Raw genomic sequence first — 60,948 nt, 5'->3', positions numbered from 1 at the left:
ATGCCTAAAAAAATGCCTAGTCTCTTTTCCACCATCCTATGTGTGGTTGAATTGGCTTCTTGCCATGTGTTCTCATAAGACTTTCAGGATCAAGCGATTCATGGCCAAGAAGTAAAAGTGTCCCCTCCCCCAATGGATTCCAGTGAAAACTGGTAATAAAATCAGGTACAGGAGTTCCTGTCGTGGCTCAGCAGAAATGAATCTGACTAGTATCCATGAGGTTGCAGGTTCAATCCCTGGCCTTGCTCAGTGGGTTAAGGATCCGGCATTGCCGTGAGCTGTGGTGTAGGTTGCAGACGTGGCTCAGATCCAGTGTTGCTGTGGCTGTGGTACAGGCCGGCAGCTGCAGCTCCCATTAGACCCCTAGCCTAGGAACCTTTATATGCTGTGGATGTGGCCTTAAAAAGACAAAAAAAAAAAAAAAAAATCAGGTACAACTTGAAGACATTGGAGACGAACAGAGCTGGGTCTATAAGGAGCGCTGGACACATGAGGTGGCACATGTATTTATGCTGTGTTGGTCACTTGCATCTTACTATATCACACTGAAAATATCACAGTCACATTTGGATATATCAGGAAACGGGTCCTCTGTGTGTTGGTGTTTCTGCATAGTGCTTTGCCTCAGTAATAAGTATGCAAAGGCCTCTCGTCAGAAAATAAATAAATAAATAAGTAAATAAATAAAGCAATGCCTAGTACAATTAAACAGTTAATAAATATCTGTCAGATGAACAATTAAGAAAAATAACGAAAATAACCTAACCTTTATTGAGTGCTTACTCCTTGCCTTTCTCAACGCTTGACATTATTGTACTTGATGAGGCACCACCACCCCCCCTTACAAAGAAAGAAATAAAAACCCATAGAGGGTATATAACTTGCCTAGGGTCACTCAGCAGGCACGTGGTGGAGCCCAGTCTCAGCCTCAGATAAGTCTGCCTCCAAGTCTGAGCTCCTGGCCATCATACACTAATGACCTTGTCCTGCCATGATTTTGGCAAACTCCCTAGGGAGCAATCTATTAATGTGCGCTTAAATTAGAACCCAAAAGTAAGAAAGGATTAATAATTAAATGTTACCATAAAGAAGAACTAGACAGATCTAGAAGATTATGAGCTCTAAATGGAATGAAAAATAGATTTGGGAATGCTGTTGACTTTCAGTCTTCCATATTGGATCTAGAACCAGAAGATAACATTTTTATACTTGTGAGTATATCAGTGATCTGATATAAAGGCTAAGGCCTCAGACTAACTCAGTACCCTTGACTAGTCTTCAATAAGCAAACCTTTCTTTCTTTCTTCCTTTCTTTCTTTCTTTCTCTTTCTTTCTTTTCTTTCTTTCTTTCTCTTTCTTTCTTTCTTTCTTTCTTTCTTTCTTTCTTTCTTTCTTTCTTTCTTTCTTTCTCTTTCTTTCTTTCTTGCTCTTTCTTGCTTTCTTCTTTCTTCTTCTTTCTTTCTTAGCGTCTCTGTTATTTCTTTCTTTCTTTCTTTTTCTTTTTCTCTTCCTTCCTTTCTTTCTTTCCTTCCTTCCTTCCTTCTTCTCCTTCTTTCTTTCCTCCCTCCCTCCCTTTCTTTCTTTCTTTTCTTTTCTTTCGCTCTATTGGGGTATAATTGACACATTAGTCAAGTGTGCTTCTGACCAGACTTTGACCTGAAAAAATTAGGCTGGCAGAAAGGACTGTTGTGTGTTGAAGGCACCTTCTAAAATTGCTTCTGATCTCAGCTCTCTGGTGGTGTCACTGGAAAGTTCAGAGAGTGCTGTGTCACTCTGAGCATATTCAGTTTCCCTGGAACGAGGACATCATTGGCTCTGGCTTCTACAAACAGCAACATTTCTTATTAATAGGGTTCTTTCTCCAAGGGGCCATGGATTATTGATGGATCTCACTGTTAGGCAAGGCCCCTGCTGCCTTAGACAAATATGACACAGCTTTGCAGCCTCACTTTCGCAGGCACAGATGGCCCCTCCAGCAGCCCATGTGCATCTTTGCCCAAGGAATGTTATGGGGACTGTCATTCAAGCTGCATCTCAGAGGAAGAGCACCTTTTCCCTGGCAGAATGAAGAGAGAAAGGGGAGGGAGGGACACTGGCTATTGTTGTCATCACCCTAGACAGACAGCATTACTGGGTGCCTCTCAGTTGACCAGGAAGCTCGCTCTGGACCCAAAGTCTTTTTTTTTTCCAATTTCAATAGGCTTAACCTGCTACTTTAATTTTTTTGTTGATGCACAGATCCATAATCTTTTGTTGTTGTTCTTCTTCTTAAGGCTTAATTTTTTATTTTATTTTATTTTATTTTTTGCTTTCTAGGGAGGGCCACACCTGCAGCATATAGAAGTACCAAGGCTAGAAGTCAAATCAGAGCTGTAGCTGCAGGCCTATGCCACAGCCACAGCAATGCAGGATCCAAGCCGCATCTGTGACCTACACCTCAGCTCACAGCAACACTGGATCCTTAACACACTGAGCAAGGCCAGGGATTGAATCTGCATCCTCATGGATGCTAGTCAGATTCATTTCTGCTGAGCCACGAGGGGTATCTTAACTGTAACCTATCTGCACCAAAATACCTTCTCTGCAAGCACTTTTCCAGGTTTTTCTTCTCTTAAGTAAACACTTTTTTTTTTTTTTTTTTATCCTTTTAGGGCTGTACTCACAGCATAAGGAGGTTCCCAGGCTAGGGGCTGAATCCGAGCTGCAGCCATAGCAAAGCGGGATCCAAGCCATGTCTGCAACTTATACCACAGCTCACGGCAATGCTGGATCCTTAATCCACTGAGCAAGGCCAGGGATCGAGCCTGCAACCTCGTGGTTCCCAGTTGGATACGTTTCCACTGTGCCATGATGTGAACTCCAAGTAAACACATTTTAATACATGTAAAAATGCACTGAAACATGCAAAGTGCTAGAAGATCTATTGTAAAATAACGTAGTTACCAAAGAGATGATTCTAATTATTTTTCCTATATTCTTTTCAATACATGCTTTAAGAGCTGCTCTATTAGGAGCAAGGTAGAACAGACCTGAATTAATATCATAGTGTCACTATAATTGGAAGAAAGCAACTCCTGAAGTTACCCAGCCAAACTCTTTATTGATAAGGAAACAGAAGACAAAGAAGTAAAGGGACTTGCCCAAGCACACAATGTTGATTAGTGGTGGGACAAGGATTGAACTAACAGCTCTTGACCTCCTGGACCAATGTCCTTCTAATTGTATAGTCTGCTGGCTTCCTCTGGACGTAGATTCCTGCCCTTTAATGTCATGATTAACTCTGTGCTCCATAGGTCTGGCTACTTTTCCTCTGGTGCACATCCCAACTCTAGGAATTTGGACTCACATCCTAATTTGTTATTTTGTTATTAAAACTAGTCAGTTTTAATTTCTATTTTGTTATTAAAACTTGTCAGTAATGGAGTTCCCTGGTGGGTCAGTGGGTTAAGGATCTGGTGCGGGTTTGAGCCTCATACGTTGGAAGTAACCAGTAACCTCTCATACAGCTATATCCCAGCATTCTACCACTCATAACTCAGCACACCGATTCCTACATTTCAAAAGGAGCAAATACAGCCACAGAAAGGGGAAGAAAACTTATTTTTTACAAATTAGATTTAGGCTGAAAAACGTATTAAAGGTAAATGAATTTATATTGAAAAAAATCTTTATTAATATGGCAGTTTTAAAGATGGTGCCGAACACTTTTTATTCCTCCCATCAAGGGGTGGGGTCCAAGTCCCCTACCACTGAGTCTAGGTTGTCTGCAGTGACTCACTTGGAATCCTTAGACTGTTGCACAAGCAATGTCACATAACTTCTCAGGATGGGCCAGGAGAGGTCATGGAGCTTCCACCTTGTTCACTGGAGTTCTGAGCTGTTGTGTAGGAAGTCAGACAGTCCTGAGGCCCCCATGCTGGAGCTGCCATCTTGGAAGTGACCCTCCAAGGCCCAGCTGTTTGGGCCAATATGCCCTCCAACCCCCTTGGCCATTCTAATCATGCTTGCTGATTCTAGAGCAGACACGTTCTAGCAGAGAAGGGCTATTCCCTCTATGTCCTGTCTGCATTTCTGACCCACAGAAGAGCCAATACAAACAAATGGCTGTTTTTGATTTTACACATCCAGGTTTTGGGGTGGCCTGTTATACCGCAACAGACACTGAAACAGTACAACAGTTCAAGGCTTCTCTTTGTTCAAATGTGTAATTCTTCACAGTACACATTATTTTTTATTTTCTTCACAGTACACATTATTTTTTATTTTCCCACCCTCAGAGAATATTTTGCGTCATTCTTTGATGCATGTTCCTATGGTCTTTTTACAGCTTTTATGCTTGGATTCATGGCTGTGCTAACTGACATCTCCTCTGCGTCTGAAGAATCTATCAACATGTACTAGGTATATCTAATTTGACATAACCAAAATCATGAAAATGATTAAAATGTTATGGTTACCTTTGCCAATAATTCCTCTGGAATAATGATAAGAAAGATAACTGATCTATAAAACAGTGAAATTTTCACTTTCAAAAAAGCCAGCTCCCACCATTTTAGTTACTCCTACTTTATTCTATCGGAGATTTTTAAAAAGTCATTGATTTGAAGATCTCGTAAAATGAATAACATCAAGGGAATATTAGCTGCCATATATTGGCTCTTACACAGAAGCAAAATCCCAGAAAGATGTAGTATGTTTAGTGTGTCTTCTACATAGGAAATGCCCAACAATGCTCAATAAAGATAAGATTTTATGGGACTTAATAAAACTTAAAAGTTTCTGCACAGCAAAGGAAACCCTAAACAAAATGAAAAGACAACCCACAGAATGGGAGAAAATCTTTGCAAGTGAATCGACTAACAAGGGATTCATCTCCAAAATTTATAAACACCTGCAGCTCAATACCAAAAAAAACAAACAACCCCATCCAAAAATGGGCAGAAGATCTAAACAGACAATTCTCCAAAGAAGACATATGGATGGACAAAAAAACACATGAAAAGATGTTCAACATCACTCATCATTAGAGAAATACAAATCAAAACCACGATGAGGTACCACCTTACACCAGCCAGAACGGCCATCATCCAAAAGTCTACAAACAGTAAGTGGTGGAGAGGGTGTGGAGAAAAAGGAACCCTAGTACACTGCTGGTGAGATCGTAAATTGGTGCAACCACTGTGGAAAACAGTATGGAGATGCCTCAGAAAACTAAAAATAGAACTACCATTTGATCCAGCAATCCCACTCCTGGGCATCTATCCAGAGAAAACCATGGCTCGAAAAGACACATATACTCTGATGTTCATTGCAGCACTATTTGCAATAGCCAAGACAGGGAAACAACCTAAATGCCCATCTTCAGAGGAGTGGATCAAGAAGATGTGGTACATAGACACAATGGAATATTACTCAGCCATTAAAAGGAATGAAATACTGGCATTTTTAGCAACATGGATGGACCTAGAAACTATCATGCTAAGTGAAGTCAGTCAGACAATGAGACACCAACATCAAATGCTATCTTTGACATGTGGAATCTGAAAAAAGAACACAATGAGCTTCTTTGCAGAGCAAATATTGACTAACAGACTTTGAAAAACTTATGGTTTCCAAAGGAAACAGTTCGGTGGGGGGGGGGGATGTGCCAGGGGTGTGGGATGGAAATCCTATAAAACTGGATTGTGATGATCATTGTACAACTATAAATGTAATAAATTCATTGAGTAATAGAAAAATAAAAAAATAAAAAAGATTAGATTTTAGTGTTGCAGAAAAGGAAAATGGAGCATGGTTAAGACAAAAAAGAATAAGAATGGCTTCAGAAATGAAAAACAGTTATAACTTTAGTTTTCAAATTGTCATTTGTAGAATCCACTGACTGTATCACTTGTCTGTCCCAAGGCTATGAAGTACTGAGCTGATAATGTTTGGAATCACAGGATCTCACCTATGACACCAATTCATTGTTTAAATTTATAGAGCTTCTATCCTTCTAACAGAAAGTATTTCTATCAGGATCCAAACTGTAATCTAATTCGCAATAGCTAGAAAGAGTTTGTACTTTGTAACGTGGAGTTGTGTGCATGCTATTGTGTGTGTGTGTGTGTGTGTGTGTATGTGTGTGTTTTCAAATTTTCTTTCTGGCAGATTATAATCAATGTGACTGCCATGCTTCAGGGTAATTCTTTAAGACAATTTTACTTTTTCTATGGAGTTACCAGATTTTCTTCACATGATGGATTCTGAGCGATTAAAAGAAACAATATAATTTTAGTTTAAGGGGATTTTTAAAAAAATTATGTAATAAGAGCTTGAAGATCTCTGAAAAACAGAGGGGAAACTGCTAGGCACAGCGAGAGGCTTCTGGCTTGGCAGTTGTCACTCATTTATTCCCACTCAAGAAATGCTCCAAAAGTACAGATGACCTGGGTAATTCCCTGGTTCTCTTTGGGGTTGGTGCATATTGCTCTCTTCTGTATTAACCTCAGATATGTGATCATTGATCACAAAAGCTTAGGATCAACTCCACGTATGGGTAGTAAGCAAGGGAAACCACATTGGTTTTCCACATGAAGTGAAATTTGTCACCAAATTTCTGTAAACAGTAGTTTTGCCAGTTAATATGTTATCCAACTGAGAGGGTGTTACATAAGCTCAGTGAGGCTGCTGTGGCAGAGAATCTGCATTTCTAAGGGGAAAAATCTCTTGTTTGGGGCAATTAGGTGCCCTGTGGTTCTCTCTGGCATTTCTTTGTGCAAGCCGCTTAGGTGTCCCATCCTTTCAGATATGCGCGGGTTGATTCACGGAGCACAGGTTGTAGGAAGGCTGAGAGGAATTTTTTTCTTGGTAGATTTCAGAGCTCATTTTGCAAACCCATTTTTATAATGGTTCTGTTCCCTCCCTACATCAGCATGCTGAAATGTCTCACTCTGCGTGGACCGAGAAACAACGAATGTGCCAAAAGTGGCAACTGGGGAAGATTAAAAAAAAAAATATATATATATATATATATATATATATATATATATATACAGATAAAGGAAGCAAGGGCTGAAAGGTAAGAAAGACAGCTGGGAGATTTAAGGGATGTGGCTTTTAAGCAGCTGAAAGAGACAGCAGTCCAGAGAGAGAATGTTTGCAAGATAAGAGGCTTTGCGCCCTCTGAATACGCCAAAGATGATAAGAAATGCAGCTGTTATGAAAGTGTGAGTTATCAAGATTCCCCATCTGCCCAGGACATAAAGCCATAAAACATGGGTGCTTTAAGGGACAAGCACAATGACTTCTTTTACTCCTTAGTCCTACCCCTCAAACTCTCTGCTAGTGAGGACCCCGTGCCTATCTCCCAACTCAGCCATTCCCAGGCTGCTGTGGCTCCTGGTTCTGGTAGTGTTTCTTCTTCAAGGTTCCCTTCCCTCCTTCATCTTTTCTTCATTGACATTGAGACCCTCAGGCTATTTATTCGTGGCAGATGACTTGAACCATATACCTTTAACAACTCTAGTCTACGTTTAAATCCCATGGTGGTGTTATTAAAATTGGCACTGTTTCTTCAACGTTTATAATTATTTGACATTCTTTGACATCTACGCTTCTTCAGTTTTATAGTCTTTTGTAATAATAAATTACAGTATGATACTTTTCCCAAAAAAAGCACAAGCAGATGGATGGAGGTCAAGATGACTAAATAGTCATAATCCCTGAGTACGATGACTAAACAAATATTGACCACAGAAATTAAATTAAGAAAATGAGCCTAGAGGCATTTGTCTGAGCTATTTTTATATATTTTAAGGGTTTTAATCATGCAGACAGCTTGCCTCCGGGTCGTTAGATTTGGTTTTGAAGGGTCTATAGAACTGAAGTCATGTTTATTAAACTTGTCGTAGAATTTCTAAGATTATTCCCAGTGACACAGAAAGAGACTGCTAAAATAATCTACTGGCAGTTAGTCTTCGGCATCATCCTAACCTGGATTTTTTTTTTTTTTGTCTTTTTGTCTTTTTTTTTGTTGTTGTTGCTATTTCTTGGGCCGCTCCCGCGGCATATGGAGGTTCCCAGGCTAGGGGTCCAATCGGAGCTGGAGCCACCGGCCTACGCCAGAGCCACAGCAACGCGGGATCCGAGCCGTGTCTGCAACCTACACCACAGCTCACGGCAACGCCGGATCGTTAACCCACTGAGCAAGGGCAGGGACCGAACCCGCAACCTCATGGTTCCTAGTCGGATTCGTTAACCACTGCGCCACGACGGGAACTCCCCTAACCTGGATTTTAATTCACAGTTCTACCATCTTCAGTTATGACTTTAGGCAACTTACATTAACATCTGTGTCCAATGAAGATAATAACACCAAGTCTATGGTGAGGTTGTGAGGATTTAAGATAATGTATGTAGTTATTTACACTTGCTAAGATAGGGAAGCAACCTAAGTGTCCATCAAGAGATGAATGGATAAAGAAAATGTGGTAATATACAAACTCCTTGCCTGGGAACCTCCATATGCTGTGGGCGTGGCCCTAAAAAGACAAAAAGACCAAAAAAAAAAAAAAAGAAGAAGAAAAAAAAAGAAAAAGAAAATGTGGTACACACACAATGGAATGTTAGCCATAAAAAAGAATGAAATGATGCCATTTACAGCAACATGGATGGACTTGGAGGGCATGAGACTAAGTGAAATATGTTAGAGAAAGACAAATACTGTGTGATATCACCTGTATATGGCATCTAAAAATACAGCAAGCTAGTGAATAAAACAAAAAAGCAGACTCAGATATAGAGAACAGACTAGGGGTTCCTAGTGGGGAGAGGGAAGGGGCAATATAGGGGTAGGAGAGTAAGCGATACAAACTGTTAGATATAAAATAAGCTATTAGGATATACTGTAGAACATGGGAAATATAGCTAATATTTCCTAATAGCATAAATGGAGTATAATCTTCAAAAATTATGAATCATGACATTGCACACCCATAACATATAACAGTGTACAGCAACTATACTTCAATTTTTTTTTGTCTTTTGTCTTTTTTGTTGTTGTTGTTGCTATTTCTTGGGCCGCTCCCGCGGCATATGGAGGTTCCCAGGCTAGGGGTCCAATTGGAGCTGTAGCCGCCGGCCTATGCCAGAGCCACAGCAACGCAGGATCTGAGCTACGTCTGCAACCTACACCACAGCTCACGGCAACGCCGGATTGTTAACCCACTGAGCAAGGGCAGGGACCGAACCCGCAACCTCATGGTTCCTAGTCGGATTCGTTAACCACTGCGCCACGACGGGAACTCCTATACTTCAATTTAAGTAAAGAAAATAGGGAGTTCCCACCATGGCTCAGGGGAAACGAATCCAACTAGAAACCATGAGGTTTCTGGTTCAATCCTTGGCCTCGCTCGGTAGGTTAAGGATCCGGCGTTGCCATGAGCCATAGTGTAGTCTGCATATGCGGCTTGGATCTGATGTTGCTGTGGCTGTAGCATAGGCTGGCAGCTAGAGCTCCAATTCAACCCTTAACCTCGGAACCTCCATATGCCACGGGTGTGGACCTGAAAAACAAGCAAGTCAAGAAATACATACATACATACATACATAATGTATGCAGTGTCTGGTCTAAGCAGATGCCCACTAAATGTTAAGCAAAAATCTAGACTTTTTCTTTTTGCCTTTTTGTCTTTTGAGGGCCACACTCACGGCATATGGAGGTTCCCAGGCTAGGGGGCTGAATGGGAGCTGTCACCTACACCACAGCCACAGCAATGCGGGATGCGAGCCATGTCTGCAACCTACACCACAGCTCACAGCAACGTCGGATCCTTAACCCACTGAGCAAGGCCAGGGATTGAACCTGCAACCTCATGGTTACCAGCGAGGGGGTTCGTTAACCACTGAGCCACAACAGGAACTCCAAAAATATAGACGTTTAAAGTCAAGAAGCAAATGACAGTAATAAAGAGAGAGGTGTTCCATTTGATGTTGACCAATTCCAGCGTTCCTCTTGTGATCCAGATCTATGACCCAGAATGCCTCTTTGAAAGTGACAGCAAAGGCTGCAGGGGACACACCAGACAAAAGCTCTGTAAGGTAAGGTTTTGTACTTAAAAATGCCCCTCCGAGTGGTCCTGGGCCTTCAGACACTTACTTCAACTTCCCGTCTGGCCAGTTAATCCTCCCCGTACATTATCTTTCCACTGGGCATTGGTTTGTGCCGGGCACATTGCTGAACGTGGTCAGTGATGAGCATATGGAGCCTTTTCTATTGATGTGCTTATTATTTAAATCGAGGTATAGTTGATTTACAACGTTATATGTTTCAGGTGTTTAACACAGCGATTCATGAATTTTACAGATTATATTCCATTTATAGTTATTATAAAATATTGGCCATATTCCCTGTGCTGTTCAAAATATCCTTATAGCTTATTTATTTTATACAGAGTAGTTTGTACCTCTTAAACCTCTCATCCTGTGTGGCCCCTCCCCTGTTTTCTCTCCCCACTGGTAACCACTTGTTCTCTATATGTTTTAAAAATATTATTGATGAAGTAGGCATGGTGTGGAAAATCGGCATTAGTTTTTTTGTTTGTTTGTTTGGTTTTTGTCTTTTTGCCTTTTCTAGGGCCACTCCCATGGCATATGGAGGTTCCCAGGCTAGGGGTCGAATTGGAGCTGTAGCCACCGGCCTACACCAGAGCCACAGCAACAAGGGATCCGAGCCATGTCTGCAACCTACACCACAGCTCACGGCAACGCCGGATCCTTAACCCGCTGAGCAAGACCAGGGATCGAACCTGCAATCTCATGGTTCCTAGTTAGATTTGCTAACCACTGAGCCACGACAGGAACTCCAGCATTAGATTTTTAAAATATGGTTCCCACAGGCACAGAAAATACAGTTAGTTGTCAGGCTACAGGTCACAAGAGTAGATTCAGCTGTAATTGGGAATGAATCAAATTTGTTCCAGGCAACACTGAAAGCTTCCTCAGTCCCTTCTACCCCCATTCTACTCGGGAATTCACACCTACGTGAATTCTGCCTCCACTTCTTCAGTGGTCCGTTGGCTCATAGGCCACAGGAGACTGAGGACAGGGAACCCCTGGCTCTGCCTAAGAAACCCAGGAAGCACACAGGGTTCACTGGAAAGAATAGGGTCAGGAAACAGCACAGTGAGGTGACAAGGCACACAGGATGTAATCTCAGGCCACCCACCTTGAAATCCTGGTTCTGCACCAGGCTGACTTCGTGGCTTCAGGCAGGCTGCTTACTGCCCAATGGGTATGCCATTACTTACCTTTCATTCATTCATTCATTCATTCATTCATTTATGTATTTATTTATTTATTTATTGCCTTTCTGCTATTTCTTGGGCTGCTCCCGTGGCATATGGAGGTTCCCAGGCTAGGGGTCCAATTGGAGCTGTAGCCACCGGCCTACGCCAGAGCCACAGCAACGCAGGATCCGAGCTTCGTCTGCAACCTACACCACAGCTCACGGCAACACCGGATTGTTAACCCACTGAGCAAGGGCAGGGACCGAACCCGCAACCTCATGGTTCCTAGTCAGATTGGTTAACCACTGTGCCACGAAGGGAACTCCCTACCTTACATTTAATAAGGATTAAATACAATTACCTGGTACACTGGCTGTAGTTAGTAGTGCAGGCTGCTCCCCTTGCATCCTTTTGCAAATTTTCTGTTATTTCTCCAAAGGCCCATCAACAGGAGTGAAGGCAGAAGCAGCAAAGCCTGTGCAAATACCGCTGTTAAGAGCTCACCCTTCTTGGCCACAAATGATCCTTTCATATCTTGAAGGAAAGTATACTGGTTAGCAAGTAAATACATTTTTCTTTAAATCTTCCCTTTCACTCTTCTGACTCACTTGTCTGCTTAAAATAGAAAGTGACAATTGATGAAAGAAGGCTCTGATCCCTGTCCCTGGAGGCCCAAAGGCCAGGTTGAAGCTCTATCTGATCCTACCAGGGGCACCATAAGTGTTGGTTTCTAAAAGTTTTTATTTACAAAGAACATACTCCTTTTGTTTCAATGTCTAAACCTTTGCAAGCATAGTTCAAAATGTCAACTGTTGGAGCTCTCTGGTGGCTCAGCAGATTAAGGATCTGGTGTTGTCACTGCAGTGGCTCAGGCTGCTGCTGTGGTCAGGATTCAACCCCTGGTCCAGGAACTTCTGCATGCCAACGGTGGGGCCAAAAATAAAAATTTCAGCTGTTATTCTAAATGCTTTTTTTCTTTTTCTTCTGTTTTTGGCCATGCCCATGACTTGTGGAAATTCCCAGGCCAGGGATCGAACCTGAGCCCTTCAGCGACTCTGAGCCATGCCCTGAGCCGCCAGGGAACTCTCTGAATGTCTTTTGTTTAGAAAACTAGATGTCTAATTAGTGTCCTTTAAATGCTCCCCCATGTCTCATCCCCAGATGAAGTCTCCTGGCCCCCAGCCAGTCACCTCCCCTTTTCCTCCTTATGTGGCCCCTTAGTGTCAAGCTCACCTCCCGTGATCCAGCCCATGCGGCTCCCACTGCTCCATCTTAGTGCCTTTCACCTATTTTCAGGGGAGGCTTTTGACCTTAGTGCTTTTTTCTTTTCTTCATTCTTTTCTTCTACTTCCTTTCCATGTCCTTCTCCCCTCTAGAATTTCAAAATATCTATAAGTGAATGCAGAATGGAAGTGCCTACTCTACGACTCTCCAAAGGCACCGTCTCTCTCCCTTCCACCTCACCCGAGCCACCTACAGCACAGGGGGCAGATCCAAAGGTGACAATATTCAGAAAGGAAATAAGTTTATTCCTGGTTAGGACAATCGGATGAACCTAGTTTAAACAGGGAGCTAAAACACAACTGTCTACTTGGCACAACTACATTTTTGTATTTCACGCTCATTTTAGAAGTCGGTTTGAAATATTTGTCCTTTTATGAACAACATTATCTGAGCTACTACAAGAAATAACGATTGCTACTCCATCTCTGTTAATGACACAATCAGAATTACCTCTAAGAGTGGAAAAATGGAAAAAAAGGCACACCCAGGAGTTCCCGTCGTGGCGCAGTGGTTAATGAATCCGACTAGGAACCATGAGGGTGCGGGTTCGGTCCCTGCCCTTGCTCAGTGGGTTAACGATCCGGCGTTGCCGTGAGCTGTGGTGTAGGTTGCAGACGCGGCTCGGATCCCACGTTGCTGTGGCTCTGGCGTAGGCCAGTGGCTACAGCTCCGATTGGACCCCTAACCTGGGAACCTCCATATGCCGAGGGAGCGGCCCAAGAAATAGCAACAACAACGACAAGAAAAAAGACAAAAGACAAAAAAAAAAAAAAAAAGGCACACCCTCCAACTCACTTAAAGCACACTCATAGCTCAGTGGTAGCATCTTAGATTTAAAAAAAGCTATGACATTCATCTTCCGAGATGGAAGAGACTAGAAAGAAAGAGACTTTATAGACTTCCTCTCTGAAGACGTTGGTCAAGAAAGACCAAATGCTGTGCAATTTTAAGAACGAATTTATTGTATGAAAGCTATATATCCCTTTTCTTATCTTAAACATGTATTGTCTGATTTCTTTCCCATTTTGATTTATGACTGGGATGTCAAAGTCTGGAATGTAAATGACTGAGCCAAAAATCATTATTGAACTTCTAAAATTCAACTCAGAACAAATACCCGAAATGAAACCTCTTCTGCATGAAGTACTTAAGCAAAACGAAGTTAGAATTTCCATGGAAACAGCCTGGAACTCTTGAAGGAGAAGAGAGGACAAAAGTAAGCATGAACATGCATTTTTTTTTCTTTTTTTTTTTTTTGGCTCCTCTTCACCTCTGCCCCTCCGAACTTTAGGCTGTCATCTTGAACGCTTTCAAGCATCCAAGGGAATTAAGAAGCCTAATATTTGACAGGAGTGAGGAAGGGGCTGAATAAGGTTCCCTTGTGAGAGAAATACATCCCATCATCTTGTCTCCCCTTCTCTCCCCTGGCCAGGCCATCTCTCCATCTTTCAATGTGGCTTCTGTGCCACTCTTGTACAGCAAGTTTAGCTGTGACTTGGTTGGGACAGAATAAAGAGAGCATCATGAGAGGACAGTGTTGTCCTCTTTGGGAAGGTCATGTCATACAAGAAAACAGAGGTCAATTTCCAAATTCATATTGTGTATATTCCCACAGTATAATTTCGATTTGCCTAATTGTTTGGAATTTCTAACATGCTCTCATATCGTTAACTCATTTAAGTACCATCTGAGAAGTCAACAGAACAACTACGTTGGGTTCTGTCAACTTACATGTTGCCAAGACAGAGGGGGGCAAGATCACCCTGGGTACAAGTAAAGAAACCAGGACTCAGCCAGCTCTTTGGTCTCCGACAATTGCTTTCTCCGACTCTACGACCACAACCACAACCATCCTTCTCACCAGGACAGACTTTCCGTCGTGGGTACTCTCCCCCCTTTATGACACCTTAAGAATGGTTATTTACTCACTTTTAGAAATGTATCCTGTAGCATTATAAAGTAAAAGTCTTATAAGTAACTGCTTATATTGATATTAGCATAGCTCAGCAAATACCTCCAAGAAAGGTACATTCGGTACCGGAGTGTACATGGACTTTTGGCTGTTTTGGACAAGCTTTTCCCAGAATGGTCTGACCTATTTTTCATTGATAAATCAAATAATGTTTCATTTTAAAGCTCAGCCATCAATATATTAGAGAGAGAGGACAAAAGTGACCTTTCATAAATCTGAACTATTAAATGTAGAACATGTCTTTTGGAATAAAATAATCAGTGATGCCCTGACTGAATTAAGTAACTTTGCAATTATTTTACTGATCCAAGATAATACCTTGGGGTGCAATTATAGCTCTCTCCAGGGATAAGGTGGTATCTATTTTTTTTTTTTTGTAAATTAAAGGTAATTAAAGTTGGGGACTATGATGTCATCAAGTGGAAAGCGTGATGGAGTCTGTTATCATAACTTTGTGCTGCTTATAATATTTGGAAACTAGTGGAATGAAATAAAAGATAACGTATCATGGATTTGGGAAAGATGAAGATCAAGAGGTCAAAAGACCACCCATTCCATAGTTAACATAATACATACGCTGTAAGACAATCAATGTGATAGTCATTCATTGGCTGGTCTAAGACACACCGCCTTAGATGCAGCCCCGTCACTGTGGACAGACATTAAAAAATGGGAATAGCCTCGCTGGTGACCTCCTTGCTTTCCTTTCCCTATAAGGCATTACAATAACTGCTACCAGGAATCATTCTTCTAGAGCTTACCAAGTATTTGACTCTGTGCCAAGCAGATGATATACTTTAAAACTTAAGTAACCGTGTAAGATAGGTATTACTGTCCCAATATGATAGGTGAGAAATCAATATAAACCTCACCTCCAAAGTAGATTACAAAGAGCGATGTGTTCCACCAACATTGCTAGAAGGTGGGAGAGGCTAGCACCAAACCTCATTCACCTGACCTCAGCATCACTGTGCTGCTCCAGCTTTGAACCGTCTCTTCCCTTCTACTGCCCACTCCATTCAAGCCGTCTTCAGGTCACCGGTTATCAGTGCCATCAATAGTCCCTTAGGGTTCACAACTGGGGAAGGACCTATAGCATTTGCTAAATACAAGGCAGAAACTGAGTTAAGGAAACCATTTAAAAGGTATCAAAATGGGGCACTTGAGGAGTTCCCGTTGTGGCTCAGGGGAAACAAATCTGACTAGTATCCGTGAGGATGCAGGTTTGATCCCTGGCCTCACTCAGGGGGTTAGGGATCCGGCGTTGCCGTGAGCTGTGGGGTAGGTCCCAGATGCAGCTCCGATCTGGCGTTGCTGTGGTTGTGGCATAGGCTGGCTGCTACAGCTCTGATTCAACCCCTAGCCTGGTGAACCTCCCTCCATATGCCACGTGCGGCCTGAAAAACACAAAACAAACAAACAACCCCCCTCCCAGGCACTGTCCCCCCCAAATCAAACAAACCAACAAAACAACAGGGCATCTGGGAAAATTTCTGCTCACTGAAAATGTTACCTGTAAATCCCGGCCATTAACTCTAATCAAAGGGAGAAATCATTCCACCTTCACAACAAAATTAGAAACAATCAATGCCACAGAAGTTTTTAAAAATTATATTTAATACAAGTGAATAGATTAGAAGATCTGAAATGTTATAAAGCAATAGACACAATGAATAAATAATTTGCCCAGGAGAGTCCTGTCTACATTACATAACACTGTCTAATATGGGAATACTTAAAGTAAATCCAGTGATAATGGAGAAAGTCCATAAAAATGCTAACCTGTCTTCCCTTGTATGAAATTGTTCAAGTATAAAAATCCAATACAGTGTAAAATAGTATTCAATTTAGTTTAAGAATAAAAATCGCAAGTATTGCAGTTTCAGAAGAAAAATGTAAAGCAGCATTTAAAAACTCCATAAACTACATAAGAAGAGTGTTAAACTAATGAAGTACCAATAATGAGGGCTACACAGGCAAAAAATCAGAGAAGGAAGCATGAAACTAGCAATAGAGCCTGTTTAAAAAAAAAAAAAGAAAAAACCTAAACTAAAATGTGTTAATGTTAAGAGTACTCTCTTATACAGTGCACATATGAATTTAAATAAATCCAAGTCAACATCTTTAGTTGAATAGGTTAATATTTAATATGCTACATCTAGACCTACTAAATAATTTACGCCATGAGATGAATACATAATTTTACAGTGTCACATCTAAAGTTCCTTTCTTTAGAGTGCAGCATAGTAAAACTTAAAAATAAATATCTTAAATAGCATTACTATTAAGGCACAGTATAAACCACATTATCATTAACCACTGAAGAATTGTAATCTCAGTAACCTTGTTGTCTCATGTACTGTATTCACTAATAAATAGTTTTAAATATGACTCTGAAATAGATACTAAAAAGTGTAAAATTATTTAAAAAGGGGAAAAAAATAAACATCCTTAAGACAGTTCTTAAGGGTTTAGAGTCTGCAAACTTTGCCTGCCTTTAATCATAAGCCACGAGTCGACACAATAAATAGAAAGAGAAGGCTGTTGTAGTAAAAGCCTGATCCTATTTCAGAATCAGAATTGCTGACACCAGCAGATACAAGTTTCCCAAAATTGAAACAGGATGGGGAGAGGGATTAGAATGTGACAAGCTCATCAAACAAGCACAAGTGATGTGTTCTTTCCAGAACTGTGTGTGTTATTGATTGTCTGTACAGCTGTTGCACCCATTCATTCCACATCACTTGTTTCACAGTCCCACTCGTCCACTGGGTGGATGAGAAAATAGCTTTGGTGCCTGTCCATCATTTTACCCACTGCCACGCTCCTACATTGATTGTTCGATGCCCATTTTTGAGAGAGTAAGAACATTACCTTCCTACTTGAAAAAGTTCTCTAGGCCATAGTGACTGCTAAACATGACAATCAGTGCTTTCACCGTTTTGTTTTGTTTTTTTAAAAAATCTGCTTTTAAATGTAATTCAAGCTACATATTGCTCACTCTGTATTCCCTGGTTCAACTAGATTCAAATAGCATCGTCTAACTGGTAAAAGGCAGTTTGCTTCCCTGATACTATAAAAAGAGCAAAAGTAAAAATCCCATTATAAAAGTGAAGTTCCATTGTTCCTCCTGCCACCATTCCATCGCGGCCTTTGATTGACTTCAGGCTCTTTGGGATTGATTTCCAAACCTGCGCCCACTCCCCTTCATTCTCAATTCTTGCACATCTAGAAGACTACTGGAGTATAAAAAAAATAATCATAATTCTGCTTCACAATAGCATAGCTTTTTTTTTTTTTTTTTTTCTTTTTCTTAAGCGGTTAAGTCCAGGTTAACGCTCTTATTCGCTACTGAAAACGGGGGGACCTCGGGAGGGAAAGAGGAACGAACTCGACGTGGATCGGAGGGAGGGCCGCCTACTGCATGCGGTCGGTCTGCAGCTGCTGAGGCTGGTACTGGCCGAAGGCGGCGGCGGCGGCCGCGGCGGCGGCGGCGGCGGCCGCGGTCCCAGGTGCGGCGGCGGTGATTGGCTGCTGCACCGCGTAGCCGTAGCCCCCGGCCGTGACGTAGCCCGCGGCGGCCGGGGAGGCTGCGTACGGGTACTGGTCGTAGGCGGCGGCGGCGGCGGCGGCCGCGGCGGCCGCTGAGTACTGGGCGTACGCAGCTCCCGTGTAATCAATGTACGGCGTGGTGGAGGCGGCAGCGGCGGCCGGCTGGACGTGGGGGATGACCACTCCAGGCTGCACAAAAGCCTGCGGATAGACATAGTGGGCAGGTATCCTGTTGAGAAATGGAAAACAGAGTCAGGCAGGAGGTGCCTCCTGTCTGGAGCGTGGCTTGTTCCGAGATCAGACAAACCCCAAATTTAGTGGTTATTATGAGCATAGGGTTGCCACAATATCGACTTGCCAGTGATCGGCGAAACTACTCTGGCCGGAGCCCAAATCGTGGAGTGCCCCGGAAGGAGGCTACCCTCCCTGCTAGAATTTTTATTGAGCATCATTTTGGAAGCAGGAAAAGCTCAAAGCAAAAAGACGCCACCCTCCCTGCTAGAATTTTTGTTTGGCATCGTTTTGGAACCGGTAAAAGCGCACGGAGCCCAAGTTGGCAAAGAGGAATCAAGGCTCGAGAGGGCCTCTCCCAGAAGAGAGTTAATACATACTTAATTGTTTAAGACTTGAGAACAATTTTGCAGGGAGTTCATACAACAACAGACGATTCGGCCAATAGAGAAATTCTTCGCCAGGAAGATAGGACTCAAAAGGGAGTCCGTGATCATGCAGTTCCATTAAGGGTGATGGCCGGTTTCGGGAAGCTACGATACATTTTGACAAAATCTGTATGTTTGTTATCATGGCAACCCTACTGGAAATTGCTATGCAGACTCAGCACACATTAATCTCTCTGCAACCTCAGTCACCCTTATTAAAAATGATAATAAAAAAAAGAAGCAGGCGACAAAATAAAAAAAAAAGGAGTTTAAAAGTTCACAAGTGTGGTAAACACAGCAGAATCACACTTCTCAAACGAACTGTAGTGCAGAGCTCACTCTTATCACAAGAGGCTGTTGTGGGAAGCTACAGAAATGCTATTAACATTCATGGCAGTGATTCCCAAAGAGATGTGCAGCACGCTTTTTGTCTTTCTTTCTTTCTTTTTTCTCCATTAAATTCATAAGGACACAAGGGTCAATCAAACCTGTTTGACTATCAGGCAACCGAAGGTCAGCCAGCTTGTTTATCTCTATGCAAGACAGACAGAAGGGGTTTGGGGGAAATGATGAGGTTGAGGGAAAAGGTAGCGACAGGGGAACAGAACTAAATATTTCTAAAATTAATATCAACTTTAAAAGGTTACATAATAATAAGCGTAAGGAAACATTTCTTGTGGCGCATCAACTACCTCTTATCCTCTAACTCAACAGAAACAGATTTATTAGCATAGCTGTTTTAAATCTTCCCTACAGGTAGAGATTTTATACAAACCAATTCTATTATGTATTATCCTGCAAAAGTTCTAGAAAGTGAAACAAAACCAAGTTCCTTTTACAATTACATATTCAGAGGTTACATACAAGACACACTCCAACGACCTTACGTAAAGGTTAATTTTGTTAAAAAAAAAATAAATCGCAAGAGGCATTTTGAAAAAAACCATGCATCTCAGTTCTCTTGCGATTCATAACTGCCCAGTTAAAACACTACCGTGAGTATCTGATTTATTTTCATCCTTCTTTAGAATAATCTCCATCAAAACCCCCTGGATTTCTAAAAATATCACACTATAATGCCATCTGGTTGTTGCCAAAGGCAACTTTTAAGAAATACAAGCACAAGTACCAATCTTCAAATTTTAAAGAACTCCGAACAGAGAACTCCACGTTCAGATTTTGTGAACATAAATTTTGCTTTGCCTTTTCAGAGTTTTACTGAAAGCACCCATGAAACGGACATCCATGGAAAAGATGAATTTATCACAGCGGGTGGTGAACTTTGACCCTGATGATAAAAATACACTCAATTTTTACTAGACTTGTAGATCTTTCCCAGTGCCAGGAGAAACAACGTCATCAAGTGTTTCTGAGGACACTTAGAGATGTTCTCAGTTGCTTGTCAGAAACCAGATGCCTGGTCATGCACACAACTCAGAACTTCCCTGCAGGTCAGGTGACTGGCTCGCTCACAACGACAGGTGTGGCTTTATGAAACACTGGCCCTGGAGGCCGGCCCTGTCCATGATGTGCAGACACGGCTAAGAGAGCCTCCGCTCCTGCCAGTTTGCATGTGGTGATGGACAGCAAGGGCTGCAGCCGGGCTATTTTTGATCCTGTCATGCGACAAGGGTTTCCAGCGGGTAAAATGTCTTTATAAGGCCAAAGTAAAACATCTATCAGCTGCAAAGGCCAGCCAGTGTGAACCTCACTGATAGCGCAACATTAACCCCTGTGCTCCTGAAGTTGCAAAGACAACATAATGGTTGCTAGGCTGGTATCTCTGAAGAGAGGTGGTAACGCACAGTCAGTTTAGCCTTCGACAAGGCAGGATAAAATTGCGTGTGTGAGAAGATGGCTTTCCGGGACAGATAGGGCCTCTTAGAGGACTCTTATCTCTGCATTGATTCCACATGAAGAGTTTGCCTTTGCTAAGGCCAACCAGTGAGAGTATATGGTTCCTGGGAATATCAGAAACCTCCACGGAGTCTGGCAAGGGGTAGGAGGACATCTGGAAGGCAAACGAAATCCTAGAGTTGTTTGAAGGCTTAGGGAAAGGAGAGCTCAGAAGACCATGGAGAGACGAAAATATCTCAGTGCAGGAAGGGAGGCAGAAATGGACTAAAGGGCGAGGCGGCACTTCTGAAGCAATTCCTGTATGAGTTCTTTTAATAGTCCAAGGAACCCACAAGGCCATTCGGGAACCTCCCTTCTACTGGAGATCTACCAACCTTCTTTTCCTCGGTAAATCACAGAAGGTACATAAGTAGCAGTAACAAAAGCACAAGAGCAAAGCAGACGCTCTGGACGATTTTCAAAGAAAATGGACCACGTTCTCCTTTTCGTCCCATCACTTCAGGTCCCTCTGACATCTTTCTGTGACTTTTTTTTTTTTTTCCCTTTGTTTGCTTTTTAGAGCCACACATGTGGCATATGGATTTCCAGGCTAGGGGTTGAATTGGACCTGCAGCTGCCCACCGGCTTACACCACAGCTATGGCAATGCTGGGTCCTTAACCCACTGAGCGAGGCCAGGGATCAAATCCTAATCCTCACGGATACTAGTTGGGTTTGTAGCCCACTGAGCCACAACAGGACTCCTTTTTGAGACTTCTGACGTCCTAATGGGTTCCCTCCTCCAGCTTCTCACATAAACTGCTGACCCAGGCTTCATCTCAGTCCTTTGTTCAAAGTAATCTAGGTCCCTAAAATCGTATCAAACCAAGTGTAAATTTATTATTTTATTATTATTATTATTATTATTTTTTGCTGCGCCCACAGCATGCGCAAGTTCCTGGACCAGGGATCGAACCCATGCCACAGCGGATAACCAGAGCCACAGCGGTGACAACGCCAAATCCTTAACCCACTGAACCACCAGCAACTCCAAACTGCTCAAACGTTGGCATGCCAGGCCTTTTATACTTCTGGTTTCAACATACCTTTTGCAGTTTCTCTTCTCCCCTTTCCTTGAACCCAAGTCCGCTGGGCTCCTCAGTGTTTCCTGGATACCCCGCACACTCCTAGAGCCTCACCTTGGCTCACCCCTCTGCCAGGGGTGCCCGTCACTCCATCTCTACCTGTTGAAATTCTAATCCCATCATTCTAGCTCTACCACTCACTATGTGTAAAGCCTCCAGGAATTTTCTTCACCTTTTCGTCTCACATATTTCTCATGAGTGACCTGAACCTAACATATTTCCAACCCTGAATTGCTGTGCATTAAACTAAAAATATCCAGGTGAAGAGTCTACAGTGAGGAATATACTCATTGCAAGAGCTTCCTCGCTTCCCTCATGCTTTAAAATCTAGGTCAGCTTTTTCCTCCTTCATGAAGACTTCCTGGATCCCACCAACCTGATGTCTCTCTGCCTTATCTGAAGCCATATGGACAGCCCTTCTGGATGCGTCTCACTTTTCTTACTAGATTACAAGAGAGAGTGGAATTGTGTCTTTTTGGCTACAGCTTGACACAAAGGAAAGAAGATGCTTTTTGAGGTCAGGCAGAGCGTGATTCTGAACCTAGAACCAGACTCTTTGCCTGAATAGCCCACGTGGAAAATTAATTAACTTTCTTCTGCATATCAGCCTTTTCACCCATGGAAAGGACAGTAACAGTCCCTTCATTAAATAATTATGGTGATAATTAAATTTATGTAAATCCTTTATCAGTACTAGGCAGGTAGCAGGTGTTCAGTAATGTTTTACTGTCCCTCCTGCCTCACTTAGCAGACAGTATAATACCTATCATGTGTTAGCACAACTAGCGTAAAACTTAGCACTTAGAGGAGTGCTGGGTAACTAAATGTATTTCCACCTGATCTAAACTAGCCTGGAATTGTCTTCTCACAGATCCAGTCTCTCCTCTGCAAGGTTTCAATAAGAAAAATGCTTCATTCAAATATGAAATACTTATAAGCCATTCCTTAGCAAGTCCACAAATTTCTGTACACAGCTGCCCACTGTATCACATCAACAATTCCTTGAGGCCAAGGTTTTCTCTTTAAAGGCCCAGCATAATCTGGGGGCCACTGAAAGACCATATTTAAAAAAAAAAAATAGTTCAGTTCCTAGAAGTTCAAACAAGTCAGGTAAGATTAAAAATTCTCAAGCTTCTTTGCCATCCAGAATAAGAACACGTGGCACTCAAATGGCATTTAGGATGACAAGGTGTGATTTGTTAGGTACAGACTTCAGGAATTAAGAACCCCTTTAAAAAGAAAGAGAAGGCTCCCTTGGTCTATCTGGAATGCAGTCTATGTCTAATAGGCATCTCATGTCCAAACAATTTATGCAAACAGTAGTAATCACCATCCTTCATAAAGACAAGCTAATATGAGACAGGATGAAAAGCCAAAGGTTACTATCAAAACATGCTTGATTTAAAATTTCCCCAATGACACATCTTACTCTGGTTGTTCTTATTTCCCTTGGGCTACTTTCTTTCTCAAGGACCTGTAAGGATCTGTTTGGACACAGTCAAATTTCTATGTTCAGCTCTCAAGACCCTCCATAAAAAAAATCTGCTTTCTCCAGGCACTGAGTCCTTTGCCTCTGTGCCTTTGCTTATACTCCCCTCGTCCTATACCCACGAGACATGTCTCTTCGTCCTTTTATCTGTCCAGCACCTACCCATTGGTCCAAGTCTAGCTCCAATCCTCATAGAGCCTTGACCAACTCCTCCAAATCACCTATTCTCTTGCTGTTCTGAACACCTTTTGTACTGAAAACAATACCAAGTAATTCAGTAATTAATTGTTCCTGATTGGTTTGTGTTAGTTTAGCTTCCCAGACTTAAGTGCAATCTTATTTTGCACCACCTACCAGCACAGAGAAAAATAAACACATGCTAATAGCAATTGATGGATTTAGTTGTATAACAACTGCTTCAAGGCTATTCATGTGAGATCCCAAGTTCCCCATCACTTCTTAGGATGTAGGTCCTCCTCTCCAATAGCGCCCTTGACATAGTGAACACCAGGGAGAGGGGGACCCACAGAGGTAGCTGGACCTATCAGCCCACTCTTTGTCATCAGTGTCCAGCATGGTCTGAATGGGGCATTGATAAATCGTTATAAGCCTATAATGGCTTTTTTCAATTACACTGAACAGACTCTCCCACAGTGAAAAAAAAAAAAAAGGAAGGGTTGGCATAAGAGTGAGATATTGGTACGTTAAAGGGAGGGTTATAAAGAAGATATTCCTAGAAAGTATAACGTGACTCTTCCAAGTCAAATTATCATTACTTTTTTGGATCTTTTCTTAGAGACACATAAGGTAGATACCTATCTTTGTAGACAGAAGGCAACCTTCCAGGTTTCGTGTGTAGATGTTTAGGTGCTGAGCTAGAGAAGAAACTATTGTTGAGGACAAAACACTTCTAAACAGGTAGAATACTTTAAAAGAGAGCGTAAATCTCTGGTATTAGAGTTACAGCCATGTTGATCAGGTAGAGTACAGCCAAAGCACCCCCTAGGTGTTCAGAATAAATCAGGGTGGTTAGGGATCTTCCACCCATATCATGTCTAAATGGAAGGGAAATGGGGGAACTTGGAGTAGAAAAGCTGGTAGCCACAGAATCCAGAAAGCACAAATAGGTGCAGGCTAGTCACCTGATTTGAATCTGAAAGGTGAAAGTTTGGGCTACTCTCCTCAAACTGGCTAATGTTAGTGATTATCTGATGAAAGTTGTTGAACCTTTCAATCAGAAGGCCTAAAAGTGGATACACATTGCCAAAGAAAGAACCCCATTCTCAGGAAAACTCCCCAGTAAAACAGAAACTTAGGACATGCAAGCGTTGAATCTGTATTCTTACAGAGGGAAATCACACCATTTAGCACTCACTACAAAAATATGGTTAAATGGAAGTCACAGGCTACAGCTTAAAAGCAAGGAAAAAAAAAAAAAAGGCCCTTTGCTTCCCATGGCAAAGTCAAAAGTCAACACCCGTCAACACCACCACCAAAACCAAAAACACAAAGAGCCCCTTCCCCGAGGAAAAGAAAACACTTTCACTACAGCTCTTTTCAATTAAGTCAAAAAGCACACAGTTTAGCTATCAACACCACTTCATGACTGTAATAAATGAAATAAAGCACACGGAGGTCTATTGACTATTGTGAAAAATAAAACAACAACACCAACATCCATGCATCGTTAATCACCATCTGAGCTTGTGTGTCTGAGTCTACTGGTTACAGAGTTTAATTCCAAACAGAACTATTCCACCTCTTATCATCGTATCCTTCTGATCAGTTAGCTTAACTGTATACGAGCCCTGTCAGGTTAGAAAGAGACAAATACAATTGAGTCAAGTTGAACAGTAGTAATGGTGTTGGGACACAATCGTCTTGTACACAAGTCATACCTGGTATTTTTGTTTTGTTTTGTTAATCATAAGCTCAAAATGTGTCTGGTTTGGAGGCTGCATACTGGGTCAGATAACTTGACTCATCTAAAAATATTTATATTATCAGCATTCAAAATACACAGACATATATAAATATGTATAACCGGGAACATTCTGTGACATGATGGTCTTGTCGGGATGTAACAAAAAGGCAGGTTACCAAACTGTAGCCATATCGAAACTCAGGAGGGTCCCATTAATTGACTTACCCAAAAGGTCTTTGTATAAGGGCTGGATGAAGCTGTTGAACACCAAAGGCAAAACCTGATAATAAAACATACCATATTCTCTATTGGTGCATGGTTAGGCATTTATTACTCCTACATATAAAATGCAATCACACCTTTCACTTAGAAAAGGTAGTCATTCTTTTAATACATTAGAGAAGATATTATAAATATATTTTTAAAGAGTCATTTTACTACTGTGATCGTCAAAGTACATACAAATTTTAATAGACTGCAAGTGGAAACTAAACATGATCTGCAAAGTTGAGTTGACAGACACAGAATAAAACCTTAGAAAATCAGACCTGGGGAAAGTTCTTGTGGAATGAAACCAAGAACAACAGGACTTAACAATGAAGTTAGATGGCACAAATCTTCCCACAAATTCTGAATCATGATCTTTTTAAAAAGCCTTTTTAATCTGGAACATGGTGGAATGCTTTAAACAATGTTTTGGAAGATTATGGTATTAGAAATCCACAGAAACAAACTCTTCTTTCTTTTCTATGTAGCGAACACACACACACACACACACACACACACACACACACACTCACTCACCATACTAGACAAACACATGTTTTTTAATCCTCATGGATATTTTCACACACACTTCCTTTCTTGACAAGCTAGTTTCCTTCCCAGTAAATCTGTTTGGATGGAAGTGTCCACCTCGTTCCCAAATTTCAGATGGAAAGACTTAAGAATGAAGAGCCTGACTTAAAGTTGTGTGCCGGAAAAAACAGATTACATTTGTTCCATGGTCAACTCACAACTATTTGTGCTAATGCAAAGGCCAGGGTAGGAAATAATTCAAGAGGTCGTATTTTCACATAGACAAAATTCTCTCCCTTTTGGTGACTAACACCCATGTGACTTTGGACAAAACCATTTCTCATCTCTATGTATCAGTTTCTTCATCTGTAGCATAAGGGTCCTGGAATACATGAAATCTCTTTCTTATCTTTCATTACTAACATTCTGTGGTTTTATTTTGAACATTTACCATCCAGACACCACTGCCACCCATCCTCCTCTTGGGTCAATTCAACTTGAAGGCTGAACCAACTGCCTGCTCTGAACACAGGGCAACTGGTGGTAAAAGCAGAGACAACACTAAGTAGGGAAGTAGAATCAGCTGGAGTTGACAGTTTGGGCCCATATAATCCACAAGTGAATGATCTACAAGTGGCTAAACACCAGAAAACGGAGAATGGACTATGATTGTGTATAGGAAACAGATGAGTTAAGCTCAATCGAGTCTGGGTGCGTACAGACTGTCCCCACCCCCAAGATGTATTTTTTGCCCACAGGGGCATTTCAAGTCTGGAAAGCAGAGCTTACAACTCTTATCTATAATGCCTTGAATAACCAGCCCCCGGTTCAACTTTACTGAACCCATCTACAGGTTCTCAGGGAACCACTGTCTTTCCATCAGGCATTCATTCCGTTCAGAAGAGGGCGGAGGGCGGGGCGGGGGGGGGTGTCCTCCCGTGGGGGAGGGGGGACGGGTAGTTTGAGGGACGCGTTTCTCACCTGGTTGCATGATCCTTGGTTTTGCTCCCAAGTACGCCAGATTCACGTTGGCCTTCCTGCCATCAATGATGGGGTTGGGATCCTTGCAGGCTCTTTCGGCAGCAGCGCGGTCAGCCATGGTGACCTTAGCAACATACACACACAGACAGACACACAAAGCTCTAAATCAACCCCCGAAGAAACCAAGAATCGTACTGGAGAAGTCATTCATGTTAATAAAACTGAGGGGGTTCTTAAAATTTTCCTTTCTTTTTTTTGGGGGGGAGCGTCGGGTGGGGGGCTGGAACTTATTACTTGATCCTCCATCCGAAACAAAAAGAGAAAACAGAGGGAACTCCCCCCCCCCCAAGTCCTAAAGGTGCTAGTAAGGCCTAGCAGAGATTCGGAAGCCTGAACTCCGTCTTAGAACACCTCCACAGCCCCCCCACCCCCGCCCCCGACCATTCCCCAGGTCCCTCCGCGGCCTGAGAGGCACAGTTTGCTTTAAAGAAAGACCAGCCGCACCTCCGCCCGCCCGTTGTTCCCATCCCCGCAAACACTCCCCAACGACAATAGCTATTGTCCTACGCTGGGGCTCCCCGCTCCTCGGTGGCTGAATTTACACGCGGAAATCTCCGGGAAGCTTACTAGGCTCTCTTTCAGTTCGGCAAAGAGCCAGAAGCTGATCTTTTAAAAGAACGCATCTTTGCAATTTACAAAAAAAGGGAGGAGGGAGGTGGCAGAAGAGGAGGCCCAGACCTCCTGGGGTGTCCGCTCTCTGCCCCAGCCGGAGCACCAGGAGGACCCACGCCTCTTGACAAAGCAACAGCGCGCTTCCAGACCGGCTTCCAACCCGAGTGCAACTCCTAGGGGCTGTGGCCCCTGGCTCCCAATCCTCCGCAACCCCAAACCCAGCGGTGGTTACAGTTCTCTCCTTCCACCCCTGCTCCGCCCGTCCCTCGACTTCGCAGTGCTCTCCATCCCCTCCGAGCCCCCGAAGGCAGGCGTCGGCCCTCCCTCCCCCAGCTCCTCCGCGCGCAAACTTTCAGTTCAGCCGGGAGCGAAGGGGCAACACCGCGCGCGCCCGCGGGGATCCTCGCACAGTCACTCCGAGCCCCCCTCTCCAAACTCCGACCCCCTCGGGCCAAGCGCCACTCTGCCCTTTCCCGCCTCCGCGGTCCTCGACTTCCCCGCCAGGCTTTTTGTCGCCCTCTCCACTCCCCCACCCCCACCCCCCGGCCCCGCATCCGCACAACTTACAAATCCATAGCCCCGGGACTTGCCGGTCTGCCGGTCGGTGATGACCACCGCCTCCTCGATCTCGCCGAAGACCTCGAAGTACTTGCGCAGGCTGGCGTCGGTGGTGTGGTAGGGCAGCCCCCCGACGAAGATCTTGGTGTACGTCGTGTCCTTCTGGGTCGTGTGCATCTTCGCGCCGGCCCCGCGGCTCGGGCTCCGGCTGCGGCTGCGGCTGCGGCTTGGGCAGCGGCTGCGCCTCCTCCTCCGGCTCCGCGTCTCCCGCACCCTTTCGCGGCCTCCGGGGACCAAGGGCGAGCCCGGGGGCGAGGACGGCGGCGCGGCGGGGACGAGCGGCCGGGGGCGGCCGAGGGCGCGGGGCGCGCAGCTGCCGAGGTCGCCAGCAGCCCGGGAGACTTGACTTCGCTCTCTCCTCCCGCCCCCCCTGCCGGTCACAGTACAAATTCTCCCGATCGTCTGGGTTAGGCTGCGGTTCCTTAGGATGTGCAAACGGTTTTCACTCACCCGGCGGGGAGGCCAAAAATGAAAAGGGAGGGTGGTCCTCAAGCCGATAACTGGGGTGCGTTTAGAGGTAGATTTTTTCTTTCCTAGAAATTAGGTAGGTGTCTCGCGCGGGGCGTGGGTAGGGTCGGCTGGGAGAGCGTCCTGGCACGGAGGTGGATGAGCTGGGGGCGCGGCGGCGGCGGCGGCGGCGGCGGCGGAGCCGGGGGTAGGGGACTCCGCGCGGCTTCGGCTCGGGTTCTGTCCCTCCCGCCGCGGAAGCTGGAAGACAAGTGGCGAGGACAGCTCTCCACCTCTCTGCTCCCTTCCCCCGCGGGCCGGGGGTCGGCGCCCGGCTGGGGAGGGGGCGGGCCGGACTCCTGCGATTGGCCGCGGCCGCACCTGGGGCGCCCGGCGCCGCCGCCCCCCAGCTGTTGGGAACAGCTGCTTCTCTAGCCGCGCGGCGTGGCGCTGGGCGGCCAGACTCCGGCTCTGCAGCCGGCGCTGGGGTAGGGCTGGGGATGGCTGGAGGCGGCCTGGCTCTCGGCGTCGCCGGCCCTAACCGGTCAAAGTCCTAGGGACTCAGCGCGGCCCCAGCCGGGACCTGGGACACGGGGACTATGCCCGAATAGGGAGCCACGTCTCTTTCCCAAACGGCCACGCGAGGTCTTTGCGCTCGGCCTCGGTGACACGGCTGACGACCTGGACTGAAGAGCTGGGGGCCCCGAGGCCTGGAGCGGTTCGCTGGGAGGCCAGTTCCCTCCGGGGCGCGAGGCGCCCACGAGCTCCGCCAAGGACACCGGAGTTGGATACTCTCGGGTCTGGAGAGTGAAAAGGGGGGGCCCCAACCTTCCTTGACCCCAAAGAGCTGGTGGTGAGGACAAAACCAGAGAGGCACAGCCAGGAGGGAGAAAATGGTCTGGCCCTCGGGTGTAGTGGGGAGAACCATCAGCTTTCTTTGCTCAAGGCTCAGCCAGGCTAAGTTACCGTAGACACCTGTCTATCAGGCACAGCCTTCTATTTCAAAGGACCATAAATTAGCACTTCATCTCACAGTCACCAAATTTGTGTCCTCCCTAACTATTCGGAAAGATTGATGCAGATTTCGCATCATAAATCCTCCTTTTTTCCCCCTAAGCAAAGAATTAACCTATTTCCTACTATTTAAATTACAGGAATGATTAGTGACTTGACCCCAACTGTTTTTATCAAGATGTAGTTGTAAAAGTGTAATTTTTGAAATAGACTTGTTACATAAGCCCTGGTTTCTACCAGCAAACCTTTAAGCATTTGTAGAAAATAAAGACCATGTATATTTATTTTTTCGGATCAGTTTTTTTTGTTTGTTTGTTTGTTTTTTTAAATCAAGAGTTCATTCCATTAGGCTGTAAACTCATGGTCATATTTGAGGTTTGGCTGAAGATGTTTAATGGGAGCAGAATGTTTCACCCTCTACTGTTGGCACTCAGTTTGCTTTTAAGTCATTTCCACCAGGAGTGTCCACTGAAGTCCACACAGTAACTGCCCCTGGGCAGCAACATTTATTCAGTTTAAAGCAGTTCAGTGTTAACCTATTAGAGAGGCACATACTTTTGTTCCTCTCTCCAGGGCACATTTGCAGTCAGCCCAAGAGGATGTGATATATTGCATTTGCAAAAGCTAATGGGAATGCAGATATTCTTGTGCAATATGTTGGATTCTGTTTTTCATCTTGCTGACTTCTACATGAGGCTGGCCTTTTGAGGTCATCCATTTCTTTAAGTGTGAACCCCCAGTGGGAGTTATGGAGGACTAAGAAATCAAAAGTTTCTTGAAAAATCTTTTAAAAATCCAATTGAAGAAAAAGATTTTACAGGCTTGAGAGCCAGAAAGTGAAATTGTAAACAACACCCTCTCCTCATTGCCGAGTTAAAATACAGGTTGAAAAGGAACTCTTTGTACTGGTACCATGAAAGATGATTTTTAAAAATTCGAAAAACAAAGCAGGCCATGAAACAGAGGAGGCGTGTTTTTCTAAACATCCACCGTGCAGTGTCACTTAAGAATTACTGTACTTAGATGAGGCTCAGGCAAAACCTCTATTGTGAGAGGAAGCTACTTACTGAGAACAGTGATTTAGGCGGTCTCGCTTCTCTTCCTCCCTGGACGGGGAGCCCACCCCAGAGAGACTGTGATAATATCAGGGAGGTGGATGTCTGGAAGTGTAGCCAGCAGCGCCCATGTTCAGGAGGTAAAGTGGTGAAATCTACAAGGAAATTCTGATCCTAGGTTGGGATACCTGGGTGGTAGAACTTGGCTTCTGGAAAAAAGATGCTTCCCTGCCATGGTCTCAGAGAAACTACTGTGGCCGTCCTCCGCAGTCCTTCCAACAATAAATTTGATAACTTTGTTTGAAACGTCCTTCATTTTGTATGAAATGATGCTTGGATCTCCCGAATTTTGAATTCCAGGGATAATTAAAGCATTACTTTAATCTGGTGTTACGTGATCCATTGAAAACAAAGGTTAAGAGGAATGAAGATACCTTATTTTCCAAACCAATTTAACTAGAAGCTGAAGTCATACTCTGTTCAGCTTGACAAACCACTGAGCGCCCCCCACAGGCAGGTGCTGGGTTAGGGCGAGGCATTGCTGAAGCTGGGTTTGTTTGACATTTGCTCTTAAGTAGGTACAGTTACAATAGCCAGATTCATTCTTAGTGGGTTTATGAACCTGAGCCATCAGACCATGTAGCCTTGGGGACATAAAATCTTTGCGAATTCAAAGTTTCAAGATTATTAAGTACCAAATATTTCTGCATAATTACCCATTACAAATTCAGGTTTGAGAAACAATACTTGGGTAATCCTTTTGCTTTCTCGGCTGCTTTTGGCAGAGAAGAACGCTTGTATATTCACAGCGATATGATGTGTGTTTCTCTAGAAAGGAAGAGCCATAAAATCCTTTAAAAGTTATAAATAGGTTCCAAGCTTGTCATATCCAAGTGACTACATATGGATGGCCCTGAATCCTCGATTCCAACTCCATGGCAAGATCAATATTATCTCATTACTTACAGTACATTATTGTCCACTTTGTTGAAGATCTTTATCTGATCTGAAAGGCTAAAACCAAAATTCCAAGTTTCATGTTCATTTATCTGTTTGTTTTTTTTCCCCCCTCTTCCTCTTAACTTAATCATGGAGATCAACTCTGAGCTAATAAAGAAAGTTGAGTAAAGAGAGTAATATTTCCCAAGGGAGGGAAATACTACTCCAGGTTAAGGAGGTGCCTCCTCCAGAGATGCTATTGCTCTGGGCAGTTACTCTCCTCCAGGAAGGGCTGGTCTCTTAAGATGTTGCTGGATCTCCTGCAGGTCAATGATGTCTTCCACTGGGTACCACACACATGAATACTGAAGAAATATTTATTGGAGAGACCTGCTATTGTAAAACAAGTATCTTATCTACTTGCAAGCTTGATGAGAGAAAATACATTCTTAGAACTAACCATTTGCAAAATATTTCAGCCAGGCACTTTTTTTTTTTTTTTTTTAATTTGGAAAACAAAAATGTAGCTTCCATGACGTCTTTTGTTTTGGTTGTTTGGAAATATTTACCTTCTTTTGAGAGTCTGTGAGCATTCTGATGTAAACCCAACAGGTTTTCTGCCCTTTGCAGAAGTCCCATGATCAGATGTATTTCTGTTTTTCTGGGTGGGTTGGTAATTTTCTCTTAGTAACAGATAACAAATGTGTGTAATAGGTTATGCTGCTATTTTAGGGTGCAGAAGAGTTGGCAGTCAGAAACCTAGTCAGTTCAGCTCAGATCCACCTCTGGGAGAATTCTGTTCATGCTGCATTAACCCACATCTAAGCTGGTAAGTAAAATGAAATGGAAATTTGTAACTGTTATTCAATCATGAAAGTCCTAATGCCTCTTTTATCATCCAGCGTCCAGAAAATAGACAGCAAAATAGTGTCACATTAGAGGATGAGGGAAGGGCGAAAATGAAAGTGAGGGGGACAAAGAAAGTTCACTGCCACCTCGCCCATCCGACAGTTTCATGCTGCCTGTGTAGAAGTGGCTTTAAGTGTCCACACACTTTAAATTCTATTACATAAGTCTAAAAGGGAAGGAAGAGAATTCAAACAGTTTAAATCCACTGTGTTTCTTCACACTTTAAATTCAGGGTGTACTTTGGTTTTAAGTCTTTAAACAGTGAGCCTTGGAGTTGCCAAGTTATTTTAAGGAGAAGATGATCTCTCCAAATGGTATTGAATGACTTTTTCTGGATGACAGATTCATTCTGATGATGTTGCTGGGAGGCCCAGGACACAGTGTAGTGAAAATAGCCCTGGATCCTAAGACAGGAGACTAAGGCCCAGTCCAAGCCATCATTAACCAGCTCCAAGACCTCGTTTGCTTTCCTTTATTGAAAAGTACAAATGTGGTTAGAAACACCTTTGACAGTCCGTCTTGACCATATGCACCCTAGAATGGAAGATGCTAATCTGACCCTTGATCTACAGATGTTGAGCCAGTCAGCTGGCATTTATGAGATAGCCTGATGTCGGCACCCAAGTGTTATTTACTTACTTTTTAAAAATTGAAGTATAGTTAACTTATAATATTGTGTCAATTTCTTCTGTACAGTAAAGTGACCCAGTCATACATACATATATAGAGATACATTCTTTTTCTCATACTATCTTTTTTTTTTTTGCCTTTTAGGGCTGTACTTGCGGCATATGGGAGTTCCCAGGCTAGGGGTCTAAACGGAGCCAAGGCTGCTGGCCACAGCCACAGCCACAGCAATGTGGGATCCGAGCCGCATCTGCAACCTACACCATAGCTCACAGTAATGCCAGATCCCCAACCGACTGAGCGAGGCCAGGATTGAACTTGCATCTTCACGGATACTGGTTGGATTCATTTCTGCTGCACTACCACAGGAACTCTCGTCTCATACTATCTTCTATCATGTTCTGCCCCAAGAGATTGGACATAGTTCCCTGTGCTGTGCAGTAGGACCTCATTGCTTATCCATTCGAAATACCAGGTTACATTATTTATTTACTTTTTAAGGTAAACTACTTGAGGTAGTTCCTCTTCTAACAGAGCCAAGACGTATTTATGACAGACAATGATGAAAAAGCATAAAGATATACAAAGAGTGAAATCAAAATCACCCACAGTTCTACCCAGAATAATGTAATATTTTAGAGTGTCTAATAGCAGGTATTTTTTGTACATAAATGTGCAGTTATAAGTGTACAAACATAAGTTATCCTCTGCATTTTGTGTTACTATCAACTTTTTCACCTAATAGTATATGGTGAACATTTTTTCTTATCATTAATTTCTACAGTTCATTTTAAATGCCTAAATAGCATTTTATCATGTCAGTGGCTCCACATTAGGTTAAGCAATCCCCTTTTGTTGGGCATTTTTATTGTTTCCAATTTTTCTCTATTATAAAGAGCTGTGAACCTAATGTCTTTGTTGGTAAGTCTTTTTATGGATCCTTGATTATTTCCTAAGGCTGGTTCCATAAGGGATTTTGTTTTGTTCACAGCTGAACCCCTGGACTCCCAGAATAATGTTTGGCACCCCTTGACTCCGAGAATAATGCTTAAATATTTGTTGAATGAATAAATAAATTCTTACAAGTTTACATATGAAGTTGAAGGGTATGCCCATATGTAAATCTTTTGACACATTGCTAAATTGCCCTGCCAAAGGGAGTACAGATTTTGCTTCTACCGGGAGCATATTAATGTCAATTGCCCAGAATCCGCACTGATATTGCTGTATAAGATAGAATCATTTTGTTTGCAACTGAGAAAAATCCTAACTCGTGCTGGCTCAAGTAAGAAAAATGACTTTTTTTGTCTCCTATCATTGAAAAGTCCAGAGGCAAGGCAGGTTTTAGCTGTGGTCTGACCCCAGCGGTCATGCTGTCACCAAGACTATGACAGCATTTGCTGAGACCCTCCTGCCTTTGTCCTCTTCTGTTGGTTGGCTTTGTTCTTTAGCCAGATCCCTCAAGGTAGCAAGTTGGCTGCCAGAGGTTCTCAAGCCATGAGCCTCCTTGTTCACAGGCAGGGAAAAGTAAAACTTCTTTTTGCCCAATTATCAAACCAAAGTCTGATCTTCCTTTTGATTGTATCATCTTAGGTTGCAAGCTTTGAGCCAGTCTTAGAAGCCAAGGAATGTGACTTGTTTTTCTTAGGCCTGGGTTCCATTCTGTTTGCCCATGGTGGGATACTTCCCTAAGGTACAGAGGTGAGACGACATTGATTTGCTCAGACTTGTGATGGCCCAGAACTAAGGAACCCTACCAAACCCTACGGTTGTAAGATTCTGGGTTCTTTTGGGAAGAAGAAATAATAGGGTGAATGCTTTGGAAGCAATAGTAATTAAAAAAACTACACTAAATATTAGCATTTAATTGTGAAAATATGTGTATTTTCTGGGGTGAAAAGGTTTTCTTGTTGCTTAGTTTTTTCCCATATGTCTATGGACCATTTGTTTTTGAGAACTGTCTTTTTTTTTTTTTTTTAATAGTTTTTTTTTCTTTTTTTCTTTCAATTAAAAAAAAAACAAAACTTCAAAGAACTGTTTTGGTAGACCCGTTCCATGTAATTAAGATCATCCAGTCCAATCTCTCACTTGGAGTTGAGAAAGCCAAGGCCTAGAAATTGTTTCCAGAAGGTCATGCATCTAGCAAAAAAATTCAAACGGGATTCAAATAAATCCTATTTTACCTTTGGAAAAAAACTGTTAAATTTTAGATATAACTTAGATATACTCGAGTGCACAAATCTAAATGTACATGTGTATATACCTATGTAGCCACTGCCCAGGTCAAAATGTAAAACATTTTCATCAACTCAGCAGATTCCCCTGTGACCTTACACTCTGATGGGCATTAATATATGCTACAGAGGTCTTCACACTTGGTACCCACTGCCTTATAGAGATCCACATGCCTCTTCCTCTCAAGACTTCTGGTCCTCAATCTTCCAACATTTCTTCTTCCAGGCCCCTGATCAGATGGGCCAATAATTTGCGGCCACCTCTCTATATAGATTCTAAACTTGATCCACTTCTTTTCCCACATTAATGTGGATGAGCTAGGACTCTGCCTAAACTGTACCCAAGTGGACAATTTCGCTCTATCACTGTCTTTCAAGGCCACCTTTGAGTGGGGCTTTGGTGGAACACTTGCCATCCATTTTTGGCTGGTATCTCACATAATAGACTGATACCAGCTGGTGAATCATGGGTCTGAACCAGAATTCCTTGAAATCAATTGTATGGATATTTTTGATGAAAACTCCTTTACTCTAAATATATGAATGTATTTCTTTTTTTGAACTTTTTTTTTTTTTTTTTTTGGCTGTGCCCACGGCATACAAAATTCCTGGGTCAAAGATGGAACCCACACCACAGCAGCAACCTGACCCACAGCAGTGACAACGCCAGATTCTTAACCACTAGTCCACCAGAGAACTCCATTAATGTATTTTTTTTTTAATTTTTTACTTTATTATTATTATTTTTTTTGACTTTTTGCCGTTTCTTGGGCTGCTCTCGCAGCATATGGAGGTTCCTAGGCTAGGGGTCTAATCGGAGCCATAGCCACCAGCCTATGCCAGAGCCACAGCAACGAGGGATCCGAGCCACGTCTGCTACCTACACCACAGCTCATGGCAACGCCGGATCTTTAACCCACTGAGCAAGGGCAGGGATTGAACCCGCAACCTCATGGTTCCTAGTTGGATTCATTAACCACTGTGCCACCACGGGAACTCCTCTTTTTTTAAAAAATTCATCAAACAAACATGTCTTGAGGCTTGTTATGTAGCAATGAGTGTTTATAAGGTACATATTTATACAGATAATCTATCAGATTGTGAATAAACATCTTCTTCACACTAAACTTTTGCCTTAAGCAAAAGACAAAGAAATTATCAGTTTGTTTTTTTTTTTTTTTTTGGTCTTTTTAGGGTCACACCCTTGGTATATGGAAGTTTCCAGCTAGGACTCAAATTGGAGCTGCAGCTTCCAGCCTACACCACAGCCACAGCAACATCACAGCCAAGCCTTATCTGACCTCTGACCTACACTAACCTAACTTGCTAAGCCACAAGGGAAACTACCAGAAACTATCAGTTTTAATAATCAGGTGTTGTTTGTTTGTTTGTTTGTTTGTTTTGGCCATACCCTTGGCATATGGAAGTTCTCAGGCCAGGGATCAAACCCATGCCACAGCAGTGACTCAAGCCACTTAACCAGCTGCACCACAAGAGAACTCAGATTTTGAAATACAGAGGCAGTAAAAAAAAAAAAAAAAAAATTAGTCCATCAAAGTCAACTTCCAGATCAGCATCCTTATCCATCAATTTCTAGGCAAGTTGTACAAAATTGATTATAATATTTCAAAGTTTATCTTAGAACATACTTGTGTTAATGACAATGTCAGAAGCAGTAAAAATGAACTAAAAGCAACATAAAGAGACACAATTACAATGCAAATTTGTCTTTTAAGAGATCCACAAGTAGAGTTCCTGCTGTGGCGCAGCAGTTAAGGATCTGGCATTGCTGCAGCTGTGGGTAGTTCACAGCTGTGGCTCAGATTTGATCCCTGGGTGTGGCGAAACAAACAAACAAAACCCAGAGATCCATAAGCTTCAAGTGTACATCTTCACTGCCTCAAAATTTTTTCTTTGAAGATACCAGATTTGTTTTTAGCAAATGTAGTACTTAACCTCTCAGCACAGAAAATTTAGGCTCATTGATATAAGCATTTGCAACCGTTGCTTGGGTATACATATGTGAGTTTTTTAAAGAACATGGGAAAGAGGAACTGGAAGTGTTTGGCCAGGCCATGCCCATGCCCATGTTGTGCCTACACTGGATGGAGAAGGGGATGAGAATGGGAATACATCTGTTCCTAGAAGTGGTTTTTTTCAGAAGATCATAGTGCTTTACAGAGACTTGGCTTTCTCTTTTTAGGTGACATTTCTGGGCCTGAAAACATAATTACAAGTGTTTTCTCTGACATCTGAATATTGATCTTTTCTCATCCAGCAATATTCCTGCCTACCCACAGGTCTATGGCCTTGTTGTGAGAGGCATCTTCAGAAATTTGGAGCCTCGAAGGAAAGAATGGAAGAGACAGCACAGTGACCAGTTAATGGGAGTGCAGGAGTGTCAGTTAAGGTGAGCCTGAAGTCTGTCTATATACGCCTATCAGGCTCTGCCAAAGAGATAAGTGCCAATAAATTAACTAAGAAACATACTGGAGAGTCAAACACAATCCGGAGTTCTGTCAGATTCTGGCAGTGACTCTGAGGGGATCTTGTGCAAATAAAAAAAGCTTGTGTACTGTGTTTAAATCACATAAACAGTGAAAATAATGAAATAAAAATTAATATGCATGTGGATATGCATAATTATGGTTAAGATATCTATTTCTTTCTGCTTATAAAACAAAGCAATTCATCTAATTATACCCACAAAAACACAGTGAAACAACCCAAACATTTTATGAATATAATTTATTTTGGCTTATCTGTTCTGTTTCTATTTATATTACACTGCATGAAAGTACTTGGCCCCTATTTGTATATGGAACAACGTCATTTTCAACTGGCATTGAGACTCCATCTCAAGGTAGGCTGTCACAATTAAAACAGATTTCTTTTAACTTAAAAGAACAATTCAAGAGAGGAATCACGGATATAAAAGTTATTTAACTTATGTAACTAATTGCTCAGTTGGTTATTTTTCTAATCCTAGAAAAATGTTTATAAAATATTTCCCTCACAGCTTTAAAAACAGATTTTTTTTTCTAATTCTATTTTTCTTCCAATTTCAACTTACCTTTTCCTTTTCTTAAGTGAAAAATCGTCATTTTTTTTCCTTAGGAAAAAAAGACCAATAAGCAGTTTTACATGAAAAAAGCAAACAAACCTTTTCTTGGGATCCTTTTACTTTATAAGAAATATCATAGTACCATGTATCAAAATAAATCAGTCTAGGTCTAAATATTGTATTATTTATATATATGGGCATTAAATCTTTACCTTTTCTTAAAGTATGTTTCTTAGTGACTATATATGTATGTATATATATATATATATATGGTGTCATCATCTCAATCATATTGGTAATTTTGGGAAGAATAAAATATTTATGATTGGGAAATATGGTAAGTTTGGAGATTTTTTAAAATGTTAGAAGACCCACATCTACCTCTTCATTTTCCTGAACCATTCTAGGCACTTCTATCACAAAACTCTCTAAATGCCAAAATGCATTGGTTAAGGATTTCCAGAATTCTCCTCAGATCAAATTGATCCATAGACAGTATGAGTTAAAAAGAGGAATTGTAAGGAGTTTTCTTGTGGCACAGTGGGTTAAGAATCTGGCAGTGTCACTGCAGTGGCTTGGGTTGCTGCTGTGGTGTGGGTTGGATCCCTGGCCCAGGCACTTCCACATGCCACAGGAGCAGCCAAAAAAAAAAAAAAAAAGGAACTTCCCTTTTTTTTTTTTTTAATTTTTTGGTCTTTTTTAGGGCCGCACCCACAGCATATGGAGGTTCCCAGGCTAGGGGTTGAATTGGAGCTGCAGCTGCTGGCCTGCACCTCAACCACAGCAATGCCAGATCCAAGCCACATATGCAACCTATACCACAGCTCATGGCAATGCTGGATCCCTAACCCACTGAACAAGGCCAGGGATTGTACCCACATCCTCATGGATACTTGTTGGGTTTGTTAACCACTGAGCCACAAGGAGAACTCTGAACTGCTCTATTTTATCTCTTACTGGGGTCAGGCACTTTTCTGAAAAGTGGTTGTTGTGTGATATTCATCAGTAGCCTGATTTCTATTCCATTCTTTTATTAATATGAATTAGGCTATGCTGGTGGTGTTTTATATTTTAGCTCAGCAAAACATTCTTAAACTATTGTAAACAGGAGGATGAGGGTAGAATATAAAGGTTTCAGAAGAAATAAAATTTTGACTAGAAAGCAAGTAAAAAGGAGGAAGAAAGGACTGCTTTTTCCTCACTTGGTAATCAGCGAGCTGCTCAGCATTACCCCAAATCAAGGGTGGGGTCCCACGTAAAAGGATATCATTTGGAGAAGTTGCCTGTGATATCATAAAACTCTAAAAAGTTGCTATGTATTAAAAGTAGACAGGACTTTCAAAATAATGATCTATTTTATATTTGGAATGGATAGGCAATGGGACAGTTCCCTACTGTTCACACAGGGGACTGTGTGTGATTGGGCCATTTTGCTGTACAACAGTAATTGAAAAAACACTGTAAATTAACTATAATTTTAAAAATGCGGTTTGTTTTTTCTTGGTCAAGAGGAATCAAAGTGTCTAAACACTTAGTTTAAGAACATATTGGAGGGAAAGAAGACACGCAATGGCCAGTGGACTCATGAAAAGATACTCAACATTGATAATTATTAGAGAAGTGCAAATCAAAACTACAACGAGGTACCACCTCACACTGGTCAGAATGGCCGTCAGTAATAAGTCTATGAACAATAAATACTGGAGAAGGTGTGGAGAAAAGGAAACCCTCTCATAATGCTGCTGGGAATGTAAATTGGTACAACTGCTGTGGGAGAATGATATGGAGGTTCCTCGAAAAATTAAAAATAGAACTACCATATGACCTAGCAATCCCACTCCTGGGCATCTATCCAGAGAAAACTATAATTAAAAATGTACATGCACCCCAGTGTTCATTGTAGCACTATTTACAGGAAGACATGGAAGCAACCTAAATGTCCATCAACAGATGAATGGATAAAGAAGATGTGGTACATATATACAAAGTATATATGTGGTACCTATATACTACTCAGCCATAAAAAAGAATGAAATAATGCCATTTTCAGCAACATGGATGCAACTATAGATTATCATACTAAGTGAAGTAAGTCAGAAAGAGAAAGACAAACACCATATGATATCACTTACATGTGGAATCTCAAATATGGCACAAATGAACCTATCTACAAAACAGAAACAGATTCACAGACATAGAGAAAAGAACTGTGGTTGCCAGAGGGGAGGGGAAGCTGTGGGATGACTGGGAGTTTGGGGTTAGTAAATGCAAACTTTTGCACTTGGAATGGATAAACAGCATGGTCCTACTGTATAGCACAGGGAACTATATCTAGTTTCCTGGGAGAGACTATGATGGAAAATAATGTTTAAAAAAAGAATATATACATAACACCGAGTCACTTTGCTGTACAGCAGAAATTGGCACAACATGGCAAATCAACTATAATTACAAAAGTTATATCGGAAGGAGGTCCCTGGTTGTCCAGTGGTTAGGACTCAGCACTTTCACTACTGTGACCCAGGTTCAATCCCTGGGCTAGGAACTGAGATTCCCATATCAAGCTGCTGCATGTGCACGGCAACCAAAAAGAAAGAAAGAAAGAAAAAGAACATATTGAAAGAAGAGAAAACACTTCAGGACTGCTGGAATAAGGAACTTTGAAAATCTGTTCTCACATAAAAGCAATGAGAGCATCAGCTAAAAAAATTGTCAAAATCAGTGTTTTCAGAATTCTGGAAATTAATCAAATACCAGCAAAAATTTGAGGCATATTTATTAAAGAAAAGCAGGTGACTCTTGGTAAGAATAGTGAACTTTGTGGCATTTTATCTTAGCAAATTTCCATCTTTGTCTCTCTAATTTCTTGAAGTCCAGTTTTTCTAGGAGTCTTGAAAACCAATAGCCTTTCAGTCACAGTGGGTATGAAAACAGGATCCTAGCAGCCACTGGAGGGGGCAAAAGGGTGTTGGAGCATCCATAAAATGCGCCATTCCCAGAGAACTGTCATTATTTGACCTATCTGACAGCTTCTTGAAAAATTTCCACTCACAGAGGAGCTTGTCTTTATTTGACCTCACACAGAACACTGTGCACATGGTCTTTTTCCTGGGGCACTTGTCAAAAAACTTTCAGTGGCAATTGTATAACATTGTAGCTGCCTAAGGTCATAGTAACCAATGATGACTAAACAGCTTAAAAGAAAAAACCAGGGAATGAGATATCCATAGGGAGTTTTGTAAAACTGCCATATTCTTGAGAAAATAGGAGTCCACAAGCATTTGCAAGACTGTGCACATTCCCAGGAAAGATCAGAGAAGACCCTAATATCTCACCTTTGGCTGACTTTAAAGTCCTGTGCAAGCAGGAAATAAAGGCTAAACAGTTTTACACTGCTAGAGCATTAAATGTATATCCCAACATGGACACAAAATTTCTTAGGAAATTGATGTCCAGTTGTTAGATGATAACTAAGCTAACCAGGCAGTGACTTTGGTGGCTAGACACAACAAAGAATTTAAAGAATTGCTTCATCAAGTCGCTAAACAAAGAGCAGCAACAACAGCAATGACAAACAGCTATAAACACTGAGGAGACGGGAAATATGAATCCCATGGTTGCCAAATTATATTATTTTAAAGATCCAGTTTTAACAAATTTCTAACAAAAAATATGAGTCATACCAAGAAGCAGAAAAACCCAAGCACAGGGCAAAAAAGTAGTCAAAAGAATCTATCTCTGAGAAAGCCAAAAAATTGGACTTACTAGACAAAGACTTCAAATTAGGAATTATAAATACTTTCAAAGAACTAAAGAAGCTGTATCTTAAAAAGTAATAAAGGAAAGTATGAGAATTATGTCTCACCAAACAGAGATTATCAATACATAGAAATTAATAAAAAGCATCAATTAGAAATTCTGGAGTTGAAAAGTACAACTGAAATGAAAAATTCGCTGAGAGGTTCAACAGCAGATCTGAGCTGGCAGAAGAAAGAATCACTGAACTTCAGTGATTGAGAAATAGAATTGAGATTATCCAGTCTGGGAAACTGAGAAGGACTAGTGAAATAAGAAAACAAGCAGAAGTGTTCCTATCATGTCCTCAGCAGTTGATGAGACTGACTAGTATTCTTGAGGATGTTGGTTTGACCCCTGGCCTCGCTCAGTGGGTTAGGGATCTGGTGTTGCCGTGAGTTTTGGTGTGGGTCACAGATGTGGCTTGGATCCCACGTTGCTGTGACTATGGTGTAGGCTGGCAGCTACAGCTCCAATTCGACTGCTAGCCTGGGAACCTCCATATGTCATGGGTGCAGCCCTAAAAAGACCAAAAAAAAAAAAAAAGGAAAAAAAAAACGAGCAGAGACTCAGAGACTTGTGGCTATCATAAATGTATATTCATATATAGGAGTCCCAGAAGGAAAAGCGAAAGAAAATAATAGGAAGAATATTTAAAGAAATTATGGCTGAAACTCCTGAAATTTGATGAAAAAAATTAATCCACACCCTGAGAAACTCAATAAACTCCAAGTAGAAGAACTTAATGAGACCCACACCTACACACATTTCATAGTCAAACTGCCAAAAGCCAAGCCAATTGTAATACAGCACAAATACAATACAAAATTAATTGCATTTGTATACATTTGCAATAAACAATCCAAAAATAAAATTAAAGAAAAATTCCATTTATAATAGTATCAAAAATAAAATACAAATAAATTTAACCAAGCAAAGCAAGAGTTGAACATTGAAAACTACAAAGCATCATTGAAGGAAATTAAAGGGGACCTACACATATGGAAAGACATCCCAGATTCTGAATTCTGAATTAGAAGACTTAACATTAAGATGGCAACTTTCCAAAGTGATGTAAAGATTCAATGTGATCTCTCAAAAATCCCAGCTGCTTTTTTATTTATTTATTTATTTTTTATTTTTTGGCAGAAATTAGCAAGCTTATCCTCAAATTCATATGGAATTATAAGAGACCCAGAATAGTCAAAACAGTCTTGGAAAAGAAAACAAAGTGGGAGGGCTCATACTTTCTGATTTCAAAACTTAGGAGAAAACTAGTAATCAAGACTCCGTTGTACTGGAATAAAACTAGACATATAGATCAGCAGAATAAAAAATTCATCATCTAGAATTAAGCCCATATATTTATAGTCAACTGATTTTTTTTTTCTTTTTTGGCTGCACCCTCAGCATATGGAGGTTCCCAGGCCAGGGACTGAATCCAAGCTGAAGTTGCTACCTACACCTCAGCTGTAGGAACACCAGATCCTTAACCCATTGCACCACTGCAGAAACTCCTATAGTCAACTGATTTTTGACAAGTGTGCCAAGATAATTAAGTGCAAAAAGAATGATCTTTTTAACAAAAGTGCTAAGACAACTGAATATCCACATGCAAAAAAAAAAAAAAAAGTTGGATTTTATCTCACACCACATGCAAAAATTAATTCAAAATGGATGAGAGCCCTAAGTATAGAGGTAAAAATATGAAACTCTTAGAAGAAAACATAGACATAAACCTTCATAATCTTAAATTAGGCTGTAATAGATCAACTCATTCCACAAACTCTGGCATAAAAGAAATGTAACTTTAATTAAATTATAGCATAGATGTTAAGGTCACAGATGTTGCTGCCAGACTGCCTGGGTTCAAGTCCTAGCTCTGTGTCTTACTGGCTGAGATTAAAACATTTGTTAATAATTCTTTCTTTTTTGTTGTTGTTGTCTTTTTATGGCCTAACCCATGGCATATAGAGGTTCCCGGGCTAGGGGTTGAATTGGAGCTACAGCTACCAGCCTACACCACAGCCACAGCAACTCGAGATCCAAGCCATGGCTGCAACCTACACCAAAGCTCTCAGCAATGCCAGATCCTTAACCCACTGAGCAGGGCCAGGGATTGAACCTGTGTCCTCAGGTTACTAGTCAGGTTCCTTACCACTGAGCCACAACAGAAACTCCTAATAATTCTTAAACACTACCCTGCTACAAAGAAAATTCAAAATACAAATTTCAAGAATATTTTGAGCATTGGTAGCATTATCAGGATAAGCAAATAGCTTATTAGGGTAATTATTCTGATTATTTATTATTACATGTAACTTCTGGTATGTTTGTAAAAATAGTCTCTTTACTTTCTGGTCTATCTTTTTATATAGAATCACAGACTTTTAGAGATGGATGGATCTTCCAAAACTCATTATAAAGATGAGACATCTGACACTGTCATCCCTTGGCTCTCCCAAAGTTGCATAAGTAGTTAGTGACAACAGTTAAGTGAAAAGGACAACTAGAGGTCAGATATGTGGGTAATCTGGGTCTTCTTCCTCCTCTTTTTTTTTTTTGGTCTTTTTAGGGCCTCACCTACATCATATGGAAGTTCCCAGGCCACGTGTCGAATCAGAGCTGCAGCAGCTGGCCTACACCACAGCCACAACGACACCAGATCTGAGCTTCATCTGTGACCTATGCTGGATCCTTTACCCAATGAGCAAGGCCAGGGACTAAACCCTCATCCTCATGGATACCAGTCCAATTCTTAACCCACTGAGCTACAGTGGAAACTCCAATACAATACTCTTTACCTCAAGCTCTAGCTTTCCAACAAATCCTTTTAAAGATCACTCTAGACCATAAAGTGATAAGCAGGGGGACTATTAAGAGGTAATAATAACATTCAGGTGAGAGGCTCAGACTGTGGTCGTGGCAGTAGAAATGGAGGGAAATTATGAGATTCTGGACATAGATTAAAGGTTGAACCAACAGGATTTCCTAAAGATTGAATATGAGATGCAACAGAAAGAAAAAAAAATCTACCAGTGAAAGCAAAGATTTTATCCTAAGCATGTGCCATGAAAAGCCCTGACCTTCTGGCTAGGGATATTTTTAGGAGCTGTGCATTGAAACCTCTAAGGACTGATTGTGATTACATTGAAGTGTCATTTAAATAATATATTAACATAAATCTATGGACACAAATTAGAGCATGACCTACTGCTTCTTTGGAGAAACTAAATATGACCAAAGACCATCGTGTACTTTCTCTTTATGGAGTAGATTTTTATGGAGATATTTCATTTTATTCCACCTGTCAAGAGAAAGATCAGGGCAGACAGCTTTCCAGCTTACCAAATGTTACCAAGCCCTGAATGCTTCAGCCTCAACATAATTATATCCTTTTTATTTATTGATAAACACCATATGCCTGTCATGTCAGAGATCAGAGAATGTCAAGGAGTCATTCATCAGACTTTGCTACAAAGCCTCCCTCATTATCCCCCACTTCGTTCATTCTTGCTAGGCCTTCACGTCTGAGGACCTCTGTCTCTAGGGGATTCACAACAGGGTATTCAACTCAAAGCGTGTTTTGATAGTTGAGCCACTGGTGGTATCACTAATCTGCAACTCCTTTCTTTCAATTATTTGCCTTAATGTAGAGGAGCCATGATTCAGATGATTCAGAGAGAGAGAGAGAGATAATAACAATTATTTATTATTAGTTTAAAAATACATAAATTTCCCTTGAAACACTTCACTCTTCCTAATTATAGTTTACACAGACTAAATTTAAACTTGATTTGCATCCTCTGAGCCTATGTGAGCTGGAGAGGAGGGATTCTTGCTTAGTATGACAGATGGTAGGGTGATACTGTTTGGGGGTTAAAAAGAAAATATACTGTAGCATTTACATTAAAAAAGGGCTCTGCTTTTGGTAGAAACACATGGGAATGCATGAGCTGATAATGGTGGTGATGACCGTAAGAAAAATAGCAGGAACAATAATAAGAGTTAATAACTTATTGCACTTTTAATATGGGTCACATCCTGCTCTAGGCACTCCACTTATTTTATTCTTCTTAATCCCCAATGAGGTCTGTATTATTAGCCATATTTTACAAATTAGGAAAATTATGTTCCAAGGTAGTCATGGTCATATAGCTAATATGCGGTAGAGCTGGGATTCAAATCTAGATGGACTGACTTCACATGTTTAACTTCTACATGATATTAAGTCATATGAAAATATCAGAAATAAAATGTAACACATTACGTCACTTCATAGAAAGGGAAATGCCTAGGTGTCAGAACAGAGAAGAAACTCAAAGTTGGAATCATGAGAAGAAATGAAGCAGTAAAGCCCCAGGGGATACCAGACCAAAATGCAGACAGTAAGAACTAGGCAAGATTTTGCTGTCCACATTTGGAACGGGATGCATAAACTTGGATCTGTGCATTGAGGGGAGCTTGGAATGAAGCTTCTTATTAAATCTGGGAATATTTGAGGCTTGCCCAATAACCCAGAAAGCTGGAAAGAAGGTTGTTGTCTTCTCAGTAATGATGGGCAAATATATGTATATGTAAATTTGTGAATAAACCAAAATAAGGGAAAAAATAAAGTTCTAAACCTGTGTTCCATGAAGTTATGAAGTCCACATTTTTGTTACCCACAGTGTAAAGAAATGTGAAACTTAGAAATAAACAAACACAAAAGTCAGTCTGCATTCAGTAATATGTCCAGAGCCTTGACAGAAGGAAATGCAAACAATCCTGTAGGAACAATTCCACTACTTAGGATTAAGGGGTACTCTCGGGGATTAGAGGGGAAAATGTCAACAACTAGTGAAAAATGATGGACCATGCAAAGAAATGAGTCACCGTGAGAGCAAACAGTCAACAAAAAAACGGTAGTACAGCAGGTAGCAGACATAAGAGATAACTGAAAAAATGCTATAAGTATATTTTATATCATTAAAGAATCAAAAGAAAGAACATTGCAAGATAGGATACTGTGAGTTAAAAAGTAAACATATAAAAGAACTTCAGGAAATGAAAAACTAAATAAAAACTCAATAGATAAGTAAACAAGAGATTTGATACAGATGAATGAGCAAGTAATATGCCAGTGAATAGAGCTGAAGAATTCATCCAAAGAGAACAAGATGTGAGAGCAGGCGGGGAATTATTCTCAGAGATAAGGAGATAGAAAATGATAGGTAAGAAACAAAGAGGATTGAATCTGAAGGCCCAACATATGTCTAACAGGAGTTCCACACAGAAGAATATTTGAAGAGAGGCAAAAATTTAAGAGATAACAGATGGTTGTTTCTCAAATCAAAGAAAAACATGCAGATACAACCAAATTATGAACAGAATAAATAAATCCACACCTAAATACATTGGAATAAAACTACAGCACACACACACAAAGAAAAGAAAGAAATAGAAAAAAGAAAACAGGTAGAAAAGATACGTAATAGAATGTTACATCAGGACACTTTCTGATTCAATTTCTGCTGAAATGACTTAAGGTCAACAACAACATAATGACCAAATACTCCCTCATTAAAAAGAGAGGTTCTAAACTTCCAATGTCCGAAAAGTATCATTCCATTGTTTTTAAGTTTCCCACACTTCTTTTTTAATGATTTTTATTTTTAAATTACAGTTGATTTGCAGTGTTCTGTCAATTTCTACTATACAGCAAAGTGATCCAGTCATACATATGTATTTACACATTCTTTTTCTCACATTATCATCCATCATGTTCCATCACAACAGACTAGATGCAGTTCCCTGCGCTATACAGCAAGATCTCATTGCTTATCCACTCCAAATGCAATAGTTTGCATCTATTAATCCCAAACTCCCAGTCCACATTTCCGATGTATCTCAATATTCTTTTTGAGATTTTTCTTTTCTCGCTCTGAAAACACAGAGAGAATATGGGCAAAAAAATCTTTTTGAAGACATAAGATAGCTATTAAGGCACTGAAGAATTACAGGAACAAATCTGGAAGAAAACTCAAACTCAGAGAGCCAAGCTCAGTATTTGTGACTGCTTTCTCTTGGAGGCAGCTGCTGATTTCAGAGAAGGCAGTAGAGAATCAAAGAAAATCTCTCCACAAATCTAGGAGGACAACAATGAAGATCATGGCTTGCCAAGGATGGGGAATGCCCTGGAAACCCTCACCTAGGCTTTGGGACCAGGAAGAATTATATCCTTGGAGAAAGGGTAAACCAGAAACGGACCAGTTTTGAATAATCTCAATTTTTGATTGCATTCAGGTGATCTGGGATTGCAAATGCCTTAGCCTAGCCTGATAGAAGCAAATGTAAGTCTCTGGAGGAAAATAATGTCATCTAAAATTTCAAATCATCTTTATCATCTTTCAGATGTCATATTTACACTCAATAAAAATTAACCAATCAGAGTTCCCACTGTGGCACAGTGGGTTAAACATCCAGCATTATCTCTGTAGTAATGTGGGTTTGACTCCCACCCTTGTGCAGTAGGTTAAGGATCCAGCATTGCTGCAGATGTGGCATAGCTCACAGCTGCAACTTGGATTCAATCTCTGGCCTGGGAAATTCCGTATGTCATGGGTGCAGCCAAAAAAAAAAAAAAAAGAAAAAAAGAAAAAAAGAAAAAAAATTAACCGTAAGAGAAATAATTAAAAATAGAAACAAATCTATAGAAAATGGAGTATCACATGAGATTTGAAATATTCAGGAAATTATAAAAAAATCAGTGAGTATTTTGACAGATGAATGGAAAACATAGAGAACCAAGTGATAATTTTAGAAGTAAAACAATAGCTGAAATTCAGAACTCAATGAATAAATTTATTAGCAAATTAGAGTCAAATGAAAAGAGAATTAATAAGTGGAAGACAAACCATAAGAAAATATCCATTCTGAATCCTAGAGCAACAGCAGTAACAAAAAATGGAAAATACCAATAAGAATATGAGACAGGGCATATAGTAAAAACATCAACACATATATTTTATTGAAATCCTGGCAGAAGAGGAGTGCAATGATGAGCCAGAAGCAATACATGAAAAGATAAGGACTGAGAATTTAAAAACAACAACAACCCTGAAAGACATTGAGCCACGGATTTAGGAAACACTAAAGACCTCAGGAAAAATAAATGTAAAGAAAACCATGTCTAAGCACATCACATTTAAAACTGCTAAAAAATAAGGAAGAAAAAAATCTTGCCAATAGACAGGTGGGAAACAATAAAAGATAGTTTTAATTGTTTAATTTTATGATTTTTATTTTTTCCATTATAGTTAATAGTAACAGATAATTTTTAAACAAAACAGTAATCAGGAGTCAGTAGGATGATATCTTCAAAGTTCTCAAATAAAATAACCAAATACTGGTTTTGGCTGACTCACGCAGACATCTGGAGCTGACTGGGTACCCCCATTCAATTCTGCTCCATCTGTCTCTCATCCTCCTCCTGAGTATATCAGGCTTGAGAATGATCTTCTTATGGTAATGGCAGAGACACAAGCAAGCAGGCAGATATGAAAGCACCATTTAAGCTTCTGCCAGGGCCATATCTGTTAGATACCATTAGCCAAAGCAATTCACATAACTAAAGTTCTAATCGAAGAACAGGGAAGTATGTTCTGCCACTTCCTAGGAAGGGTTGCAAAGACACCAGGGAAAGTGCATGGTTATAAGAAGTGGTAAGGAATTGGAGCCATCGGGGCAACGAGCTATGTGGACAAATCTTTTTAGCCTGTTTCTCTGGATAGAAGTGAATCAGAAATACCTACCTAAATAATTCTAGCTGTTGTACTGACCAAATTTTAAGACATTCGGTAAGGAGTGTAAAAGTGTTCAGGCTTTCAGTGTATACTTTCAGAAAGCAGATGCCACATACCAGAAAGGCTTTAAATAAACTCTAAGAGTAACTCCTTTTTTTAGGACAGGAGGTAAATGAAGTGAAGGGGAAAAATTGTGTTTACCCTTTAAAACATGGGAGTGATAGTAAATTAAAATGAAGAAAAACAAGTAGATAGGAATTTGAGTAACATCTTTGTTATCCAAACTAAGAAAAAGCACTATGCAGAGCATTATGTAGAATTGAGTGTGTGTGTGTGTATAAGTTATTCCTTCCTAGTCCTAGTAGTGCTTAATTGGACCTATAGTCCCCAAAGAATATGGCAGACAAAATAAAAATAATTGAAATTTCAGCATAAGAGACTGAAGCATCCCCCTGCCCCCAGTCCCATCCATCAAGAAGGAAGCCAAGCAGATTCAAGCATATGTGGGCTTAGGTACTTGTATTTGCTTATGTTGGGACAGAGCAGGGGAAATGGCCAGAACAAAAAGTAATTAGCCAAAGTGGTACTTGAAAGGAGTTCCTGGGCACGAGAGGCAGTGTTAAACCAGCACAGGATGTGCCCTGAGCAGTGGCAGCGTGTATCTTCTGAGAGTCTATGCTTAGCTGCCCCAAGCATAACCTTTCTTTGAGATGTGGATTCTCTTTAAAAATTCATGTAATTTTTTTTCTCCTTCTCCTTCTTTTCTGCAAAATAAATACATGTCTGCTTTTATAAAAAAATTGTTTTTACTTATCTTTAGGTAATTTTTAAGATTTCAAAGAAGTAGCATAGTTATGCTATGGCTTTGGATATTTCCTGGCACATGAAGCTAATGGATTAGGTAATTCTATTTAAGAACCTCAGGTGTTAGTCTTGGCATGGGGCGGAGGTCAGGAGGACTGGGTTTTATTCTTGCCTTTTCTCCCAGTTCATGCTAGTGTCAGAAAAATTATTTGAACTGGCGAGACCTCAGTTTTCTCGGCTGTTGGAGGAAACTGAACGGGACCCTCTCTACAGTTCCTTCCAGTTCTGAGTCTTCCTGCATCTCTTCCAGGTCCTTCAGTTAGTTCAACTTTGGGGCTTGCCTCTGAGCAGACCTTTTCTTGAGCTTCTCTACCATCACGCAGACACATCTGGGGCTCATTTTAATGATCCACCCTAGAGGATGAGAGCCAATTTTCCTTTGCAAGCTGATCACACAGATTGGTAGAGGCCAATTTACATACAGCCAGGAAGGGCTTCGTCTTTTAAGACAGTACCAAGGCACAAACAACTACAGGACAGAAACATATGTGTCATGAACAAACAAACTGAAGACAATGCCAGTAGACCAAATGAACATATTTTCACAGGATGGACTTTGGCCTGCTAATAGATGCAAGTTTTTTTTGTTTTTGTTTTTTTTCCCCCAATTCCATCAGCTTTGAAACTGAGAATGGAAATGAGACACCTGCATTAATAAAACAACAAGATGGTATTTGGACACTTAAACTAAACAAAAGAAATTGGACCTGGGAGTGAATTACTTATTTATGGCATCTCCTGTCAAGCTACCTACCCTTTTGGGAGGTGTGTGTTGCTCTCTTTATTGGTCCTTAAGGCAAGTGGGAAGGGCTCTGTGATGGTCTGTGGTTTAGGTCATTGCTGAGCTGGTGGTGGGGAGTCATTTGGCTCAAAGTTTCCATACAAGGAAATCCACTCTTTTTCCCTCTCTCTATTTTTTTAATTGAAGTATAGTTGATTTACAATGTTTTGTCCATTTCTGCTGGACAGCAAAGTGACCCAGTCATACATACATATATATATATTTTTTTTTTCTTACATTATCTTCCATCATGGTCTATCCCAAGAGATTGGATACAGTTTCCTGTGCTGTACAGTAGGACCTCCTTGCTTATCCATTCTAAATGTAATTGTTTGTATCTACTAGCCCCAATCTTCCTCTTCTCTTAAAGGCATTCCAAAGGCACTCATGATAAGCAGGATGTATACTCAGAACTTTCACTGTCTTTCCAGGGGTCAATGATAAGATTAAATCAGAGTGAACCGAGGCCAGAGAACTCAATCTACTCTAAAAAAGGAGAGACTCCTGCAGAGCTGATGGCAACCTGATTTCCTGCATCTATTCTAACTGACCTGAGAGAAGCGTCAGTGAGCACAGGGCACCAGGCAGAGCTTCTCTGAGTCACCTAGATGGTTTCATCCATCTCTGGTTTCTAATGTTGTCCTCTAAAAACCTTGATTAATGGCATGTAAATAAAGATCACCTTGAGTCTGATGAGATCTCATAGAACAGATGTGCTTCACATGCTTCACAATCTCTGATGAATCCTTAATAAGATTTTACATATATGCATAAATGTAAGTCTTGTTATCGTCTCCAGTTTACATAGACATAGCTTGTTGTGGCTGCATATGGGCACATTCCATATGGAAAGCTTTTATAGGACATACATGCATTTTGTCTTGCTATGACATCAATTCTGCCATAAAGCATTTTTTTTTTCCTTTTCTTGTCAGTAGGAAGAAAAGGTCAGGTTTTCAAGAAGAACAGAAGAAAATTCCACAGAGGAAAAGCTAGTTTTCCCAGCTGCATTTTACCTAGAAGTCATTCCCACTTCGATCTACAAAGCTAGGACAGGTTACCTTCTCGTGGTGCTGACAACGGAAAATATTGGAACCAAAAATTAAGAGGGTTTTAGGTCAGAGGCAAGGTTTGATGGGTAAGGTGGCTACTAGCTTCTCAGACAGGAGGTCCCGAAGACCAGAAAGATTTGAACCCTAAGATCATGGCTTATTGATAAGGCCCAAGAGAAAAATGCCTTGGAGATAGGAAAAGAGGCAGGGCCCTTCACTTCACTTTGGCTGTCCCCTGATATAGCTGCCACACAAAGCTTTTCACTTCCACAAAACCTCTCCTTATCCTGATTCCTTTTAGTCATGCAGGTTGACCAACCCCACATCTGACTGCGCCTTCCTAGCCTTCAAGATCATTTATTTCATTTTATTACTATTATCACTACTATTTGCTTTTTAGGGCCACACCCATAGCATATAGAAGTTTCCAGGCTAGGGGTCAAATGGAAGCTGCAGCTGCCAGCCTACCCCACAGCCACAGCAACGCCAGATTTGAGCCTTGTCTGCGACCTACACCACAGTTCATTGCAACTTGGGATCCTTCACTGATCGAGGCCAAGGATTGACCCACATCCTCGTGGATACTAGGCGGGTTCATTTCCACCGAGCCACAATAGGAACTCTGAAATATTACATGTTTTATCATGATCACGCCATTTTGTCAAGAGAATCAAATGCAAATTTGTTCTTTGTAATAATGAAGAATGGAAATTCAAAGATTTCTAAACTGTCTATAGTTATTCAAGCTGTTCAAAATTACTTTTTAATATTTAAAAAAAATTTTTTTGGCTTTTTAGGGCCGAACCGTGGCATACGGGAGTTCCCAGGCTAGGGCTCCAATAGGAGCTGTAGCTGCTGGCCTACACCACAGCCACAGCAATGTGGGATCCAAGCCTCATCTATGACCTACACCACAGCTCACAGCAACACCGGGTTCTTAACCCACTGAGTGAGGCCAGGGATAGAACCTGCATCCTCATGGGTACTAGTCAGATTCGTTTCTGCTGAGCCACAATGGGAACTCCCAAAATTAATTTTTAAAAGGTTAAATTCCATTTATAGTTATTATAAAATATTGGCTATATTCCCTGTATTATATATATATATATATATATATTTTTTTTTTTTGCCACACCCATGGCATATGGGAGTTCCAGGGCTAGGGATTGAACCTGCACCACAGCAGTGACAATGTTGGATCCTTTACCCACTTAGCCCCTAGGGAGCTCGACCTTGTAGCTTATTTTATACATAATAGTTTGTACTTAGAGCTCCACACCCTATATTTCCCCTTTCCCCTTCCCTCTCCCCAGTGGTAATCACTAGCTTGTTCTCTATTTCTGTGAGTCTGCTTCTCTTCTGTTATACTCACCAGTTTGTTGTATTTTTTAGATTCCACATATGGCATTTGTTTTTCTCTGACTTACTTCTCTTAGCATACTGCCCTCCAAGTCCATCCATGTCACTGCAAATGGCAATATTTCATTTTCTATGGCTGACTAGTAGCCCATAGTGTACATATGATGTCATTTATCCATTCCTCTGCTGATGGACACTTAAGTTGCTTCCATATTTTGGTGCTTGTACATAACTGTAAATAATGCTGCTATGAATATTGGGGTGCATGTATCTTTTTGAATTGGTCAAACCAGTCTTTTAAAATGCTTTCATTGGAGTTCCCGTCGTGGCGCAGTGGTTAACGAATCCGACTAGGAACCATGAGGTTGCGGGTTTGATCCCTGCCCTTGCTCAGTGGGTTAACGATCCAGCGTTGCCGTGAGCTGTGGTGTAGGTTGCAGATGCGGCTCGGATCCCGCGTTGCTGTGGCTCTGGCTCTGGCGTAGGCCGGTGGCTACAGCTCTGATTCGACCCCTAGCCTGGGAACCTCCATATGCCGTGAGAGCGGCCCAAGAAATAGCAAAAAGACAAAAATAAATAAATAAATAAATAAATAAATAAATAAATAAATAAATAAATAAAATGCTTTCATTTACTCTCTCTCCTGCCCAAAGGCTTTCACTCCTTGTTCTTCAAGGTCCTTGAGGGTTGGATCTCATCAGCCTATTGACCAGGACTCAGCTCTTATGTGAGAAGATGTCCCAGATTCCCATCAAGGGCTGTGCCTCATCCGAGCCCCTGGGCATGTTCTTTTTCAGATGGGGAATAAAGTCTCTTTGCCCTAAAACAGAAAGAACTAAGAGCGTTTCCATGGAGGTAATGAAGTTTAGCTTCAGGACACCTCCCTTGCCCCGGGCCCACTTGCACAAGACCATGGCAGGAACTCTAGCAATGTATTCCTGTGGTGGTTGCAAAATTAGCAGGAATAAGATATTCTAACTTCAATCCGCAAGACAACTCTCTCTTTCTCCTAGTATTTGGGGTTGGAAAGACATTTAGTTTAGACTTAGTAGAATGTACGTATGTATGTATAGACGTATGTATTTAGCTTTTTAGGGCTGTACCTGCGGCATATGGAGGTTCCCAGGCTATGGGTCCAATTGGAGCTACAGCCACAGCAACGCAGCATCTGAGCCATGCCTGCGACCTACACCACAGCTCACGGCAACGCCAAATCCTTAACCCACTGAGCAAGGCCAGGGATCGAACCCTCAATCTCATGGTTCCTAGCCGGATTGTTTCTGCTGCACCACGACAGGAACTCCAGATTTAGTAGAATATGTTTATGTGGTGGACATCACTTGCGTATATTGTTAGGTAATTGCTGGCCATTCTGGTGTAGGAATGGCTCCGAGAAATCCACTTATTGGCCACTCTGCCAACTCTCTGGGCAAGGCCAGGGGATTAATTAGGGTATGCACATCTCCTTGGGTACCTGGCACCAAAAATACCATGAGTGATGGAAGAGAAAGAAGGTTTAAAATGCATGGAGCTTGAAGGTGGTCTGTGAAAAATTCTTCTTATCACCAAATATAGAAAAATGTACACCAAGTATTCTGTTCTCATGGATGCCTAGTCAAAACAGAAGCTGTCTCCGGAATATATTCTATGATGCTGTGTATACAATTATATATGCGTTATATTTTCTTCCAATTTTTAAAAATTTTTCTTCCTGTTTTACAGGAAATAAAATTTATCAGAAAATCACTTGAAATAAAATTTACCAGAAATCCTGTTTGTAAGACATAAGCTGTAGTGGAAACAGCAAGTATAGCTGATGCAAAGTCATATGTTTTATGCATCTCAGCCATCAATAATAAAAAGAAAATTTCAATTAACCCTGCTCGAAGAATGAGTTATATTTGTATTTGCTTTGGAGAATGTGTTACAAAACCAATGTCATGTGAAGAGGCAATCAAAGGGTATATAATCAGAAAGTGTAGGAAGAAATATTACAGACATGCCTCAGGCAATTAAATAATAAAATATGTTTTGAGGGGGCTTTGTCTGCTTTGAGTTTTGCATTTGTACTTCTTTATACCTGATTTTGTATTCATAAGTTTTTATTATATTTTTAAAATAGGACCTACAAATCGTATAAACTTCAACCCCTCCCCCAGCAATAAAACCTGGATCCTTTCCTGGCAAAAACAGAACATAATTTACTATTGCAATAAATTATTCTAATACAAAAAAATAATAATTCTTATTATTGAGTGCTTTCTCTGGGTCTGATATTATTTCAGGCACTTTATATAATTCTGTTATTTTATCCTTAAGATGACCCTGTGGGCTGGTCTTGTGCTCATTTCAGAGGGTTACAGAAAAATGAAGTAATTTACTCAAGGCTATACAGATCACACTCATTCTGTCTCATTCTGCAGCCCGTGTTCCACCCAGCATGCTTTGCTTCCGTCATCCTCTGTGTTACTTGGTATAGCACTTAACTACATTTTTCTTCTATTGTCTGCTGCTTTCTACTTGTGGTCCTTGATTCTAGCCATAAGTTCCTTGAAGATTAAAAATAGAACCCAAATTTCTTCCCTATCACCTTTAACACATGGCAGAGAGTTGGCGTGGAATCTCTTTAATTCTTGACAATCAAAATTGATTAGAAGTCATAGCTGTCTGGGAAAATGCTCCATGAGAAGTACAGAGCCATCTCAGGAATCCATCTCAAAAAATGTTTTTGATTTCAGGATAATATGTGATCACATGACACTGGAGGAGGAAATAACTGATTTTCAATTAAAAATGTAAAAGGAGCAAATATGCAGTTTAAAGCTACAGGTAGGCTTTGGGTTTTGTTCTGAGCCATCACGGCTGGTTGGTGAGTGCGTGTATAAAATGTTAGTTACCATAGCAACCAGCACAGCAAGATTCCCCCCACCACCTTTGGTTTATGAATCCAAATCAATAAATGTTTATAAATAACTCTCCAATTGGCCAAAAGAAGTAAAAGCACAAGCCAGAACAATCCTTCTGTCCTGCAAATGTGAGTCATAGATAGGCTGGCCATGTTCTGGGGACAGAAAAAGGCTATCCATAAAATAAACAATTGGCCGCATCATTTTCTTTGCAAGAGTGCTTAGGAAAAACCAGCGGAGGGAAAAATCTATTTCACATGCCTACTGACGACAAGACTACAAAGGGTGAATATCCAAGAGGCATAAAGGCAAAACTGCAGGAATCACAGATGCTGGGTCTGGAAGAGAACATTGATGTAGCTGGACCTGAATGATTATACCAAAGTTCAAATGGAATAGCTAGGGACATTATCCTACATTTGCGGATGATGTGTTCTCTGTGAGAGGCAAGCGGAATCATACAAAAGTGGAATTTGGTTTAAAGAAGAGTCCCAACAAAATTGAATCAGGCCACCAACTATTGTAAGGATTCTTTCTATAGCATTCCAAACAGATGGTCAAACAGCCTCCCTGGGATATTTTTAGTGAAAGGGAAAGTCATTTTCCTCTAATCTCTCTCTAGTAGCTGTTAAATTTTTTTTTCTGAGCCAAAACCACCTCCCACTCTCATCCTTAACATCTACCCATTGGTCTTAGTTTTTCCTTTGGCACAATAAAAACCTAATCCATCTGGTTCCCTGTCGGTGACAGCCCTTCAAACCTATGAAGGTGGCCATTGAATCTTGTTATTGGTATGGTTCCAACCTCTCCCCTCTCCTGGTTTCTGTCCTCAAAATGTTCTTAACTTGTCAGCGTTCTTCTCAAAACGTGGGCTCTCAGGATGATCTGTACAAATCCCCAGACATGGATTCGATTTCAACGAAACTACCTCTTATGTTTTATTTACCGACAACATGGCTAAGTTTATGTTCAAATGTGTGTGTGTGTGTGTCTGTCTGTCTGTTTATAGCTACACTGCACTGTTACCACATATTAAGCTTCTGGTTAAGCTGAAACACAGGGCACCCCATCTCAGAATAGGAATGAGTTATATAAATATTTCTCCCAGGGAGAACCAAGGAGGGCAGGGATTCCTTGGCAAACCACTAGCCTGAGAAGCAAAAAGGAACAGCCCTTTAGATAGTTTTGGCAAATAATTTAGCCGGCTGACATAAAGTGGAGAAGGAGTAATTGTCCACAAGATGTGGTCTGGAGGCTCTGAGAGAAGACGTCCCTGCCCCCAAATGCCTCATTCCTCCATGGGTCAAGTTGGCTGCAATTTCACCACTCAGAAAGGCTAAACATTTTCTGGCTATTTTCTCCACCAAAGACGGATTAACTCACTAACAATTCAGTGTGAATGAGATGATGCCATTTCTTTCAAAAAAAAGAGGAGAAACGGGGGCAGTAGGAAAGCACCAACCTGGTGGATCTGGAGGGAGGGAAGAGGCATTAAATAAAGGAAGTAGTTTGGAAAGAAGTAGGTACTCCGAAGCTTTGCCATTTTGTTGTTGCTGTTGTTGTTGTTTCGGCCATGCCCATGGCATGTGGACGTTCCTGGGCCAGGGATCCAACACAGGCCGGATCCTTAATTGCTAGGCCACTAGGGAACGCCTGGAGCTTTGCAGTTTTGCTTGGGGCCAGCCCTGCTCCGTGGTTAATGCTTTCTATGGTGGGGGGAGGAGTCACCCTTCGAAACCTACACCCAAGAAAGAAATAGGAGGGAGGAAGGAAGACTACAGGGCCAGCATAATAGCAAGTGAACTGGAGACAAGGGAATGGCACCTGTGGGTCTTACTAAAGGGATGACCATGGCTTAGCTCCAGCCCAATATTGCAAGTCAGGAATGCAGGCCCTGTATCGGCAGATCTTTCAAATTTACAGAGATCTGGAAGTTTATGCAAAACCTTCAAGTTTGGGAATGCTGACCAAGACTCTGAGAGTCAAAGTATCTCTTGTGAAATGTAAAAAAGGCAAATTCAGAGAAACAAGAGAGTAGAGTGCTGGTTACAGGGAGCTGAGGGGTGGGGAGAACTGGGGAGACATTGCCCAAAGGGTGTAAACTTGGAGATAGAAGATTAACAAATTTGGGATCTAGTGGGTACCCTGGTGATTATAGGTAATACTTCTGTATCATATCCTTGAATGTTGCTAAGAGTAAAATGTTCTCAGCACAAAATGGAGATGTAACTATATCACAGGATGGAGGTGGTAGCTATTACTATTGTGGCCGTCATTTTGCAATTTATAAAATTATGCAATCAACATGTTCTACACCTTGAACTTACACAATAGTGAGTGTCATTTTCTCTCAATAAATCTGGGAAACAATTTTGAACAAAATAAGAACACAAAATCCAAGTATCCTGCTGCCAGACATGGCCGAGGCTACAGATTTAGGGGTCTCTCATATCAGAATCAATGCAATAGGATCTACGGCTATATCCATTTCAGGGAAGCAAGCAGCAGAGACTGCCGAAATAATAGCTTAAACAAGAAACAAGATTCTGCCTTACTGCTCCTTAAGCCTGAGAAGGGCTTTGAGGAGTCTACTTGGAGAGCTGGAACTGTGTCTCCTGGAATTGGAGGGAAAATAACACATGATGCCTGATGATTCATATTTGAACAATCTAAAGGCAGGAAGCTTCGACTTTTGCCCATGGTGGTGGAGCAGAGAGAAAGAGAATTCCATGAGAAGCAAATAGCACTTCGAGATTCTGTGTGTGTGTGCTTGTGTGTTACGAAGTGTGTCTGAGAAAGCCATGGTACCTGAGGCAGAACTAGGCAGCAAAGTGGGTTTGGATAGGTTGTAAGGATGGAAAAAAAAAAAGTTGTATCTTCAGCCCATTCAATAAAGCAATAACACACATCCACAGAGATGCACATGTATGTAGTTTTTCTTTGGGGAAATTTTTCTTATCAGGTTAAAGTATCTTGGAGATTTTTCTGCATCAGTATCAGCCTTATTCTTTTTTCCATCTGCATATTCAATTGTATGGATTGTATCTAGATTGTATGGATTTCTTCTATCTGCATATTCAATTGTATCCGTTGCTCCTATCCTAGGATTACTAAAGTAGAATTCTGACAGTCTTTGCAATTTTTATTTTGAAAGATGTTACCAAATTGCCCTGCAGACGGATAATATAAATTTACATGCCCACGGGCAATGCCTGCTACACAGCGTGTTGTCAGTGGGCCACTGGCTTAGGCATCACAAAGACGCTTGTTAGAAATGCAAATTCTCAGGCTCCACCCCAGACTGAATCTGCAAGTTAATCATGTCTGAGTGGTTGCTATGCCTGTAAAATTTAAGAACTCTAGTCGCCTCTTCACTGACAGCTGTCAATCTGTGTCTCTTTATGGTTTTATTTTGTATTTCATTTTGTATGAGTAAGGTTGAGAATATTTTTACGTACTTAAGAGCCATTTGAAAGTCTTTATATAGTAAGGAAATTATCTCCATGTCTGTGAACTTAGTTGCAGTTCCTTTTCCGTTTGATGGTTGTCTTGAATTTTTGTTTTTTTGCTGTGCAGAATTTTAAATTTTCACATGGTTAAATTTATCTTCTTTATAGTTTCTGTGTTCCAAATCTTAGAAAGTTCATGCCACTCCATAATTATTTAAAACTTTTTAGTTTTCTTTGAAGTTCCCTTGTGGCACAGAGGGTTAAGGATCTGGTGTTGTCACTCACTGTAGCTGCTCAGGTTGTTGCTGTGTTGAGGGTTCGACCCCTGGCCTGAGAACTTCCACATACCGTGGGTGCAACAACAAAAAAATTCTTTTAATACTTTATGATTTTATTGTTTCTATTTAAATGTTTTCTACATGGAATTTATTTTGATTCAAGGAAAGTGACATGGATTAATTTTTCCAGGTGGC

The 60,948-nt window shown here is 41.3% G+C and overlaps 1 protein-coding gene and 1 long non-coding RNA gene across 2 annotated transcripts; one reads left to right on the top strand and one right to left on the bottom strand.

Annotated features, from left to right (window-relative positions):
• Window positions 1-16,118: 16,118 nt before the first annotated feature.
• On the bottom strand, window positions 16,119-28,891 carry RBM24 (RNA binding motif protein 24). The gene is made up of 4 exons (XM_047796275.1): window positions 28,146-28,891; window positions 26,907-27,030; window positions 25,353-25,407; window positions 16,119-18,304 (listed from the first exon to the last, which is right to left on the bottom strand). The coding sequence occupies exons 1-4, from the start codon at window positions 28,311-28,313 to the stop codon at window positions 17,941-17,943; spliced, it is 711 nt and encodes a 236-aa protein (XP_047652231.1). The 5' UTR covers window positions 28,314-28,891; the 3' UTR covers window positions 16,119-17,940.
• A 3,408-nt stretch (window positions 28,892-32,299) lies between these two features.
• On the top strand, window positions 32,300-52,380 carry LOC125136326 (uncharacterized). The gene is made up of 3 exons (XR_007137156.1): window positions 32,300-32,480; window positions 37,722-37,831; window positions 52,141-52,380. It is a non-coding gene; the product is annotated as an uncharacterized LOC125136326 (long non-coding RNA).
• The last annotated feature ends 8,568 nt before the right edge of the window (window positions 52,381-60,948 follow it).

The sequence above is a fragment of the Phacochoerus africanus genome, chromosome 9, assembly GCF_016906955.1.
Source record: "Phacochoerus africanus isolate WHEZ1 chromosome 9, ROS_Pafr_v1, whole genome shotgun sequence".
Taxonomy (NCBI): Eukaryota; Metazoa; Chordata; class Mammalia; order Artiodactyla; family Suidae; genus Phacochoerus; species Phacochoerus africanus.
This window is presented reverse-complemented; position numbering and strand designations above follow the sequence as displayed.

Excerpts from the sequence above, each read along its gene's own strand:
- RBM24 (XM_047796275.1), bottom strand. The coding sequence starts at position 28,313 with ATGCACACGACCCAGAAGGACACGACGTACACCAAGATCTTCGTCGGG. Across the intron at positions 27,031-28,145 it reads AGTCCCGGGGCTATGGATTT|GTCACCATGGCTGACCGCGC; the intron begins GTAAGTTGTGCG and ends TATGTTGCTAAG. Across the intron at positions 25,408-26,906 it reads ACCAAGGATCATGCAACCAG|GTTTTGCCTTTGGTGTTCAA; the intron begins GTGAGAAACGCG and ends TTTTATTATCAG.